Source organism: Cariama cristata, unplaced genomic scaffold (assembly GCF_000690535.1).
Source record: "Cariama cristata isolate BGI_N322 unplaced genomic scaffold, ASM69053v1 scaffold3383, whole genome shotgun sequence".
NCBI lineage: Eukaryota > Metazoa > Chordata > Aves > Cariamiformes > Cariamidae > Cariama > Cariama cristata.
In genome coordinates, this window is record NW_009608784.1 from 21,158 (window position 1) to 93,246 (window position 72,089).

Consider the following 72,089-nt stretch of genomic DNA (forward strand, 5'->3'; position numbering starts at 1 on the left):
AAATAGCAAAATCTTCAACTGAAATTGTGAATGTTCTGTGGAAAGGTAAGAGTGCAAGAACTGTGCTCCAAGGCCTTGGCTGTGGCGAGAGACGTAGGAGGTCATCTGCACAGCACTGTGTATTTTCATGATTGGTTGTGAACAAAAACTGAAATATGTGTAGTCATGATTACTCTGTGCTGAAGGGAAATATGCACCTTAATTATGTATGGAGACACTACAGTGATTTGCAATTCAAACTATATATTTTTAGCCATAGAATCTTATACTGAAATTTAAATTGACATGCAGTAAAGTAATCCTGGTTTGCTAATATCCCTTAATAATTTTGTGAAAACAGATTAGTTCTCACATCAAAACTTGTTTTGGAGGAGTTACCTAAAATTTAATCATGTGCATGATGTCAGTCAGCCCAGCCTCCCTCACCTCAGTGTTGTTTTTTTATTGTGTCAGTAAGTATATCATGTTTGATCTCTATGAAATGCTGAAGCTGATTAATTAGATGTTTCTAAGATGTTTTCATAGTAGCTTTTTTCTAAGATATATGCTTTATTAAGTAATGAAGCAAGGTAAAGGGCATTTTCTGAGCTGGAATTAATACTTCTGCTAAGGAACACAATAGAAATGTGACATCTAACACAAAACTAAAGAATAATGTTGGAGGAAGGACAGAAGGAACCATCCTCCCAAATATTCAGCAGACTTGGAGTAACATGCAAACACTGACTGGGCAAGCAGGGAAGTAAAGCTCCTATAAAAAGATGAGAAATTCCCAACAAAGCCAGACCAATGATCCCTTTAGTCACGTGTCATGCTCCAACAGCAGCAGCAGGTGATGCCCTTTAGGGATGTGAGCCTGGTCAAAGTCGTGTCCATTCCCCCTGTACTCCCTCAGCATCCACTATCATTGGATGTGGATGTTAGGAGGTACATTCCGACCCATTCCAGTTACTCTCTGCTCCTGAACCCTTTGTATATGAATTTGTCCAATTCTTTTTTGAGTTTGCTCATACTGTCTGCCTGTATGGTCTCCTTTGGAGGCAAATTCTAGACATTCAAAACTCTTTGTGTAAAAAAGAACTTTCTTTAAGTTTTAAAGCAGTTTCTTACTTATTTCATTGAATGATGTGCTAGTTCTGGTATTTCAGAATCTGGTCAATACCATACCCCAACTCAGCTTTTCTACTGCATGGATTTTGCAACCTTTAATCATATCCAGCTTCAGCTCTTTACTCTCGAAATAGAGAAGTTCTTTCCTGATAAAAAAGCTACTCCATTCCCTTAATCATTTTGGTCATCCTTCTTTGTACCGTCTTTAACTCTAGTATCTCCTCCTTGAGACGTAGAGATCAGAACTGAATGCAGTTCAAGATGTTCACACCAAGATTCTTACATAGCAGCCAAATGATGCCCTTGTTTCTATTTTCAGTGCCATTTTTCTTTCTTTTTTTTTTTTTTTTTCCCCTGAGTGCTGCTGCACTTTGAGCCAATAATTTCAGAGAAATGTCAATGGTGACTCCAAGATCTTCTTCCCATGGTGAAATGGCCAGGTCTGAGTTCAGCACTGTATAGGCATGGTTTAGGTTATTTTTCCCTCACTATGTTAAAAAATCTACACTGAAGGTCATCTGCTACCTTTCTGCAAACTCACTTCATTCTGTGAAATCCTTCCTTGCTACCAGTGGCATTTGATGACCCAAATAAACTTAGTGTCATCCACAAACCTGGGGATCTCACAGTGAGCTCTCTTCTCCTAGTCATTGGTGAAGATGCTAAATAAATAAAGCTGGTCCCAATACTGATTTCTGGGGAATCAGCACATTCAGAAGATCTGTCTGTATCAATACGCAGAATCTCTTTTCTACGTTTTTGCTGACAGTGACTTAATGATAAAAAATAAAGAACTAAGTTCCGATAGTTCAGATGGACTCAGTGATATCTAGTAAAGAAGGAATATAGGAAGAAAAGGAAGTTTGGATGTGAAGTAACTCTTAGAGCAGAATGTTTTAGAGGCTGCATACATAGTTCTGACACCTAAAGCGAAACCCTGAGTTAGAGTCAGAACAGTGACATTTTCAAGTAGATATTCGATGATTTTTTTTAATATTGTTTCCAGTCCTCTAATCAGGTGTGCAACCTCATACTTTGTTAAAACAATTGTGATTTATTCCTTTCCCTGTTCTTGGCTTCCGCTAAAGTCCATGGAGACACCTGGCAAGTTGCTCTTCATGAAAGCTATCTAGTTGGTATGCAGGTGTATCTGATGGCACCTTATATTCAAGATATGTTCAGGGGAGGTCAGGAGCCTGACACATTTCACATAGTGCTGTAAAGGTCAGTTTAAATGTGGGAAACACAAGGGGCCAAATTCATCTGGAGAAGCCTCCGCTGCCAGCACACACTCATCAGCAAAACCCGTGGAATTTGATTACCGGGTGCTGGCAGCACACAGGAGGAATGTACCAGTTTGCCTGCAGCAGCCACTCCATAAATCCTTTTGAGCATCACGAGTAGGGGCTCCCTGTCTGTGTGTGCTCTGAGACTACATGCAGGCAGAGGAAGAAGGAACCACAGTTGTGTGATTACATTGCTCGCTGCTTCAGCTGCGAGGTGCTAAGTAGCTGTGCTGGGGCAGGGAGTGCTGGAAAGCAGCTGGACTGGGATGCCATGCCTCCTAATGCCAGCTTCGCTCCTCCCGGTGTGGAGGGGAATCCCATACCATGCTTTACACAACGTCTGTATATGCTGCTTCCACCCCGGTGCTCTGCACAAGGGAGCGATGCCAAGAGGGCTGAATCCAAATTTCGAACTTCCCATAATAGGCAGATATTGCCAGCTGGGTTTTTAAGTGGAAGCAGCAATGGCTGTTGTGTTTTGTGCTGAACACAGTCCTGCTGCTGCACGTCAGCGGTTAGAGTACAGCCAGTGATTCAAGTGCTGCAGGGAGCTCAGTAGAGGACTGCCTCGCCACGCATCCCAGAAATTCTCAGGCCAGTGAAGGTAGCAGCACCTATAGGCACACACTGGCAAAACTAAGCATCTAGAGGAGTTTCAGGGGAAGGAACATAATTACCCACAGACTTTTTGATACCTGGGGTTTTGTGCATCTCTTTCTTAGACTTCATCACTTAAATTTTTCATGAAGCACACTTTAGGTGCTGATGTACCATTTTTGCTTTGGTCTTTGATAAGTATGTAAACATTTACTTTAAAATCAATATATCCTCGCATCTTCCATCAATAGTTCTTTGACATACCTCCAACTGCTAGGTGCTCTTTGGAGCACGGGAGTTTTTACTTCAGTAAGTAAATTTCCAGCTGTGTTTATTTCCAGAGGATGTTAATGAAAAGGTTATGTGCTTTTTTCTTACTTTTTTTTTTTTTAACCAAGAAAAATCATCAATTTGTGTAGTCCCTCTTCACATGACCTCCTTCGCATTCTCACCAAATTTCTGTGCTTGCACTCAACTTCCTGGGCATTGTGCTTTAGCTTCCTGAGTTTGATTTTTAAACCTTTTTGGTCTCTCTAGCGTGTTTCTAGGAGAGGACTGATTTTTTCCATTTCATGAATCTCACTATTTGGCTTCCATGGCTTCCAGGACTGATACTGATCCCATAAGACACCCTGTCAGCATAAGCACCACTCTTCTCAGAGCTCTGGCCCCAGGGAGCTCTGACATGTGGTTTACCTCTCCAGGACCACACAGTGAAGCATAGCCCACATAAACTCTTCAAATGCTCAAAATCAACCATGGCTTTCTCTGAAGAGCAGAAGAAATATTCAAACGGAGCTGAAATGTCTGTTTGCTAAGATGGACTGGACCACTATCTTTCCAGTATCCCCCATCTTTTAATTTAGATTTCTTTCCTTATCATGGCTTCTCCTCTAGAGAAACATGTCTCCTTCTGCTCCCAAGAAAGTCCTGTTCTCTGGGGGCTTGAAGACCTTTCTTCTGCTGGCAGTCTTCGACTTTTTCTCTTTATAACAGTTCTGTTTGTTCCTTTGCAGGACCTACCATCACACATTGTTCCTTCCCTGAGAAGCAAAGGAATTAAACTGGTTGTTTTCTGGCTTTAGACCCTTCTTGACATCTTCATCAGCTACCCAGACTTTGGTTGTTGAAGACAGGTTCTTCTTTGTTTTATTCTGTTCCTTTGTTTACTCCAGAGAGGAGGTTGGTATGTGTCAGCCCTAAGCTGAGTTGCTACGTATTGAGACAGATAATTTTATACAATTGCAAACTTATCTTTGAACTTACTTATCTTGCTTTACACAGAGTCCTCAAATCATCATTGGACATCATGTAGCTTTTTCATTCATTCCTCAGAATCGGCTGTCAGATTTCAAGAAGCTGAATGATCTTGGGCAAGGCTATACAAACCTAGGGAAAGACAAGAGTAGCTCACAACATCAGTATATATGGTTCTCCATCTACACTATTGTTTGCTTTCCATAGTTTGTTTCTGCGATATGATATCTGCTCTCATCACAAAAATTAATGGCAAAACTTCACTTCCTAATATGTGAGTAGCGATTTCCAGGAATTTCACATCAATAGCAGCAGGCAAACCCCCAATTTCTAGACAAGGTAAAACGCTGGCAAAAGTACCCATTCTATTTTTAGCATTTATGCTTCTATCTACTAAGATATTTTTATTATAAATACATAGTTCCCAATGAATCCCAGGGCTGTGGATCAAATTTTACCTCTCTTTTATTGTTGCAAAACCAATATAATTCCATTTATCCTAATGGATTTATGTCTAATTTGTAGAATATGGTTTGTAACAAGCCCAAAACCTGATTGCCCAGTGAAATTTCTCCGATACGCTGTCATGTACAAAGGGTAGAGAAATCTGGCTAAAACTACTGTGTAATTACTGCTTAGTCAACTGGATTTTCCTGCCCACTGGAAATAAAAGCATTGAGCAACTAAATTCAGGCATTTAACATGATCTTAAAAAACATATTTTCAGCCTCAACTGATTAGATCCACTTTGACTAACTCCCTCTGACTTTCATCCTAATGAAATGGAAGGGTGTTTTTTGCAAGGATGGGAAGGAGATGGCAAGGACAATTTGTATGGAAGTGCTTCAATAAGGAAGCAGCTGCAAATGTGAAAGGAACTACTAATAATTCAGAATTCTTCTCGGTGTTCAGATTAACACAGAGCAAATATTTGCTAATGCCAAAGCTTCTTGTTGAATTGAAAGATTTAACTAGCTACTTCTCTTACTTACCGCCAATAAGGTTTTGGGGAAGGGTTTGCACGTGCATATAGTCATATTGACCCGTAGTCTGTCTTGCTATTTAATTAATTTATCTTTCCCATGACATTGACGTTTATATTAAATTAAATCTGGGAAGCATGTACTTATCACATTATGTTCTTTATCTGGAATATAAGAACTCTTTGGGTGTGAGACCTTATGCGCAGTGAAAAGAAACGAGGTAGGAATGCCAAGTGTGTTGTTCTTTCTTTATACAGTCTTTTAGTTAGGAATAAGGATTAGGTCTGGTTTACAAGAGATGAGGAAATGCATTTTTGTAAGTTGTGGAAAAGAACATAAAGATTTTGCAGTTGGCAAACTTTCCCTTCCTTGTGTGGTCACTTGGAAGAGAAGGCAGCAATGGGCTGCTCAGGCTCATGCTGTACTCAAAAGCAGCAGTTTTCAAACAGAAGGACTAATTATCCTCCCCAGGAGCTGGAATGTAATGTGGAAAAGTGGATGTCTAGAAAGCAGCTCCTAAAAACAATTCATCACTTTACCTCCATCGATCAGTGACAGCTACCCAGACAGGAAGGGGAAAGACCACTCGGTCTGAACTCTTGTTGGAGAAATGTTTCGGTGAATCCATGTAATGGTTTGAACTAAGGAACAAATTTGCATGGGCACATAGATAACAAACCGCAAAAGGGGCTAAAAGTGAAAGGCAGCATGCAGCCAGGAGAGCAATTGGTCAACTACACAAAAAGGAGAAGCTGTGCATTATTATTGTTTCTTCTCTTCATTCTCAATAGCTGGATAATGACTTTTAAAGCATTTCAGAAACTATACACTGGCAGTTCTGCACAAGTCAGTATATTGTTCACCCTCCATCGCTGGTCATGCCTGACAGGAGTGTTTAAAAGGACACTCAGAATATGAAATAAATAATATGAAAATCATCTCAAAGACCATATTACCATATTTTGGAAGGGAGTTGCTTGTATCAAACAGCTGTAAACCACTATGTATTAATACCTCATTAAATAATTTTTGTCTGTATTATTTAATATTTTTATAATCTATGTAACCAATATGTCTTCACTAGTTGACAACATTTCAGATCCAGATACATTTATACTGAAAGCATTTTTAAAGATAATGTATCATTCCTCAGATGGAGTGGGAATTTTGAAGTAGTGAATGTTGTTTTTTACAAGCAGCCAAAAAGCACTTACTGAACCAGTAGACAGATAACAACTCGGTTTCCAAGCCAGGAGGCTTCCACTGTAACCACCGACGTAAACATACTTAAAAAGAAAAGTGTTTCAGACAAGGAGGTTCTGCGACAGGCAGCTATGGTGGCAGGTCACCAAACACAGTTTGAAATTTTGAGTGAAATTTTAGATGTTTTCTCTAAGTAACTCAGTCCTTAGGTCTGAAAGACAAAACAATTGCTGAAGAACCCAAGTTCCTCAAAGTCTTTTAAGAAGAAGAGACATATACCAAAAATTTTAAACAGAGAGGGGACATTTTTATTAATTTGTGAAGCAATTTGTTAAAAGCTCTTGCTTCATCAATCACAGAAACAAAACAAAGCTTAATATCTAGGATGTGGAAGTATTTTCTGATCCACGGCAGCATTTGCTAAGAAGCATTTTGTTGGAATTTGAAGATTTGTAACACAAAATTTGTCAAATGCCTGTCCCATATGTACTGACATTTCCCTAACTACAAATTTTCTGAGAGCATGGAAAGGGTCTAAGAGGACATTTTGCCTTGTCTGTAACCCATTTTCAAAGGCAGATCATTTGAGCCTTCTTCATATAATCAAAAGCAGCTTTGAAAGAGTTGTGAACAGATATTTACTGCTGAACTGTTCATCGTGAATGATATCTTAAGCAAGAGACTGAGACCTGAATACAGGTATAAAGATTATAAAACATTTCTTGTTTCTGACTGAAGAATTACTTAGCCCCAAAAAAGACAGGGATTAAAATGTTCCAGCTGAGAAGAAAAGGCCATTTAGAAGTGCTTCTTAATAGTTTAGTATTATCTGTTGATTTTATTCATTGGGATTATCCAGCATCTCCAGTAAAAATGAATACAGATTTAAATTGCTTGTTTCTGTACATAATCAAGTAACAATGACTTACAGAGGATTTTTTTTTTTAGATCCTACTGCATTGCCTCTCCATCTAAAGAATAAATAATTAATACATTACCAGACTGCATGCAAACTCTTATAGCAAACTGCATTGCATCAAACTGCACAACCCTGACATGATCGTCATTCCATCATTCAGAAAAGAGCAGAACAGACGTCTCCATTTGCTTTAACAAAGTTGCTGCAGTGCACTAGGATTTTAAAACCCAGAGACTCCAGATCCTAAAATGGAGACCTATGGCACGATAGAGGCTGGGCACATCCTCCACCCATACTGCATGGAACCACTGTGTTTGGTGGGAATATTCAATGGCTCCTTTCAACATTATAGCTCTTTCGACAGTGGCAACCATGTAAAAACCAGCATCTTCAAAACAGACAAGGATATTGTGCATCACCTTCCCCAGTCTTTTTTGACCAACATGAAGGAGCTGGGCTGAGAGGATGCTGACACCCTAGGTTTTCTGAATTCTTTAAGCTGTCATACCTGCCATTAAGGAAAGTCTAAGAAGATGCCTGGGCAAAAAAGGGAACTTCTTGAATAAAAGAAAACTCTTTAGCACCCTTGTGGTTTTGCCCTGTGACTCTAAAGGGTGTGCCAGTTCCAAACTGTTTGCACTCTGGTTTGTTGTCTGGCAGACCAGCATCAGGTAGAAGTAGATAATTTCCCTCCTAACAAAACAGAGGCTGATCAGGAATCCTGTTTGACATTTTTATTGCTGGGAATTGCATTAATTATGTGGTCTTAAATAGAATATTGCCATTTCTTTTCCGAAATTTTCTGTAGCCTCTACTGCTTATGCAAAGACTGATGCTTAACTTCAGCATCAGTATTTCACCTAACAGTTTTCTGTGGTTTATTTATAAATGTATCTGGTGACACAAAACAGCAGAAGTGGACAATAGGAAATAGAATTTAAGAAATAAGTAAAACTCATTGCCACAGTGAAAAAATAGTTTCTGAATTACCCGAGCAACAATGAGGTCTTTTTCCAGACAAGTTTACTAATGACATGGAAGTGGAAATTAATATGACTTTCAGTAAGCTCATCTGCTCAGTTAGTGAAGATCTAACCAAACATGGTAAACTACAGGCTGCACCCACACCAGGATTTGGGAAAGAGGAAAAGGTATTGCTAGGCCTTCCTCACTGATAAATACTGCATGGGTTATATGATAATGACATACAGATGTGCAAGCAGCTGGACCAGCTACCAGCAGTACAATTCTTGAGGTAGTTCTCTAAGCTAGGTGTTGGGGTTTTTGAAAGTTATGTCTTCAGTAGAAAGTCTGCTGAAACATCTTCAGCTTTAAACATTGTGCTGTCAGTTGTGAGGCTTGGGAGTGGATGTTGAAAAGATCCTGATATGCAAAACCACAATATGAGGTCAGAAGATACAAGGAAGAGCACCTGAATCAACTATAACACACATATGAAACAGCTGCCACTCCTAGCCAATGGTTATCTGAATGTATTCAGATCTTCTGTCTGATGACACCTTACCACCATTGTTACATGGGCGATTAACAGATCTTACACAAAAGAAAATTTCTTTGGAGTGGCAGGGTGTCTTAATGTCCTGGGACTCATCTCTCAATGCACGTTCACAGGGATGGATAGGGTTTAGTTTGCTGTTCACTCATCAGGACATCTTCATTCAAAAAAAAACCATATATACTGTTCCAGAATAGTCATTAAATGTTCAAGTAAGAGTGGATTTTATGTTATATTTTGCACAGGATACTTAAAACACCTCTTAATCATGGACAGCATTGGATGCTTTTTTCTTATCTCAACTAGAAGGATTTATCATTTGAGTATACTTAAAGCTTGTTATTCCAGTGCTTCTGTTAAAGAGGACTTTAAGTGGTGCATTTTGTAAAAGATAAATCATAAAGCCATAAACATGTCAAGATTATCTAAAAAACATGTTTCAGCAAGCCCAGACATGCTTCTGGTAAGGAATGTGATTGTCGTGTTTCTAAGTAAAACATTGCTCTTGAGACTGCAAGACAGCTGGTAGCTGGTTTTATTTTTTGTTAGTTTTGCTTTAACCACTTCAAGAAAACATTTATTGTAACATTTTTTAAAGCAAAATTTTATTCAAAGTCAAACTTTAAAATCACATTTTTAAAATATAAAAAACATTATATCCTGAGCAAAAAGTATTTTAGACAATTTTTACTTTCTAGGAGGCCAGAGAGGAAGAGACAGTGGTGGGTTTTGGTCAAATCCAGTGTGTGTGATACAGATTTTCAGGTGTTCCCAGAGATCCTGAAATGCAGTGACACTCAGCACACAGCAAAATACTGCATCACTAGTTCAGCCATTGTTTTCATTAAAGTATCAGCACCCCTGGAGCTCTAATAGCCTCGATGAAGCTGAGTGCATTGGAATAGTTACCAACCAATTTTTGGTCTGCAGCTTCATTTTGTTATTTCACAAAATATTTTTGTACTGGACCAGCTAATTTGGTCATTCAGTAATTTAATGTTAGTACATATTCAAATCATACTGTATCACAGAGTCACAGGATAGATTTGTTTGGAAGACACATCTGGGATCATTGAGTCCAACCTTTGCCCTAGCACCACCATGTCAGCTAGATCATGGCACTAAGTGCCACGTCTAGTCTTTTCTTAAACACCTCCAGGGATGGTGACTCCACCACCTCCCTGGGCAGCCCATCTCAATGCCTAACGACCCTTTCTGTGAAGAAATGCCTCCTCATTTCTAGCCTGAACTTCCCCTGGCACAGTTTGAAACTATGCCTTCTTGTCCTGTCACTGGTTGCCTGGGAGTAGAGGCCAACCCCAACTTCGCTACAACCTCCTGTCAGGTAGTTGTAGAGAGCAATCGGGTCTCCCCTCAGCCTCCTCTTCTCCAGCCTAAACAACCCCAGCTCCCTCAGCCACTCCCCATCAGACTTGTGCTCCAGGCCTTTCACCACCTTCGTTGCCCTTCTCTGGACTCGCTCCAGCACCTCAATGTCTTTCTTGAAGTGACGGGCCCAGAACTGGACACAGTACTCGAGGTGCAGCCTCATCAGTGCCGAGTACAGAGGGACGATCACTGCCCTGGTCCTGCTGGCCACACTGTTTCTGATACAGGCCACGATGCTGTTGGCCTTCTTGGCCACGTGGGCACACTGCTGGCTTATGTTCAGCCGGCTGTCAACCAACAGCCCCAGGTCTTTTTCTGCTTGACCACTTCCTAGACTTTTTCTATATGTCTAACAACAGCCTGGTGTGGTTTTAGTTGGGTTTTTTTCCTTATTTTGCACTTACGGGAGTTTGGCAGTTATGGTCTGCCTATTCGGTTGAAACAAGGTTAATTTTTCTCCATCTACATCATTCTGCATCATATGTGTTGAGAATTTTTTGAAAACACAAGAACATAAAAGCTCAATCTTTTCCTGTTCATTTAAAACTGTGTTTTGGAGAATGTCACTTATTTCTCTACTTGTTAAGAAAGCTGCTTTGACTTTGAAACCATTAATTTCTTCAGCTCCTGGCTAGGTGGAAAAAAAAAAAAGTTGGATTTTTTTTCCCTATGCAGTTCACAAACCTTGTTTTCAGAAGAAAACAAGGCTGTAATGGAAGTCTGATAAACTCCTTCATCAACTACTTCACTGACAGGCTTTTTATTTTAAAACAGATTCCTATCTGGCACAGGCTTTTGTACCTATTTTTCAGCATGTGCATTATATGCCATATCAAAGCACTATTTTGTTTTCATGTATGGCAAACTGGTTTGGACATGGCTTCCAGGAAGCCATTATAGAGAGACAAAAGACTGCACAGAGTTCTTTTACTGCAGAAAGGACTTGATAAATTACCTCAAAACTTTCAGATTTATTTTCACACAGTTGGCCATGGCACTAGTCACTTGCAGTCCTGAGAAATCCTGTTATTTAATTATGTGCTTCTTTTCTAAAGTAAAATGTGCTGTTCAGCTGGGGAATCAGCACTGTGACCGATGAGGTTAGAAGCATTTAAACCTATTACCGATACAGGTGACATGTTCAAAACTTCTAGAAAGCACCAGGACTTTACTTTGTCATTTTTTCAAGGGTTTAAAAATGAACCAAGTATATTGTATTTGGAGTTATTTGTGCATTTCTTCTTCCCCTGGCAGAATACGTTATGAACTAAATAGGTGATACTTCAGTTCCTGTGATAAATATATGCAGTAAAAACTTCCTCAGCTTCACTGTTTTCATGAGCAGAATGTGAAAAATAATTTTCACTAGACGTAGTTATTTAACTGATCAGCATTGGCAGTACCAAGTAAACCACAACGCATCTGTGGAAAAGGTATTTACAAAGCAGGGTGTTGCACACAAGCTGCCAACAGCCAGAGCGCTCTGCTTCCAGGCTTAACAGCTCCGGAAAGACGGGGAAAAGGCATCTTCCAAAATAATTTGAAATCTCTAGGGTCATTCTTGTGATAAAGTTCTCTTTGTCCTTTTGAAAATGTCTTTCATTCATTTAATGCCAATGTTTGAAATGATAGGCCTTTTTAAAGTGACTGTTTCTTAGCTCAAAGGCCGGGACATAGCCCTAGGTTAGATCTTCCAGACTTCAAGAAAGTGAGTTCATATGTTGCACTCCAAAGTCCATGTAATCTCTAAACTTCAGCGAGGCATTTCCCCCCAAAGTTTTAACTCTTAGGTTTTTCAGCCTTATGATTTCAACTCAGTGATTGTCACCTCTTCAAGTAATCGCTCAGAGAAGGGCTCACTTCTGGCAGCTCACCAATACTGAACTCGGGTCGGAATCTCCTTTGTTGGGCCAGGTAACTGCAGAGATCTGTGGGCAGAGGTGAGAGCCCCTCTGAAACGGTTTACATTTCCAACAGCAGTGCAGTGTTTGCTCACAAACAAAAGCTGTTATTTCAGTTAACAAACTTGCAGAGAGAAACCTCATAAAGCAGAGAGAAAGCAAATAGTTTCTCCGTGTCTCTCAAAGGCTGCTATTGAGTATTTAACTTCTAATCAAAAGTGTTTCAGAAACAGTTTCACAGTTTCCTTTTGAAAGGATTCGCTTCAGTTTTATCTTTGCATATATGAATGTCTCCATTTCCAGACATCAAAATTTCCAGACATTCAGAAAATGTTTAGGTGTGGCGCTTTCGAGACATGGTTTAGTGGGTTTAGCGGGCATGGTGGCATTGGGTATATGGTTGGACTTGATGATCTTTGAGGTCTCTTCCAACCGTAATGATTCTATGATTCTATGATCATTAAAGTATGATTTTATTTCCACACATCTATAAATACCTGGCTGGAAAGCCTGGCACCCCTTTTATCCTCTTTAATTCCCATTCAGCTGGACACCTGCTGTGCATGGGAGGCCCTGCTCTGAGCAGCTAGGCTGGACTGACCAGTCTCCAGAGAACCCTTCCAACCTCAGCCATCATCTGATTTTGCGATGTCCTTAGTACATCACTTGTCCATAAAATACCCAGCTTTGTAGCTTTTGACCACTCTTTAATAACTTGTTATACTCTCATTCAATTATACCCTCTTCTGCATGCTTGTCTTGTCCTTGTTTAATTGTTTGCATGGATAAAGCAGCTGATGCTGAGATTTTGAGTATGCCTGATGCATAGAGAGCAGGATTGGTCATCATCCAGATAGGTAAGAAGAGGATTGGTCCTTGCAGTAGGTATTGTGTTGTGGGTTTTTTAACATTTGCAATGGTGCGATACTTTTGACAGCAAGCCAAAGTTGCTATGGAGAATTTGCAATAGTGCAGTGTGAACCTCCCTGTCCTATTTTACATATAGGTCCTTTTTTCATAAATGTTTGGGCCTGTAAAATCATATGAGTAGGCTGGGTCACTGAACTTAGGCTTGTCTTACAGACATATGCCACTACACCTGTCACTAAAAGAGCATCTCTGGATTCACAGGAAGGGACATTTAGAACATCCATGAACCAGGGACTCAGCAAGTCCTTGCCTTTTGAAAAAGTCAGACATTTCAAAAATAAAGCCATACACCTTGTTGTTGTGTGGATGGAAGCCAGCACACTGTTTCAGCAATGACTTACTCTTTTCTCCAAGGCAAAATTCACTGTGCTCTCTATTGCTGTCACATTTCTTTGGTTTCTCTTTTTTCTGCTCTATGGTGTCTGAAGTTTGTCTTGATGTTTTTGCACCTGGTGGCAATAACACTTCTTTTGCAAGTGATGCATTCTTTGGAGTAGCCTGACATTATTCAGGTTGAGCAACCCAATCCAGTGAAAGTTGTCCCTGCCCATGGCAGGGGGATTGGATGAGATGATGCTTAAAGGTCCCTTTTAACCCAAACCATTCCATGATTCTATGATTGCTTCACAAACTCAGGTTTTATTCCTAAGTGTCCATCTATCGGCCCGCCCAGCATAAGTTTTTGCTTTCAAAATGTCAAAAAGGGTGAGAAATAGCCTTTGGTCTCTTCATACCTCCTAGCTTTTGAGACAGAGATTAATGGATAAGAAATTCAAAGTTGATAAAACAGGTGTTCAAGTTCATCATCATCATGTGCTCATCAGAAATGCTCACAGAATTGCCAGTTCTCCTTCACCAGTTGTCCAGTGATAAATATTCACCAAAGTCTCTGATAATGTTTGCCATCAGCATTGTCTACCTGTTTTTGTAATTTTAATCATAATATTAATATCTGCTTCTGCTTTTATACAAAATATTTCAAAAACCTTACTACATATCATACCAACAGCCTTTTCTATGTGGTGTGAGCTCATGGTCCTTACTTTACATTTGCAGTCCCTGGAGCACCTGCTTGGGAATGGTGAATTTTTTGTCTTTATTCTTAGATTTTGGGGCTATCTTTGTCAGATTCCAGAGAATCCAGAAACTAAAGCCGTGTTTGTGCTGTCTTTTATTCTATGTTCCTTTGATCTATCCTTCAGTTTGGTGTATCCAAGCATCAGGCTAACCTAATTTTCTGGGTGAGTTTTCTGTCCCTTGGAGGTAGCAATGCTGAGGCTCTTGGCATGTGGTGGTTTTGGTAGTGATGGCTCCCAACCTTCCTCTCTGCCATCAAGATAAGGCTTGAAATTGGTTAAGAAAATGTAATCACACACAAACATACATGCACATATACTATTTCTTCATGTTCCCAAAAAGGTAGTTTTCCTTATCTGTGTCCAGCTTCCTTCCAGTCTGTAATGCTGGAGATTTTTTTTTCTTTACTTTTTTCAGCTTAACACTCACAGCCGAGATCTTTCTGCTTTAGTTAAACCACAAGTGACGCTTGCATAAAATTACTCCAATTGTGTTGGCATTTAAAGCCAGGGAAGAGCTTTAATTTTGTAAAATCCCCATCACTAAAATGCTACTAACAGTTCCCCAGGCACATGCTACCAAGAGGATTCCAACAGGCACCACATTTTCTCACTTCTTTTTTTCCACTGGGGGAAACAAGAAAACCTGCCTTACTTTTCATAGTTTTACCCCTAAATGAGAAGAAACACTAAAGCTTTACTCCAGAGGAAACCTGTATATGCCAAGAATAAAATTCACAACAAGCAAATTTAAACTAACCTTTGAAAACTGTTAAAATACAGGTAGATTTGTACTATTTAAAAGGAAAATTTATAGATGAACCTATAGCTTAATTAGTACACAACATTATGTCCTTATTCCTTAATAGCTGAAGTTATTATGTTTACACAGACTGACTGACTGAAAACAAACCCTTGAAACAGTGTTAATTACATTCATGATTCAGATAAAATAGTATCCTGCCAAGATGAATTATGGCTTGAAGTTACTGCTTATTGTTAGTAAGGTAGACTATTCAATAGAAAAAAAGGTTTATATACATTTATATGTGGTCATCATATACACACATGCTTATCTGACACAGATATAATTGTATATATTTTTCAGTTTTGCATATTTATGAATCCATTTGTGTTCTCTTAAGTTCCTTCTGCTGTAAGGAACTGGGACAAACAAATTTTAATCCCTGTTTCAGTCACACTTCAAGATCTTTAGGTCTGGTTTTGATTCTTCAACACATCATAGATACTTCATATATACAGTGTATACAGCATATATCTGTCTTCTGAACATACTCTTCTGGGATCAGTAAGAGAAGGCCAATATTTTAAAGCATTTTTTCCTATAAATATGTCTTTACGGGGACTTCTTTTGGTGCTGAATGTTAACTGAACATATATCGCAAATCAGACACTTAACTGCATTTCTCAGTGACCTTAAAGCCAAAAGCGTAGGCCTTTGGCTTTCAATTTGAAAATATTTCTGTTGTGATTAAAATTTTCATTTTTTTTAAATTTTATGGTGTTTTTTAATAGGAAAGGAAGTGGTGCTACTGCTATTTTTTACTGTATTATATAAACTGCCTCCGCAGCCATGGCATTTTTTAACTATGGAAAGGATAAGTTCATTCTACCATATTTCCTTATTGTTCCTTTGATAAATTTGTTTATAGCTTGGCGTTTAGGATATTGCAGCTATTTTAGTTTTAAGGAATACCAGTTAGTGTTAAATCATCTGCTGACCCACTGAGGAGGTCTAACACTTTGCTGTAGTTGGAACTTGAGCCACATCTATTTGCTGCAGTTTTGCCAGCCTCTGCGAGGCGTGTTGGTGTCCACTCTGGGGAGAGGACTTCTGTGATGTGATGGATTAGTGGCAGGGTCAGGTGAGTCCCCTGGTTTTGGTGCAGTCAAGCTGGAAGAACAGGTGCACCCTCTCCTTGAGGCACAGGCTGGGCATCCCTCCAGCACATACCAATCTAATTATTTTTAATTTATTTACTTCGAATGAGAGAAACACTACTGCTTTAGCATCCTTCTTTTATTGAGGCATCAAATAGAACTTTATTTTTTTTATTGTAAAATATAGGGTTTTCATTTCTCCAAAAAGAAAGAGCAAAGAGCTGGTTCCAAATAGACTCAGACAGCGGCCTTAGGGCTGCAGCCTCTGCCGGAGACCTGAGATGGTGGGACAAGAGCACTGACAACTTCACTTGCTGAATTGTAGTTGATGCTACTTGTCCACAGAACTAACACTCATCATTATTACGGTACCCATACCAAGGTATGAGTTGCTAAGCACATTTTGGGACAGGGTTTCAGGTTTCCTTGGGGCCAAGCATGTGCAGGTTTGCACCCAAAGAGGGCTCTGAGCTGCGCCAACGCTGGGCTTGGTGTCACCATCAGGGTAGGACATTTCTGTGGGGGAGAGAGGTGGAAGCTGGTGTCTCCACCGCATTTGCAAACAGCTGCCCCGACGGAACCCTTACTGTCTTCCCAGGGGCTGGGAAGTAACAGTACAGATGTAATCGAGCACTGGAACACTCCTGCAGCCCCAGCAGAGTTACCGGTATTATTCTGCCTTTTAGAGCCTGCCAAACTATTGATGGCTGACTGTGATGGGTGTTCAGGCTGGAGCAGATGTGGTGTTCTACCAATATATAGGACTCAAGTACCTTTTCATATGACATACTAAAACTAATATTTAATTAAATATGAAATACAAATGTTTTAATGAAATGTAATTATATAGATAAATGTTTCTATGTTTTAAGACTAAATAAAAACTAACCAGACCTTTAAATGATTGTTCAACAAGTCACAAAAAAGTTTGAAAATAATAAGTTATTTTCAAAACTGAGCCCTGTTCTGTCCCTATAGTAACACAAAAGGTGTACAGACTTAGAAATCTACCTAGTGGTGATGGAAAGGCACTGGGCATAGCAACTCAGGCTTCAAAAACTACATAAAAATTATAAAGGGAAACCAGAAGGTAGGTGTAAAATATTTATATGTGGAATTTATGATAGCACAGGAGCTGTTATAAGGCTGTGTACGTTTCTTACACAAGACCTGGAATGAACCTTAAATAAAATATAACCTTAATTATATAAAGCAGAATGACAAGGTTTCCGTAAATTACCTTTTGTGAAAAATTTACAATAATGAAAATTACAGAGGCTCTCTCTCCCAGAGTGCCATGTATTATTCAAGGACTACACAGACATTATAACAGAGGTATCAACAGACCCATAAAGATGTCTACTAAAATTGAATTTTTATTATATTTTTCATCCAATGTTGTCCTTTTAGCATTTTTTTTTGCTTATGTCTTTTAGATTTCTTAGCATTGGAAGTTTTTCTTAAGCTAGGTTTCTGTTCAATGCAGAACATGCAGTTTATGTATGTGAAATGGGAGAAGAAGGGCAGTAACAGGTATCCAACTCTCCAGACAGGCTTTAGCAGTGACTCACTGTGAGTTGAACTTTGCTGTGTTCAATACAGACATTACCACAAATACACGAACACAAAACCAGCTTTCCGTATGCTCTCCAAAAACAAATCAGTAAAAGCCCAAGATTTTGCTATTTCTACCCTCAAAGTCCCATTCACACACGGCGTGACACTAACCTACATCTGTGTCACAAGACTGGGATTTCAGAAGGCTTTTCTCAGAGGGAAAGAAATATTATGCACGACCTCTTACACAAGTCTTTTATATCCCCGCGGTGGCACAGACTGTGCCTGTGACTTGTGCAGTCCTCAAAGCAGTATCTCCCTCCTGTCCTTCAGTATCATTGAAACGGTGGCAAGAGTGCTGTCTGCCAGGTTTGACGATTCTCCAAACAAGTTAGAGAGGGAAAAAAAATCTCAATATATATGAGAAAGTGTAGATTGTACTTGGGTAACTATATTTATTGTTTCATCAAAACATCTCATACCATTAGTTTCAACATCAATATTGCCCTTTAGGAATGGACTTAACCCTGCTAGGAGCTCTGCAGAAGGTTACATCTCTCAGCGTGACGTTGCAGGTGCAGACCGGCACAGAAGGAAGCAGCACCAACCGCACTCAAGGCAGGGTCCCAGGTCACCAAGCAGCCGGTCGCTCAGTGTAGCGGTCTATCTGCAGACATGACTCAACTCTAATAGCCCTGGAGACATTTCCAGCTTTTACAGCTCTGGAGCGCTCGGGATGCCCGGGTGGGAGGCACAGAACTCGCTCAGGCGGGCAGATCTGGAAACATAGAGCACAAAGGAATGCTGTTACAGCCATATATCCCTGCCTTCCTGGGCAAGCTGAGCCCTTCTCCACCACATAGTCATCTGCACAAGGAAATAGCATTGCCAATGAAATAAATGCTACCACACACCAGGATGTCCTTGATGAAATACTATTTTGTCAAATAATTGTTGCAGTGAAGGAGAGTTTCAGGACATAGCTCGTTCATTCTCCCCTCCTAGTCAGAGAGAAGGTCAAGATGTTGAAATGAATGGTTGTGATAACATGTATGGACATATGTCTCACCAGCCAGCCACGCAGTTCAGATGCCGAACTTCCACTGATGGGAAGTCACAGAGGTGTGTGCATGCATGTGTATGTGTGTGTGATGTTCTACATGCACTTAGCAAAATGAACCACACTAGACACATTTTTTTTCATATCAGAAATTGGACCCAAGTCCAAGTTTACTGCTGTCAGGTAGCTGTGCCAGCACCGTGCCTGCTTCCATGGATGTGTCCTCTCATACAGTGAAAGTCTTCACAGAAATGTGTCTTTTTCTTCTCTTCCTGGGAAGAAGGACTTAATGTCCTTGTTCTTTTCCAGAATAGGACTCTGTTACAAGCCTGCTGATGTAGGAGTGTCATAAGGGGAGTGATATGACATGATTTGAGAGTGCTTTAGCTGTTGCTACAAGAGTTCATACAGGTGGCAATTAACTCCAGCAGAGCTAGAGTTTTGCTAGGACTACTTATTCTGCTCAGAGAGCACCAGAATAGGCTATCATGGCAGACATGAATTTTGCGAAATTATTAGTGTCTGCACACTGTAGGAACAGTGTGCAGTACAGGACATTTTCTCAATAAAGTTTGAAGTACAGCTTATGTTACAGTTGTTTCTTCTGTTTCTCTTTTAGAAGCACAAAATAGCCTTATGTAGAGAGTTCAGTGCAGAATGTGTCTGAGGGAAGGAGGGTCAGCATCTTTGCAGGTAGCTAAGGCTTTCTATATTTCTTTTTCTTAATTATTATTTTCTTGATGATCTTTTCACTGCAGTTGAAAATCTTGGTCCTGTTTATCTTGGTTCACACTAGTCATGATCCTCAGTCATTTTCCAGTGACTCTCCCACTGGCGAAATTCAGCATATCCCCAGTGAGTCATGACCAAAGTAGAACTGATAGAGAAAAACAAGGAAAAGAGTTAATCAAATAAATAGAAAATGCATTAGGAATACAGCCACAACATCACAGACAAAGAGCTCTGATCGTAGGCTAAACTGGAAAGCTGCTTCATGATGACATTTATATTTCTAACATCACAATGATTCATTATTGTTGCTATAGTGTTGCCCCCTCTTTCTACCCACTTCCCCTTGTGGGAAAGGCAGGAGCTGTGAACAGCACACATTCAAAAAGGAAATGAAACCTCTCAGAAATGAGAGATATTTTCCAGAACAATAGCAAAACCCAATCTCATGATCCAAAATTAACTGCAAAATCTATATGTCTATCCTAGTCTTCCTACACACATATTATATTCAGTGCTCCAGGCTTCATTCAGGAGCGATTATGATTGATGAACTGTTTCTCATACTCTTTCACAGCATCAGGCGTACCAGGAAATGAAAACTGAAGGTTTAATGAATGTAACCTGTGAATGTCAGGACATCCAGAATTAAAACACATGCCAAACTATGTATCACCAGGCAGAGGGAGATGAGTGCGGGTAATGATCCAGGAGAAACTCTTAGAGCAATTGGGAGCGCTGGACTAGCTTAGAACAGAAAAGATTAAATGACCTAATATTGGCCTGGATTAGGTAGCTGGATTCCCTGAGACTGTGTGTTGTGTGTGTGACATGCCAGGACATGGGTGGCACGAGTCCCATGGGCTGTGCCTCCTTGGCTGTGTCTGGGGAACGGGATGTGATGGGGCTGGGGGACCTGGGCAGAGTGAAAACTGCTGGGTGGGATGGCTGCACAGCCTTGTCCCAGGGGTCTGGCTTTTGGATGCTGGTCCTTGTTTTAATTCAGCTTTTCTAGATTTTCAGAGGCTGATAAATCAAGGTATTGATGAAAGAAAATGGAGAAACTAGATTTTTTTTGTAGAGTTGATTAATCATAGAAAGTTGATGCCTGTTTCCTCTTATTAGATTTCAATATAAGCATGTTACTGTTAGATTGAGATAAATATTTGCTTAATGTGATTCAATATTTACCTTCTGTCAGAGGATTCTGCTTTAGGAGAACTTCCTGTTGGATCTCAGTCCTTCTTATCAAACTGACTATTGATAAGAATTACAGTTGCTTACTTTTCTTTGGTTATACCCTGTACTTGCTTCAGGAAATCATGAAGTATGATTATATTATACTATGGATATGTTTACACTTTTTAGTTGTCTTTTTGTATAAGTAACCTGTGTCCTCTTGGAATAGGCACACAATATAACCTGAACACACAGGTGGATTTTAGAGCACTTTGCAGTAACAATCTTCATAACAGAAGTTTTGCTGCCATGACAAAATCTGCAAAATTGTTTTGTGTAGGAGGTGTGCAGTGCTTTAGAAAACTTTTACTGACTCTACTTGGAGTTTAAATTCCTTCCAAATTTGGGAAATGTAGCTCTGCTACCAAGAATTCAGAATTAGTATCAATATTCAGCAAATAAATCTGAATTCATGCTTAAGCAATATGTGATAAAAACCAAACCACAATAGTTGAAGGAAAATTGAAGCTACAAGGAATGTAGTTGCTCAGTTCAGCTGAATATTAGGAAAGATAACACCAGTTTATAGCAGTCAATGGATCATGGGACACAGGTAAATCAGTATCATACTGATTTCAGAATAGAAATCTGAAATTTTTACTAAGAAGGCCTTCTTCATTGCTGGGCTGGTAAAGTTAGGATTTGTTACGTGTATCTATCAATGGTGATAATATAGTGCCATATCTGCAGACATACCTCACAAATCAATTGAAACAGTTTTCAGTACCTTAAAACCATTCAGTTTTCCCAACTCAGAATGAACTGATTCCTGCTTGATTTAATATAATCTCGATTTGTACTTGAAATAACTCTTTTTCAAGAAATGTCACCCAGCTTGTAAAATAAAGTTCACTAAATTTCATCAACATTCTCTCATGCCATAAAAAAAAACCACTAGCAATTTTTTCCTGCAGTTGTTTCCTGTTTTTATTTCTTCATCACAACAAGCAATCTTGTATTTTCAAATAAGCTCCAAGAGTCAGCCACTGCTTTTATTTCCTCTTTTATATGATTTCATAATTTCATTCTGTATTTGCTTCCCAGTCTGCAATTTAACTTCTTGCTCTTTCATTGTTATGCTGTATGGATCAGACTGCTGCTCTAATTGCTTGCTAAGTCATTTCCCTTCTATATATTTGACTGTTGGTTTCTCCTCTATTTCTCATATTTAAGTAATGTCTTTCAAACTGCCAGGACTGAAGTTTGACAGTATAAATTAGTTCAAAAATGATTTGACAAGATTGATGATCAAATTATTAAATGTGTTGTCCTCAAAAACCTCTAAAATGCTGATTTCTGTGAGCTGGGAGGATATCCCAGGGAAAGATCACTCTGTTCATATTTTCTTCCCTATTCACACTTTCTTATATTCTTTCACTGACAAAGACAGCAGTCTGACTCAGTACGGTGATTCTGTGTCCTTGCAGCTTAGTCCTGCTCACCCGAAGTCTCTAATCCCAGGGCAGCTGATACCCCTCAGCTGGCACGTAGAACATGGATGACCACCTCCTGCAGTAGGTTGAAAGCAAAAATGCAGCAATTGCTTCTAAACCCGTCATTTTTTGCTGTAAGAAAAGCCAAGCAACTAGGGAGGCTTAGTTACACAATTGTAGTATGTATTTAGATGGTTACTTTGACAATGACAATACCAAGAGCTACATTTTCTGATAAACATGACTTGCAGCTATGAAAGATATGTAGGTCCAGTTTGTGAATAAACCTGATCTTATAATTACAGTGGAGAAATACTTGCATGTAACACTCTTAACTATCTCAAGGAGACAAAATGAACTGGCAAGTCTATATGCACAGTCTTTTCTCTAGCGTCTGCAGGAATCATTGAAGTTATAAGGACTTTCGTTAACATTTTAAGGGACTGGAAATGAAAGGTCTGCTCTTTGTAAGGGTACTCTCTGTTATGAAGAGAGGACAGTTCTGGGGCAGTTCTGCCGGTACAGGTCAGAGGCATGGAAAAGGGGGCTGCTGGTCCAGTTCTGGGGTACCCCAACAGGAAACAGGGGAAGCACAATTCTCCTGGGATGGTACAGAGACTGGAGAAAGACAGCAGGCAGAGCAATAGGTGTCCTACCATTCTGCCAAGACTTCAAACTGACAAATTTCAGCTGCAAAATTAAATCTTTTGGATTAAAAATGCTATACCCTGTGGCCTGTTCATCTCTGGTTCAGTTTGTCAGGTAGGCAGCATCTCATGTGGCATGTCAGAGAAAGCCTCAGCTGCTATGCAGAGACCTGCCAGGTATTTATTCACATTACATGTTTGCAAAAAAAAATAAATTAATTATGCAATAGTTCAGTTTTTAAATGCTGTAGTGGCACCCCTGACTCCATTCTCCTTTTCTATAACGGAAGGAAAAAAAGGTATTTTACAAGGAAAGTAGGTAATCCTTGGTTTTTAGTCCCTTGCCCTGTAGAGTATCTGAAACAGAAGAGAGGAGCTAAATACTGCTTTTGCTAGTATCTTATCAATCTTCTGGAAAATACATGGTGAGGCACTAATACTGTCTCTGGGTGGTAAAGCATAGGTGCACTTTGCAGCTACCAGGTGTGGTTGCGTGTCCCACGTCCACGTGGAGAGGTCACCTGGCTCTTCACCAGCCTTCGCTCATGTCCCTCCCTGCAAAAGAGCCACCTGCAAGCCCTGACGAGGTCCAGGATGCAGAGGGGATGTATAGAGATACCTGTCCCCAGGACAGACATTGTTGTGCTAAGTGTTGCCTTTGCCTTCAGAAAGAACAGCTCATGGCTCCTCTGATGCCCAAGTGCTGTGTATGAACCCAGCACGCAAACAACAGGCTTATTTTGGTGTTCTTAGGTTAGAGGACAGGGTTTTAGTGTATGAGCTTTCACTGACCTCATTAAGGAATTGATTTATCCATAGATCCTCTGTGTTTGCACAAGGTCATCAGTAACATTACTACAACAAGATCAAATCCTGTTGATGTGCCTTTTTGTCCATGAATGAGCCACATTTTTCCTTACACAAATTTACGGAAAAGAAGAGGCAGATCCCACCAAGACAACCATTTACTTCCAGCTAGAGTTTGCAGGGCTGTTGTATGAAAAGGGGTTTTGAAAGAATTCGTGTTTTAGTAGAGATAAATGAGCAGTGCCTTTCTTATTTGATGGCCAGCAGGAAAAATTAAGACAAAAACTTAACCTGCAGTTGTTTTGGAACAGATTTTTTTAGGTCTTTCCTAAGGACAAAATCTAATGAATTTTTTGATAGGTTTGATTTGACCATTGGTGAAATATTGCATTCCATTTTAAGATGATGAAGCCTTTAAAACTCTGAAAGATATTTCAAAGAATTCTTTTCCATTCTTTTTACTTCAAACTGATTTTTTTTTAACAAAAAGGTGATTGATATTTTGAAATGAAAGGTTTTATCATAAAAATGCCAAAAGAAAATACTTCATTTCATTTCAGCCATTTCAGCCTTTTACAATTTTGCCCTCCTGCATTTCTTGGCTGAAACAATTCACCAAATTTACTTGGATTTATGAATATTTCAAACAATCTAGGATTCCATTTGGAGAAAAATGTACTTACTGTCAAACAAGTCCTGGTCTATAATACAGCATCCCAAATTAATCCTACGTGTAATACAGTGATGGTCAAAGTTAACCAGGCATAGTGTGGTCCAATACATGGAAGTACAAGGCATTTCAAGAACTGAAATTATTTCTGGGACTGAAAGCTTATAGCTCCTTTTTGACAAATGACCTTTAAAGGAAAGTACTTGTTAAATTAATATTTAATGAGGTTTTCAGGTTTTCCATTTTAATGCTTCTTTGGAAATGTTAGTATTGATTGCTACATATTGAGATTTGTAAATATAAAAAAGAACAAAAAATTAAATGTATTCCAGGAGGTAAAAAGAATGCCCCTGCTGAAGAGGAGGAGCTGACAAGGGACAGTCACACTCAGAGGCTCACTGCCTCTCTGGATCAATGTTCTGCATCTTTTGGTATTTATAGTTTACCGTGCATTTCCCATCATGCCTGTTTGGGTGCCTTTGTAAAGCCTTTGTTAGTGGGTTTTTACCTACACAGAACTGAGCTCAGAGACAAAATCCAGTCGACTAAACAAACAACCCTGAGGAGCTCAGGCTCTGGCCATGATGCCAGAGCAGGATCCCGAGAGGGGCCTGTGGGAAGCAGCCCAAAGGCGTAATGCTGTGCTGGAGGTGTGAACCTTAACTGTGTTTCTCTTGCCAGGGCATTTGCTTTGTGCTGTGAGAGATGCATGCCAGTCCCTGATGCTGTTCACCCTGTCCCAGAGGCTCCCCATCTTTCTGTCTCTGCCCAGCCTGCAGCCGCTTCTCTTCTTCAACAAACAAGGTGGGCCAGGGACGCGGCAGCCCCCCACCTCTCTCCCCACGGCTGCTTTGGGCAGATCCCACCAGCTGCAGAAAGGTTCCTCTTGTCTATCGGTCTTTATGTGTCTGTCCACAGGGTGGAGGTCATGACTTGCATATTAAGCAAGCCTGCACAGAAAGTAAGCACCAAAACTAGGATTATCAGGAGTTCAGGTCATGGAGCAGAAGGGGAAGGTAGAAAGTGAGTGGAAGTATTTGTGTGCCAAGGGGAACAACAGCAAAAAATTCTTGTCACGAAGAGCGTGTTCTCTATGCGGGTTGTCTCTTGTCGTGCTGTTGCCCACGCCACAGAGCTGCAGTCCAGCTCTCTCTAGCACAGAAATTTGATGAGAAGGCTTGAGCAGGTCCTCTGGACACTGCAGTTTGGCTGTGGATGCAGGCGAAGATGCAGCGACCCTTGAGAGCCCATGCTTGGGGCTGTTGTTCAAACGGGGTCATGCCGGAGGGGTGAAGGCGAGGACTGTGGCTTAACCGCGTGAGGCAGGACCACTGTTAGAGAGGGATCTGTGCTGGTAGCAGGTTGCCGGTGAAGGGAAGATGAGTGCAGTCCAGCACTGTTGGAAACACGGTCTCTTCGCACTGCAGTTGTCTGTCTTCCAAGCACAAGTGTATCACACTGAATATGATTTCCTTTATTTCCCAGAGCCTGATGTCTTTATTTCATAATTAGCTTCTCACAATCACGAAGAACTGCTTTTTATTCTTCAGTAATATCTTATTAAAGTAAGATTGTCTTATCAATAGTTTTAATCAAAACAAAATTATCATTTGCAGGCTTTAGGAAGGGAGGGATTTGAGAGAAGACCGAAGCATCTCTGGCCTGAGAAATCTGGAATGAGACCAGAGTAGACTTTCGTTAAGACTCACATACAAACTTGAGCTGTGGAGTGGGACACACAGAAATAGGAAAACTTCAGCAATGCTGATTTTAAAAAGGGCTCATAATGGGTGACAGACACCAGGGTCAGACACAGGGCAGCAATTACGCCTGCTGGGGACCCCCATGAGGGGCTACTGACGCTGTCAGGGGCTGCGTCCTCTGGTGCACGCTCCCAGCCTGGGCTTCCCCATCCGGGCTGCAGTGGGTGTTGGGTGCTGGCTGATGTGCCACCCACACTTATAGCAGGAGCTAAGTGAAGCTCAGAAAAATTTCACCTTGCATTACAAAGATCTGGTAGGGATGGACCCCTGCAAGGCAAGAGTCACCCCTGGGTCAGACCCATGGTGCAGAACATCATTAGAGAGAAGGAAGCGGGTGCAATAACCCCGAAGCCTGGAAGTGATCCAAGGCACAAAGAGGGATGGAGCGAGCCAGACCAAAATTCAGACCTCCGCTAAACTCTCTTTTCTTTCCAGTCTGTTTTATTCTGCTGTATGTTGCATTCTGATTCTGGAGGAAATGCTGACATGAGTTTCCTTCTCGTTACTTCTGGGACATGGTCAAGCACAAGTGGATGACAGCTGGGGAGACTGTCCTTGAATTTTCCAAGCGCTGACCTGTACCACAGGGATTTTCTGCCAGTTCGTCGGTCTTGCATGTGACAAAACTCCTGACACAATAACCACAGGTTAATTTTTTTCAATTGTTCTGTTTTGTCTTCCAGGGTTTGGCATGACCACCCCAGCCACCGTTGGAGGCAAAATTTTTCTGATATTTTACGGCCTTATAGGATGTGCAGGGACCATTTTGTTCTTTAACCTGTTCCTGGAGCGCTTGATCACTGTCATAGCCTATGTTATGAAGTCCTGCCACGAAAGACAGCTGAGGAGGAAAGGGGTTCTCCCTCACAACAGCCGGCGGGGCTCAGGCACCACCGAGGTGGACAGCCTGGCAGGCTGGAAGCCCTCCGTGTACTACGTCATGCTGATTTTATGTGTAGCATCACTCATCATTTCCTGCTGTGCCTCTGCAATGTACACACCGATTGAAGGGTGGAGTTACTTTGACTCACTTTACTTCTGCTTCGTGGCCTTCAGCACCATCGGTTTCGGTGATCTGGTCAGTAGCCAGAACATCAAGTATGAGACCCAAGGCCTTTACCGCTTTGGCAATTTTGTCTTCATACTCATGGGGGTGTGCTGCATCTATTCCTTATTTAATGTGATCTCTATTGTCATCAAACAATCCATAAACTGGATATTAAAGAAGCTGGACTGCAGGTGCTGCCACGGATGCCAAAGAAAATTATTTCGTTCACGGAGGAACGTGGTAATGCCAGGAAATGTGCGCAGCCGGAGAAACATCTCCATCGAGACCGATGTTGTCAATGAGAGTGACACAGACGGACGCCGGCTGTCAGGCGAGATGATCTCCATGAAAGACTTCCTGGCCTCCAATAAAGTCTCACTGGCCATCATGCAAAAACAGCTGTCAGAAACTGCTAATGGCTATCCGAGGCAAATGAGCTCTAATTCAAAGCAAAATGGTTTCTCTGCTGGGGTTGGAGCCCTAGCAATTATGAATAACAGACTGGCAGAGACAAGTGTGGATAGGTAAAATAAGAACAGTAATAACAGTGGAACAGTGTGAACCATTCCAACAAAGATAGAAACAACATGAATCAAGTGGAAATAGCTAGGGAAAGCATGTCATCAGAGGGTGGAATGGATGTGAATGGCATTACCTCCTGTTGGAAGACCTCTGACACTTTTTTGGGGCTGTGACTTTATGTCTTTGCTCTTTGAATTGCACCAGTCTCAGCCTTCCTTCTTCCCCTTCCTTCTGTTCCTCAAGCAGGTCACTGCAGGAGAAATTTAATTTAACCTTCAGATCAGTTTTCCATGTCCTGTTCTCCTCCATTTATGTGAAATATAGATTTCAGGATAAGAAATCTCTGGTATGGGAAGAAACCAAGTGTGTCTGCTCAACACATTCTTAATTCAAAGATTGTTCTGAGTTTTCTGTCTTACTCCTGTCATACCTGTTTTCTGAAAGTAGCTTATCTGAGACCAAAAGAGGAATCAGCCTTTCTCTGTGACACTGCAGATCTAATTTCATGGAATAAAACCCCCAAACTATTTTCTTTTATATATCACTCCTTAAAATGTATTCCTATTGTGAAACAGCTAGGCTTGAAAAGCCAACTTCTGCTGCCATTAATATTTGTGTAAATCTGGAGTAATTCTATGAAAGTTGGTAGGACTATTTTGAAGCTGTTGTGATGTGAATGAGAAGAGAATTTGGCCTTTAGAATTTAATTTAGTCTTCCCTTTAAAAGGATACTGTCAAAAGTGATAGAATAAAAATTTTCTTCTCTCCATTTGTAAAATGTGATTTTTTTCTAGGCTACTTTTTCTTCTAGAATGGAATCAGTGTGGCTTTTTGTTTCAAAAATATCAAATTAAATTGAAAACTGCCATACTGATGAGTTGTATGAATTATTCCACAATAACAGTCACAGACTTTTCCAAATTTCTGTTCATATTTTGCTCAATTGTGACTGAAGAAATTGAGCATCAGCATTATGTAATGGAACTAGTAACTGAGTTTACACAACAGGCTTTAGTAAGCAATTAGATTGCCCTGCCAACTTTCGATGTATTATTATAAGTGACTGTGATCACAAAATCACTTTGGCAGTGTCCTTTTTACCTTTCATGTAATGCTGTCATTCTTCACCTGTTTTTCTGGCTTTCGGTGATGATAATGACAGGGTCTTGATTAGGGAAATAGAAAGCATTTAACTCCTCATTTTTCTCAATGAAATGCTCCGAGTGTTCATTATGACTAGAAAGGAGACTTCAATGAGAAGAATAATAACAGTGAAAAGAATATGAAAACAGGAAAAGGGGTGATCTTTAATGACAGTGAAATTATTCTTTGTCTTAGGTAACTGGAGAAATAAGGGATTAAATTAACATGAAGCCTAGCAAGAATTTAAGGAAGACTGGGCTGAATTTCTGATTCTCTTTTAACCATGCAATGCCTTAAAGCTAAACAGTATATGAGAGTGTAAGTAAGCATAATTGGTCACAAGGGACCTGATCCAATTCCCCCCTGAAAAGAACAGTACATGCATCAGGGCTAAATGTTTTCTCACAGCTAGAAAACCTTGCAGAATACTACGGTTTTAGGGAATTTAAAACACCATTATTCAATTCTTAATTTCTCTCATATGGAACAATGCAGATAGCCTCTTCAGTTTAATTTCTATTAGGAATTAATCTCATATCCTTTTTATTCATTCTGGACAAAAGTTCTTTTATTTAGGTTCCTAATACTGTAGAATAACATTTTAATACTCATTTTAAGCAATATTTAAATTTGAAAACAGAAACATACCTCTTGGAATCCTTTCTTATAATAAAGTAAATCCAGGTATTAAACAAATGTACGTAACTAGTGAGAAGAATTGCAAGCTCTTTTGACATATTACAGCTAAAATGTCCTGACTAACAGTTAAATCCTGCTGTCCTTAGTCACAATGAGAGCTTCAAGCTGAAGCCATTAGTCCAAATTCTGATATCAACTTAGCTGTGCAGCAGTGGAATACCCCTTAAATCCCTTCATATTTGCATCCATGTAAAATCTGAATCAGCTTCCAAACCCTAACTTTGGTAAGAAAAGTAGTCTGACTTGGTTTTGGGGGGGGTTATGTATTAACAAAAATTGCCACTAAGCTATTTTAGATGATATTATAGTACTTAAGATCTGTTACCTTTTTTTTTTTTTTCTCCCAAGACCTTCTTTGTCTCAACCTCACTGAATAAAAATACTTGGATATAAAAAGAGAAAAGTACTGCTCTGAAGCCTTCTTTCCAAATTCATTCAGCAATGCCTCTGTTCACTGCCTGTAACCCTAAGACCTCATTGTTACAGAAGTATTCCTCATGCTGCCAACTAGCAGAAATAGTTTAGGACCTGGCCCATTGCTTAAGCAGAGCTCTCATCCTGGGCAGAACTGCTGCAATCTTGAAAAGTGCGGCTTACTTCTCCATTTATGTCTGTTATTAACTCTAAGTTACAAACATCAGATTTTGCTGAACTCTGAAGACAGGAGAAGTTACTCAACACTCCTCCCTTTTCCAGATGATTGAGGCAATCCACGTTATCTTAGACAAATAAACAAAACATGCAAGTTTCTTTAGTTCATTTATTATATAGTTCTGTGTCATTGTTAATGAAGGATCTGGCTTCCACGTAGGATTTTCACTCAAATCCTTCCATATCTAATTAGCTTTCAAAATTTGGTTCTGGAAATCTAAACACAGAGCAATACTCATAGCAGGTAGGTGAGAAAGCAAATCGAAGGAGAGAAAAACATATATGCACTGATGGAAATAGATAAAACATTACAATCCATATAGTCAATTCAACAGAGATTATTTAGCTTTTAGAGTATGACACATCCTAGTAGCAGATCATTAAGATGGTCTTCAGATAGTTTCAACTCCTTCCAAGACATGAGACAGTTCTGTAGCTCCTTTCCATTCTTTGTGATACGAAGTCTCAGTTACTCATCACCACAGAGGAATCTGTATCAGCTATTTTCAATAGATCTGAAAACATCTGTGGTTATGAAAACAAGGGACTAATATATAGTCTTGATCAAATAGATTAGGAGAGGCTGTATAAGATCTTTGGTGTACTCTAGCTCTGTCTTCATTGATCAGTCCTGACCTTCTGCTCTCTCAAGCACTGGCTTCCTCATGACTGGAGCCTGCCAGTTGCAAGGCTCTCTGCAGTGGTTTTGTGGTATGATTTCATGTCCACTGAAGATAAAGAAGGAATAAGTGCACTAATTTTGTCTAATCATCTCTATTCAGATGTGAATTGCTGTTCCGGAGATGAAGGACCAGTACATTCTGTGACTGTGCCATCTTGTATCGTGATGTCATCCTGTCCCCAAAAGATCTCTGACTTTGTCATTGAGTTCCCACCCCAGCAGCCACACCAAACATCGAATGAGGTAGCTTTACGTAGAAGACCAGTAGAATTCTCAGAGCATATTTGGAGATAAATAAGAAGACTTTTAAGATCAGAAAGGGAAATTTCTGACTCCAGTCCAATAGTACTACTACAGTTGTTTTTTCTAAAGGCATTGGACAGAGAAATCCTAAAAAGCTTAGTTCATAATGTAGCATCAGGTTATTAAAGTCATAAAACATGTGGAGATATAAACATACAAGTGCCAAGAAAAGTCGAATTTAGCATAGGAGTTGCAAATGTCCATCCTGTGTGAAAAATAAGTTACAATAAAAATACAGACAACATCGTCTTTCTTGCATTACTTTTTAAAGGAGTGATGAGGAATTAAGGGAAATAGTGTCAAATAGCCAGGGACATATTTTCAAAGCTGTGTAATCTAAATTTTAATGCCGTGTTGCTTAGCACTAAAATCTGAGTCAACAAGACAGAAACCTGCTTTTGAAAGTACTGAGTTTGCTGTTGCCTGCTATGAATTGCATGCTGGCTAATGAGATACGAGTGTGGTTTTTCTAATGCAAAAAGTTTTGGGGAAAATCTTGGATGTGCTGAATCTGCACTGAACAGGTCAGGAGCACCACTAAAATCAGTGGATTAAACTGCAAAGTGCAGCCTGGTCGGCTGAAACTGAAAGTCTTTAATGGAGTAATCTGGAAGCTGGGCTTATATTTATGCCATACTTTAATAATAGCATTCTTGTACAATATAATTATTGCACAATATAATTTTTGCACATTGAAAGGAAATATTTAGCGCTAACCAAAATACAATCAAATAAGTAAAGGTAGGTCTTAGGGTTTTCTGGCTAGTCTTAGGTTTTGTAAAATTTGTGTTATAAGATGCTTTGCTGGGTATGTAGGTGTCAAAGGAGTTACATTAATTTATCGCCATGAAGGACATGGTCTTCTGTTTACAAGGACATGAATAGGCTTTTCAAAGGCATCTAATTCATTAATTGACTTCCCACCACTCATTGACTCAGTAGAAGTCAGGTACCTAATTCCCTCAGGCAATTTCAGAATCCCAGCCATGTATTAGGTTTTGAATCTAAGCTGACCTGACGGTGTCCCTGAAAAGTTCAAACACTTGGAGCAAGGTTTCAGTGCTGCAGCACAGTAATAGCTGAATTCATTTATTTAAAAGCCTTTTATGGTGAAAGCTTTGCATCAACCAAACAGCACAAGCAGTGTTTGCAATTTGTTTGATTTAATCTTGGCCTCTGCCAGTTTTAATTATATTTGACACATTTATAAATTGAATAACAAAGAGAAGGTTGGGCTGGGCATGAAAAACAAACCAGCCCCATTTCTCAGACTGAATTAATCAAGAAAAAGAGGCCAGGTTGGGGAAAGAGCTTTCTCATTAACATTATAGTTGAATAAAGTTCCTCTGGATGTGGAGGGTATTAAGTTGTTTGGATGACTCCTCTCCAACGGCTGTGGAAGTGGGGCTGTTTGGTCCGCCCTGCCGATGTCCCCACTCTGGGAACAGCAGCTCAGTGAGCCTTAGCTGACAGAAGGGTCAGCATTTCAATCAATACGGTTTGCATCTTTTGTTGTTTTGATTTAGGTTACTAATATTTGGCTAATACTGTAATTTCTTGGACTCTTCAAGTAGTAAAGTTATTTTGTCCAATTTCATGTACAAGCTGTGGAGAATCACCAAGTGTTGTCTTTTCCCTGGGCAGAAAATACTGCCAAATATACCAGTACAATCTGTCTATTTGAGAACTTTCATAGTAGTGTTTTGCTTAATCCAGGAAATAAGAATACAATCCCTTCTCTCTTCCCTATTTTCCAAACATCTTTTGGCAATAATGCCTACATAATACCCTGTGCTTACTGCTTAGAAGGTCACATTTCACTAGGAAAATTAAAGCCATTGCTCATTAAGGTGGACCAACACAGTTCTTCTATTCTTTATCAGATTTAAGAGAAACAGTGTGAATACCAAGAATGACATTTCAGGTCCAAGTAGTCAGAAGCTTTTTGCTATGGCCCATGTTTATAGAGCTGTTTCACATAAAACCAGAGAAAAACCCCATCATTGCAGACTTTTAAAAGCATTAGCAAATGTAAGAACCAACCTTGTGGAATTGATACACTAATTTATATTTTTGTTTTTCCACAGTTTCGCTCTAATATTTACTTGCAGTTTTCATTATTTGAAATTATTTGTGATAATAGGATATAGATTTGCAAAGATTTTAAGAGGCATGATAGTCATATTTGTTTAAAATGGAATATCCTTTTCCTCAGGGTGCCTAGCTTTTTATAATGGAAAAGTTTGATTAAAAGTAGAATCAACAGGCTCTGCTTCCAAGCAAGTATTCCAGTTTCTGGATTCCAAATGGATTTCTTAGTAGGTGTCCATGGAGAAGCTCCCAGAGACAGGCAAGATGGCCTAGTTTTCAAACATTATCTTTTGAAATGTCATTCAAAGCTATTCCCCCTTTCAAAGCAATAGAACACTGTCAGTGTTTTCTGTTTGTGGTCTTATCTGAGAAAACTTAACCCTGCTTTTTGATATCTTTAGAAGAAAAAGATGCACATGAAGAAAAATGAAAATAACCTTCAATATCTTTATATGTACCGCTTGGAGCTGCTAAAATCCTCTTTTTGCTAACTCAAAGTTTGCATCAGAGTTTAGTTTCTCCAGCTCACCAAAGATGTTTGGTCTTATTAGTGAATAATCACAGTTCAAATCAAAGAACTTTAAAGTTGTATTTGTTCATCTGTTCTAAATGCTGGAAACAAGCTGATTGTCTGAATAGTGCATGCTTTGCTGAGTCTGTTAGAGTTAAAAAGGCTGGAATCACCATTGCCCTCATCTCTGCAACAGTCAGGGAGACACTCTGAACAGTAGAGTCCATATTGCTGCAGTAGCACCAATTGCTGGCTGTTAACCTCTGGGTGTCATATTGTCTGTACCTAGTGTACAGGGCCAGAGGTAAACAGAAATAATGCTGTCCAGAACCACCAGTTCAGAAATTCACAGAATAATTTACTCTGGAAGAGGCTTCTGGATGCCATCTAGTCTCCAAATCCTTTTCCAAAGCAGGTCCAGCTAGGTCCTGCCCATCTCAGTGCAAATATCTATCATTTGCTGGGTGATGCTGGTTCGGCATGTAGCATTCTGTTCACAGTGTGCTGAAAGTGCCCTTCTCTCATGAAATATTGACCACCATCCCATACCAAGAGGAAGTCACAGCCCCTTCTCTGCAGCTATTGCATTTGGGCAAATACTTAGTTCTAAGTTAAACACATTTCTTTGTAAATAGCATCACGCAGCTGCTTTTCTCAGTCTAATACATAGCAGATGGGTATTTTGATCTCTGGGTATCATTATTGTTGGCAGTCTTATTAGAGATGGCAAGGACTGAAAAGGTCAGTCAGTCTGTCAGCCCTAGGCTCCTAGGCAGGGGTGTTACTGCTTTGGCAAGCAACCCATGGCATCTTGGCTTCGCTCTGCATATTGGATTTGGTGCATTCTCAGCTCAGGAACTGATTCTGCTCCACTGAAATCAATGGAGACCGCTACTGTGCTCTTTATGTGGCATTTTTCATAAGAATTAATTTCACTTTACAAAATAATCCAAAGAAATGTTCACTAGCCTTTTGCTTTGCTTTTACCACCAGCTGTGCAAATGCTAATTCTACTGTGTTCTGCACCAGGTTATTACCCAGGGACTATTATTTGGTCTACAAAATAATAATCTACTTATAAGGAAGACTTATTTAAAATTGAAAGTATTCAGATTATTATCTCTAAGAATTGTTTGGTAGTCACTCATTTCCTCAGCTGGAAAACTCTTGACAAATACCACATTTTCCCCAAAACTTCCTGTAGTTCTTCAAGGGCAGGTTTTGCTCTGTGCTGACTGCCTGGGTCAGCTTGTTCTTTCCCTCAACTTTCTTCCCTCAGTCCATACCTGCAAGATCCTCTTCCCTCCTTTTTTCTTTCCATTCATCTTTCTCTCAGTTCATGAAATCCTTCTCCTAGCCAAATAGACCATGGGGTTTGACTCTATTGAACATTGCACTTGAAAGTGGACTCACTGTCAAAAAAAGATTCTTGTAAAACAAACAACTCTTCAGTATGAATTCAGAGCCATACCTCATCCATTAAATGTAATGATAAAGATGTGGTGTTATTATTTTTCGTTCCTACTTCCACTAAAAGTAGCGAGACAGTTTTTAGGAAGTTGAAATACAAGTATGACATGCAAGTACTTGGATGGAGAGCAGCAGAAGTGACTTAGATGCCTTGCCAGCTGGAAGGGATGTTCTGCTTCTTTTTGTACATCCAATTGGCCTGCAATTTGCATGGACTCTTAGGTTATCAAATGGTGCCTTCAGTAGAGGCTGCTGACTTGATTCGGCCTCATAGAGTCAGTATTTGTTGCTTTTGGCTTACTACACATTGCTCGGTGAGCACAGTAATAACCAGTGATGCTGCAGACCTCCCCACATATTAGGGAAACAATATTCTTGACTTTAACTTTCTTCCTCTTATAAGGACTAACCTTCCTGACTGCTATAAAACACAACCATGGCATAGATGTTAAAGATTTTTATCTCATCAGTTTCTCAGCCATGATTTCACTAGCATTTGAGTGGAATTTCTCGCATCAGTACCAGATGTCCTTAAAGCATTTTTGCCTGGTGCCTTATGGAAACAAAGTTCATGGGATCAGAATGTGCGTATGTGTCTGTGTGCCTCTGCCATGTTTAAACATTGGTCAGTTTAAAAAAAATTGCCAAAGGGGGAGAGGTCTCACACAGAATCAACTTCCTACACCTTTTGATAAATGTTAGCATCTCACCTGAGAAAAAGTCTGAGAGGCAGGCTCACAACCTGTTAGATATAAGAAAAGCCACACAAAGCAGGTCAGGAGGAAAAGAAAGTGAGGGACACAAAGAGCTTGATGTTCTGAATGTTCTGTCAGCCAAGAAGGTGTCAGAGCTTACACCTCCTCAGACTTGCTGCAGAGATCCAAAGGGAAAACAGCGAGTGTTGCATTGCTAAAAAAAGGATCCCTTTAATCTGCCAGGATATTAACTTTTTTATTTATAGCTCAATCTCTGCCCTGAGCTGTGTTACGTTCTTTGGATGCCCAAGGCTTAAAGGCCCTGTGCTTAAACTACCAAAACTACAGAAATGTGTCACCATATTTGCAAAAGATTTGGTCCTTGTTTTATACCATGTAGTAGGTCTGTGCAATAGCAAGAATTAATATCCACAGACCACAGTCTATGACGATAAGAAAATGGAGAACTTTGTCATGCTTTTAATGAATTTCCAGTGTTAGAGATTCCATAGTTGTCCCAGGCAACCTATTGCAGAACATCATTAAGTTTACTTTTGAACATTTTTCCAAATGCTTAATTTCACTCTGCCTTGCTACAGCCAAGGCACATTGCATTCTAGCCATGCTGAATATGGAGAACAGAATATTCCCTCCCTTTTTGAAAATATTCCCTCCCTCCTCTCAGTCTTTGCTACCTGAGACTAGAGAAATCCCCTTCCATATGTGACGTTTTCTATAGTTGCTCTACTGTGCTCCAGACCATCTGCTTGATCCACTTTTTTTTTTTTCCTTTGAAGTATGGTGCTCAAAGTCAGATACAGCGACAAAGAAAATATTTTGTTAATAGAGCATGGAGCAGCACGATTATTTTCCACATCTTACATACAACATCCTGTTCATTTAGGTTCCTAGGCTGGTGCTTGCTATTTTAAAACACTGTTGATTATCTTCAGTTTGTCATGTGCTATTAATGCCAGATTCTTTTTTGTAAAACTGTTACCTAAACTGTAGTACCTCCAGTCTACACAGGTGATTATTCCTATGTACCATCTTACATGTATCATTGCAGAATTGCTTCTATTTTTTCAGATCCCTTTCCAATACCCATTTCAGTTTGAATCCTAGTCCTTCAGCATCTCTGCTACCCCTAACTGCCTGGGATCATATTCAGACTTAAAAATTGTGTTCTGTATTCCACCATCCAAGTTATTAATAAAAATATTGACCCAGGGCAAGTTTTGCAGAACCCAGTGCATACCTTCTTCCAGTTTGAAACTAAATTATAACTCTGTACATATGGTTGTCTGAATACTGTTTCCCAATCATTTTTGCACTTATGTTGTGTTAGTTTCATCAAGTGTAAAGGACAGTGAGGTGCAATTGCAATATTTTTGTTCCAGGTTGTGAGATATAAGCCAGAAAAGATTTAGCTTTCAGATCCCTGAGTGAATTTGCACAACTAATTAGTAGGGGGAAAAGTAGTTAAAATTTAAAATCAAACAAAAGTAAATCTTGTTCTACCAAACCTCCAACACAAAACTCCGCTCTGTCCTTTTACAGTTACATCTTGTAAAATTATTGTGTTCTCAGAGCTACAGAAGTAGATGAAACTACTTGAAAGGTTACCTGGAAGAATTCAATCTGAAAAACACAGAAGTAACTTGGTAATATATGGTAGGACTTGGGTTGGGTTTTTTCCTCCACACCATGTATTTCTGTTCTACTGATTAAAATCCATTTTAAAAAGTCAAACATCAGCATGGTACGTTTTTCTGTAAATATAAGTTCAATTTTAATTTAAGTTTGTACATAAAATCCTATTTTAGGTGAGATTATGCTAGATATATTTAACCTGCTAGCTAAAAGTACTGAAACATGGAACAACTTTTTTTGTGTGTATGTGACAAAAAGGCTTTTCAAGAACAATATTCCCTTGATGTGTCAGGCTGTTGACTATCTTTTTGAAACATTGATCTCCGTGAGAACAGCAGGAAAAAAAGCAGGAATGGAGTCGTGTGACCAGCAGATCATAGAAACTTCCTTGCTGCAGTCCTGGAACAAACCTTGTGGATTTATAATGAACATGCTGGATGTGAAGGAGTTCATTATTCATTGTCTAAGGCATCTTGGCTTATGGTCCACTAGCAAATTCTTGTCTGACAGCAAAAAAAAAGGTGTAAAATGTACTTTGTGTTCCCATCAGATATCCATTGTGAGGAAATCTTCCCTGAAGGGAAGCTGGCCTGAACTAAGGTTTGCTGGAGGGGTCATGCTGCTCCCTCTCTGAACCCTGGAGAGTTACACATTAAATATACAAAATCCACTTTGTAGGAAGTAAGTCAATACAGTAAAGCCATCACTTTCTTGATTTTGATAAACTTTGAATGGGCTCATGAGAGGAATTGTATCATGACTGTTTGGCAACAGTAATAACTGCAATAAGCAGTTTCCAGCACAGAACAGCACAGAGCTCAGTGGGGCCTCTGGAAGCAGATATAACTTAATAGTAATAGCAAACAACAGAGACAATTTAGAACAGGACCACAGAGAGGAAAGTGATGAGAACTCACTAAACATACTCCTCATCTTCTTACTACCATTAAGAAGTGACATTGGATGCTAATGAGGACTGGAGTTGGTTGGGACTTTTAAAAGGGAAGCACTGGTCTCCTTTCAGATGCCTGATAAAGTGGGAAAATTTTAGGACTGCTTTTTCAAGAAGTTGACCCTAAGTGTGTAAGCAAAAAAGCCTGCTGCATGCAGCATCCTGGCAATCCTATTGCCATGGTGAGCTGCAGCAGGGCAATATGTGATAATCAAAGCATGTTTAAGTTGTTATTACAGGAACAGGGTATTCTTCTGAAAAGAAGAGAAGGGCTTAAGTATCTTAAACATACTAGGTTCCTCTCAAACAAAATTTCCAAAAGATCTAGATTATTTAGGTGCCTCAACCTGAAATTAGAGTTATTTTCAGTCAGGTTCCATAGGCCACTTAGCGGCTGTGTTTCCAACACCAACCCACTTTGATGGTCCCCTTATACTACAGCTCCACAGAAAGTGGGCAATGTTGCTGTATCACTCCAATTGCCTCCTTTGACATGAACACAGTCAGCATATGCTTGCCATTCCACACAACCAAGCTGGGGCCTCTCCACACCTGGAGGGTTCGAAGGCTCACATGACCCCATCCCATGAGGGCTGCTGGTTTTGTGGTAGCAAAGGATTTTCCTACTCTTGCAGTTTGTTTTCATGGTTATCCAGCTCCAATTTTCCTAGGGAGTGGGCTCACCAGTCAGGTAGCCACATATGCTGGGGACCTCCCAGCCACCACATCCCAGGGCACCCACCCATGTTCATGCCCTGTGTTCATGCACCATGGCAGCAGAAAATGCTGTGGCTTGGGCTGTCTTCCAGCCTCCGATGGCGGTTTCACTCCCCAGCCAGTAGTTCGGGTGCCCAGACCACCTACATGTTCCTGGGGCAGATGCTCATAGGGATGGGCAGTTTTGGAAGTGCTTTAGGTTGAAATTGTAAGATTCTGCTCAGACGTTCCTTTACTTTAAAAGCCTCTCTACGAACATAGCTAGCAAAGATCACCATAATCAAGTTTTCCTGTGAGCAGCAGAACTAATAATACCTGTTTGCATAAAAATTTTTGTCTGATGTCCCCTATACTTGTTCCCTGCAATGAGTGTAACATCCATATATTCCCTATATGACCAGCAAAGCAATCCAGCCCCCTTCTTTCTATTCCCAATGACACCCTAACCCAATACCCCATTGGATATCCAATATCCAATGTTCAGCTCCTTCCTGTAGCCATAGCAAGCCCACTATGTTATCCTGTTTTCCACATTTTTAATACCCCTGTCTCCTGCATTGCCCCCTGCCCCCTGGCCAGCACATCCCAAGCTGGCGGTAGGTGGGCAGGTTGCTAACAGGCCGGGTAACAGCCCTGCCCTGCCCTTCCCTCAGGCACACTTCTCTCCTAGGCACTTATCTTCACAAAATTTGTCAGAATTTAATATCTTTCATATTTCTACCCCTGCATCAAATGTGGTTGAAAATAACTAAGAGGTTCAAATGCTTTCAAAGAGTCCAAACAGTTGTGTTGCCATCTCATTACCAACAAAAAGTGTGAGCAGGAGGCTGTAGCCATGACACGCCTCTAATACTACATAGGTATTGTGGTGAGGGGAAAGGAATCTGCATCTGACTCAGTCCAACTGCCAGCACAAATACTCTAATAACTAATTAAAATCAGGGTATTCCAGGAAAGAATACCAGAACATTTCAGGGTCAGTGGAAAACCTGAATAAAGAATAATTTTTCACATTCATAGAGCGAGAGAGAACTCTGAGGCACTCCAGAAACACAGTGTTACTGGCAGATAACTACAAACCACTATTCTGTTTTAAAGGGAAAACATTAAATTGCATGAGATGGGTTCTGAATGGTATTTATAGAGGCAAGTAAAAAAGGTTATTGTCTGTATCTCCAAAGGCAGCTGAATGATGACATCTGCTTAAAGTGTAAAGCAAGTGAAAAAGAAGTAGCATGTTAAACTGTATTAAGAAGATGTGTTATTGTGCTATATAGATCAGATACATGTCCTCATCCTGGTTATTATTGTAATAGCTTGACAAAAAGATGATTACAAAAGTAAAAAAAAAATAAAGCTCAAGGAAAAGCAATTTAAAAAATTCAAATCAGAATTCCCTAAACGCTTACTTCCAAGGCATACACATAGGAAAACAAAAAGGACTATTTGCAGATCTGAGTCATGAAGTAAGCGTGAGTCTTGCTTATACTGTGACTGGAAAGAAGAGGAAAAACAAGGGCACAGGGCATGACTGAGAAAAGCCAGTCCCTCAGCACGAGCTCTGCAGTCCCAGGGTACCCAGCAGAATGACCACTTGCAGAAGAAAAGGAGCAGAACAGGTAACTATTGGGACCCATTTGGTTATCTCCATTGAAAACATTAAAAAGGATTGAATTAGAATAAAATGCCAAAAAAAAAAAAGGCAAATAAAAGGAAAAAAGTACACTTTTAAGATTGTGTTTAGTTAAAGCAGAACAATAATAATGTAAAAAAGCAGTAGAATTTTAAAAATGGATGTCTACATAAATAATAATTGTGCTATCTGCTATAAAATAGTGCTTCTGAATTGATTTTTTTCCAGGCAGATAACATTAAGAAAAAATTGCCCTCTCCTGTAAAACATAAATTTTTATAAAAAGTGCATGTGAAAGTTTTCTCTTTAGCAGTTGGCATTAAGGACTCATAACCAGACCAATAAGCCTCTGTGGTTCTCCTAAACACTGTTTCCCATGGTACTAAACTGCTCAGGAAGTACATGAGCAAAGCAAATTTACTTCAGAAATCTATCTGCTAAAAGCAGTATAGGTCCTGTAACAGAATATTTATTGAAAAAGCAAAATGTATGTTTATATACTGCAACTATATCATACATTTAAAGATTTTCTTCTCTACTGACGAATGCTCAGGAAAGCAAAAGGTTTGTTACAAATGGATGCAAACTACCAAGTTCCTTTCCAGCTTTGGTAAATGCTGTGAACTGTTTAAGGGTGAAGCAGTTACATGACAGAGTTACACTAAAGAAGGATTCAGCCTTTGGCACTGTGGGACCTAAATATTAGACCAGCTCTTTCCCATTAAAATAATGTACCTCTCTCTCTCGAGCCTTCTGGAGTGCCCACATTTCTGATTTTTGCAGCAGTTAGATATTAGAATAACAGCAGGAGTACAGTGTAAAGTACATTTATATTAAAAGATCTATAAGGAAATGAATACTAGTGTGTCTAATATATGTAGCTGTATGAATCTTTAAGTTGCATTTTAAGTGTTGTAGTCCGTCATCTTATTCTACTTTAACAGCTATTTTCTTTTTGCAGAAGTTGGGAATTGGTACATAAACTTAGCATCAGGGATTAGGCTAATGTTCCATAAAGACAGACAATTGCAATAATATATCATTCAAGATTCACATTTTATGAGATTCAAGTCTTTTGAATCTTTCTTGAATTACCTATTCATTTGATGACACTTTCTCACTAAGAGATATTCACTTATCGACCAACTATTAGAAAGACTGGTGCAGCATGCTGAAAGCAATAAGTAAGTATAAAATCTCACCCTATAAAAGCACTATCGTCACCAAGTTCAGCTCCCGCAAACAAGAAGCTATGAGAGTATTAATAGCATGCAATCCATTTATTTTTGTGCCCAGAAATGGTTTGTAAGTTATTTAAAAATTAAGATAATGATATTTTTCTATTCAATAAAAGATAGAAATGTTATCATATGTGTGTGGATTCATTTTTTTCAGGTAACAGTGACCAGAATGACTACTTGTTTAACACTACAAACCAGCAGACATTAGGAAACACAGGTTTTTTTCCAAACACCTTTTCAGAGTGTGTAAGGGCAGGATGAGTGGCACTGGTACAAGGCACAGAAACGTATGGCTGGTGGTTTGGGGTGAAAGCGGGATCTGGCACTTTGCAACACAACACAAAAGTGTTTGCACATGTCAAAAGGCTGCTATGCGAGCAGAGATTTCAATCCGTTGAAGTGAGAGCGCTTTTTGTTACTCCTGCTGCATTACAGGGACGCAGCCTGGCCCCCATAGCAGCCCCCAAGGAGGGGACTGCTCTCAGCCCCACATGCAGGCCCTGCTCCCTGCCGCCCCCAGCTGCCAGGCGTTTTGGGGAGGCACCAAGCAGTCCCCTGACACTCGGGATGAAAGCCAGTGGCGAGCTGGTTCTTTCGGGGGAGCAGTGTGCCTTGGCCTGTCCCCGACAGGGCTGCACTCAGTGGGGAGGGCTAAGGAGAAAGCCAAGCTTGTGAGGCACCATGACAGAGCCCTGCCCAAGATCTGCTGAGGGTGAGGTGGGTCTGGATGAGACCCTGCTGAGGGCAACTGGGGTCAGTCACAGCCCCAGGGTGGCTGGGCAGGGCTATGGGGATGGGGACCGTCTGAGGTCAGGCCAGGATGTGGGCCCTCATGGCAGGGCAGGACAGGGCTGTGGGGAGCTGGAGATCAGCCTGCTGCTGGTCACTGGGCCGTGGGCAGAGTGGGAGAGGCCAGGCAGGGCCAGTGAGGCCCTCAGTGGGGTTTGCCCTGGTGAGGACAGGAGCTCCACCTCAGACAGCCAGGGCTGCCTGTTGGCATTTGTCTCTCAGCTTGTGGAGCTAAGAAACAGCCATTTTAGGCAGGAACTTCTCAAGGGGCAGGAACTTCTCAAGCGATGAGGTTTGTGTTTTACTTCAGCTCAGTTTTGGTTCCCCGGAGAAGCCCTACCAGTGATCCCCTCAGACCCCACCAGTCGTTTGCTTGGCATGGCATGGCACAACATGGCTGCTCCCTTGTAGTGCTGCAAAGCCCCGCCATGTCCCGTGACAGGAGAGACAGCGCGCACTGCCGAAACAAAAGCCTATCAATTAAATGCTCTCTAATTTAATTTGCCTGTCATGAACTTGAGCTGTTTTGTGCAAGAGTGTCTCTAACCCAGTCTATTAGTATGTTAGCACAGCTTGTCAAAACGCTCTCATGGTCTCAGCAAACAGCTAAATGAGAGACTTGTCCCTTCTAATGTGACGTATCAAATCCACGCATACAGCTCCCATGCCTGCTGTTTGTCGAAAGGCAGATGTTTCTGTTCATTGAAACTTGGTTCTTATAATTAAGATGATTTTTATGTCTTCAGTTCTATTTTTTCGGAAGCTATTCTTGTGGCTGGGTTTGTGCTCCTGACAAATCCAGTAGCAGTGGTGAGTAAGGGGAGAACTCAGTTCCCACATGGGAAGTGAATGATTATGTTGTTCTCAGAGCATAACCTGGGATTTATGTTTTACAGATTCCTGAAGGCCTCTCCTTCTGCTTTGCTTGGTATAACATGCTGCAGGAAAATGCATTGGCTTTGTGTAAGCGGAGGACAAATATGCAGACTGAAATCCCTGTTGGAAACAAATTATCAGACCTGACTTCTTCTAAAGAGCAGACTCCTATATCCCAGGTTAGTGTCTCGGTCACGGGCTCATGAACTGCTTTCTTTGGGTTATTTCTGTCTTAGAAAAATGTTACTACGGACCTGAAAAGTTGTCCAACTAGTAAGTGACAAAAGAGTCAAATTATTTCAAAGGAGAATTAGGCAAACTGGTGGGGAAAAGGTCTGTTAAGGGTGCTTCCAGTTACTTATTTATTTGAAAACTAACCTCTATGATACTGCTGTGATCATTGCTGAGGCTGAGAAAACAGCTATCCCTAGTATGTCCCATAGTTCAGGTCGCCCTTTCCTCCACACCAGGGTTTGCTGGAGGCTTGTTGGAGAGCAGCTCAGATCACCCCATTTTCTTGTGCCACCAGTTCCTTTTGAAGGAAACATGGAGGTAAGTGTAGGTCTCAAGTCCAGTTTCTGGATGTGCCACTGATGCATGGCCAGGTAAAGCTGGGCAACCGGATCTGCAGCATAGGTCGTCGAAGAGCTCAGTCCTGTAGCCTTCGTTCAGCATGTTTCACACCTTTATCTTCCTAGCACAATTATACAGAGGAAAGGCAATAACTAATGTCACAGCAGAGACATTACTCCATTGCCTTTTTTTTTTCTTTTTTGACCAAGAGAGGGTTTGTTCTAAGGCATAAAATTTTATGTGATCTATTTTAGTGAATAGCTGGGGTGTTGAAGGACTCTGCTGCACTAGCTGGAAAAAAAAAAAAAAGCACCATTTTCATCTTGACTGTAGCACACTGTCTGTGACATGATGGACTGATGATGGAGCAGGCCTGATAAGTACTTGCCAAGCTGAGACAGGACAAATGCATGTAAATGTTGGTGTGAATCTGATTGTTCTTTATTCATTGGCTGTCAATACCTTTGAATGTAACCTTATTTTCATTTCCTCTCCCTTTTCCTCATTTCCAGTGCAATCAATACCAACCAACAAGTACTCTGTTAGGAATGTGTTGTGCTTTACATTGAGCAGCAGGCTTGTTTGATGTTAATACCTTTGAGTACAGGAGGCTAGCTTGTCATTACCTAACATTATCCTTCCTTTATATCAATGCCAATGAGACTAGAGGAGCTTCTGGGAAGCTACAGGTATTGAAGATTCCTGCTTTGCCCCTTTACTCTTTTTGGTATATTCAAATCCCAAGTGTATGACTTAGAGTCAGAATTGAAAGCCTATCCAAAAGATTAGATCTTCAGACGAGGCCAGTGCACTAGCATGATAACGGAAGTCAGTAGAAGGGGCTATGCAATGGTTTTTGTACGCTTCATTTGTTTGCATTCTAACTTGGCTTCCTTTAGTCAGTAGCCTCTTTTGTTGTGTTTTTTTTTTTTTTATCAGTCTTGAGTTCTAAGAATATCAGTCTTCAGACAAAATAACCACAAGTTCTGCCATTTTTTTCCAGTTAAGAGTCTTACTTCTGACATTTATTGGGTGACTGGTTTCTCTTGGTGTTTATTAGCATAGTCCTAATGAAGTAGTGAGGCAGGTTTTGGATGTTTTTTTTTTAGTGTTTTCTACTTTTTCTGCTTTTTCTGGTTACTCTGATCATGTCTGATCATGTCTGAAAGCTTTGTTCTTACTGTAAGAGGTAGTCAAGTAGATTAAACTAACTTTTGACCAATACTGAGAGCAGCTGAGGAGAGAATTGTCCTTCATGTCAAGTTTCACAGACCTTCCTGCTAAACTTGTCCTCTTTTTTACTTTTAAGACTTCCACAATTTACCGATTACTTCCTGTTACTTCTTGATTGACTCAGAGGTTTTCATAGCATGCCAGTGCCACTGTGATAATTTAAAACCACTTGTTGCTGATGAAGATAAATGTAAGCGGTCTCATTTACCTCTCGACCATTATTTTTGATCTGAATGTCAGAAGCTGTGCTCAGAGGAAGTCTACATAAGCGGATTGATAGAAATCTGTGGACACTCATGGAAATTTGCTACTTAGTACGCTGGCAGTTTCCTCTGCATTTATGTCACTCCCTCTTCCCCCTGCATATAGCAGATGTAGCACCCTTATGAATTAATTATCTGATGTACAGGAACAGAATGAGTTTCCATATCTTCCTGTACTGCAGTCTTCTGCTTCTAAATTAAAATGTTTGACTGAAAAGGAGATGATTGAAGGTTCCATTTCTCCCTGATTATTACACCAGGGTTCTTGTAGCCTGTTTAAATGGAATTTGTGATGGGACAGATGACCTCAAAAAGAACAAGGAAACATGTTTCTCCTTTCCATTCTTTATTTGCAGAAAATACAGAATACTTCATTCTGTCTTCTCTGGGAACAGCTACAGGAAAAAATGATATTGAGTCATGTGATTTTACCTCAAGTCTTTTGCCTTAGACCAAAGTTTAGTATTTTTCTTCAGAGCTGCCAGTTTTACAGGTGAGGATGTCTGTGCAGTTTTGGAGCACACATCTTTGCAAGTCTTTAAGTACACAGTTCAAAACCATGGATATTTTTTCTTGCCCTCCCAGAGGAAGTAACTGTAAAATTCACAACACTGAGGCGATCTGGACTATGTTCAGATAACACGTTTCAGGAATGACTGCCTGAAAACAGAAGAGTAAAGGCAGTCTGGGTTTTATTGTGAGCCAAGAACCAGAGCATGAAGTGCCTAGGGATTCTGCCTATGCAATTGCTGTATGTACAGGCAATCTGCTAATGTGTTTAAGGGATGTGTTTTCTCTGCCATTGTTGTCCAGATACCTAATTTAAAAACTAGCAGTGGATTTATTTGCACATTACTGTCATACCTCCAGCAAAAACATCAGCTTGTTCTTAGATGTTAAAGTTACTTGAATTTATGCAAGTGGATTTTCTAATGATTCCTGCAGAAACGAATCCAGTTTGGTTTGTTTGAATTAACTCCTCCAAGGCTTCTCCTTTATTTTGCAAATGTTTCCCTTATCTATGTGCTTTTCCTGGGATGGTGGCTAAATGTTAAGAGAATGATAATACTGAATAGATTAAACGGCAGCACTATGTAAAGTAACGCTTTTTTCATATTGTATCTGTAGCAATCTAGGAAATGTGGCTGAACTGAAATCCCCAGTATAAGCTCATAGCCCAAACTGTGTAAGAGGAATAATTGAGATACATCCAAGAGGCACATTCAGCTGAACTTCCTTTGAAAATTGCATGATTTACCTCTTGCGTGCATGTATGTGCCTTATATTAGCTCTAAACAAATCTTAGTATGTTCACCTTGCATAATCCTTTTTCATGTATTCACTGTTTTTACTGCTGTCTAGCTCTCCTCCCACTTTTCAGAATTGTTTGCCTCCTAATGACTTGGTATCAGACAAGTTTTATGGTAAAAAGTACTTAAAATTACTTACTTTACCAGTTAATCTCCTGGAGTCCATGTCCACATAGCACTTTGTGGTTATAACCATGCAGGATGTCATGGTCATCTGAAATTTCTCATTGACTGTGAACAAAAATCTGATCATCCTACTTCAAAAGCACTTACCTTTTGTGCAAGCAATAGGAATTAACTTTATTCCAGCTTTAGCAATGTAGCACAATAACAGGTAACTTTGCTCCAGCTTCAGCAATATAGCACAAAATCAAGCAATTCTACTTGCAGCAAAAATGTAAGAGCAAGCCAAATACACTTTCCAGTATTAAAAGAATACCTGTATCTGGCCATTAAGTATATAATCAGACACTTACTGTACTTGCACAATTATCCCCAAATCAGCACTACTTTAAGCACACTTTTTTTATAAAAAAAATAACTTTGATCTATAAGAGCTCTAATATTCTGAGAATATGTCATAAAGCTGCAAGGTAATTTGTCAGTATTCTCTTTCTTGACAGGATGGTTTAGACACCTTACTAGCACTTGCTTTAAACAATTATCCCCAAAGCAGCACTACTTTAAGCACACTTTTTTTTTTTTTAAATAACTTTGATCTATAAGAGCTCTAATATTCTGAGAATATGTCATAAAGCTGCAAGGTAATTTGTCGGTATTCTCTTTCTTGACAGGATGGTTTAGACACCTTACTAGCACTTGCTTTAAAAACACACCCCAGTGCGAGTGATTCCTTTGCGTATTTAAGACATTTCTCTTTTGTTGTCAGTAGCGATTATCTTGATGACTCTCTTCTGAAAACATTGGCTCCCAGTCCACTTTACCTCAGTTCTCTCAGGGAGGAGAATTACGTTTGACCATGTGCAGTTATGGATTACATCCATACTTGGATAAAGTGTATTAAGTGTTTTGCATTTACATCATACTTACTGATGTTTCTCTGGAGTGACCTGTGCTTGTTTTTGGTACAGAATCATTCAAGTCAACAAACTGACCCATCTGAGAGAAATTAGATCAAACTTCAGTTCTAGCAGACATACTGAACATCAGCTATGGGTAGGGACACTAGACAAAGTTCTGGGTTTTCGGTTGTGGAGAGGGAAGAGGAAAATCCTTCAAAGACATTAAAAGTACAGGTCATGTCTGCAACAATCAGAACTTGAAACAGCCATGTGTCTCTGTGCTAATCATTACACCAGTGCAAATGTTGTGGTAAAAACAAGGACTGGTTAGACATCTGTAGGCCTTGCCAGGCCATCTCTTCTGAATGTGAAACAAATGACATTCCAAACTACATTTATTAATGAAGCATTTTGAAGCCAATGAGCTATAGAAATTATTTTTTTCCCCAGCAGCCTGGACTGTCTTTGCTTATCAAAGTAAGACCCTGCAATTTCTGTTCACCAAGTATAGCAGCTACATCTCTTCCTCACAAGACTCAGAAAGCTCATCAATCTCAAGTGGCTCAACTGAATATTTTCTTGGAAAAAATTATCTGAGTTTAGAGAAAAAGACACAACAGTACTTTCAGCCTTCAGAGAGCAGTTTGGCTCTGACAATTACAAAATAGGGCCCATAAGAGGATGGAGGTAATACCATCTCTTACTAAATCATTCGTGTTCCCTGCCTATCAGATAAACACTTGAGAAGAAAACTGTTGCTTCCGTCTTCCTCTTGCTTATGGATGTCCCATTAACTAACTGGACTCTTCAAGTATGCATTCATGTAGAGGCAACTGAAGTATAGTGGTGAGTGCTACACTGCCTATGGTTAACACAGGCTACTTGGAACTGTGAGTTCGAAAATATCTTTTACTGAACAACAATATTTCTTCTATGATGTCACTTGGAGACACTTTTTTCTGCTAACAGCGGTGAAACAGCAGCATGACTGCTTCAGTGCCATTTTGCTCCAATGGCTAGATGTGCACTCTCCTCCTCTCCTTCAAGTGCTCTACACTTGTGCCAACATTTCATAACCGATGTGGAAACACTTCTGCAACATTTGGGCTGGGCATAGTGAGACATTTTTGAGCTCAGGATTATGCAGAACTGAACAAACCTTCCCTGTCCTTGCCAGCTGCAGACTGGATCGGCAACAGCCCTTTAGTCCAGCTCTGTTCTCACCATGTAACTTCCAATCCTTTCTCTATCCCTCCCTGTATGGACGAGGAAGTTGCTATGCCAGACTTAAATGTCATGTTCCCATCTGTAAGGTGTATTACACTGCCTTCATTTGTCATATGCAACCTTCAGCCCCATCAGCTTCATTGCCTATTTCGGCACTTCTGCGGCTGTGTTTGTGCTCTCCCCACACAGTTCCATCTGGGTGGGAGTGCTCTTCCTGAGTCTGCCTCTGCTCAGAGCCAACTCCTGGTATCATGGTGATCTATTGCTTGGTACTTCACTTTTTTCCTTAATTGTCTTCTCAGGTAATGCAAGATTAACAGAACAGTACATTGCCAAGAAAAAAATACCCATTTTAATTGTCTCAGTCATAAAATTTAGATGTTGGCCAAATGGTCACAGCTGAGCAATAAAAAAACCTCTCTCTCATGGCTAGCCTTGATAGTGATCTTATAGTTCCTATGGTTGCAGTATATGCTTAGTTTGAAAAAGATCCAGCTTCAAGTTGCACCTGTACCTAAGTCTTTAAGCTGGTTTCTTCCTTCTCCCAAGGAGTATCTTGCTGACAGTCCAGTTTTCATAAATGGACACTTATTTCCACAGGAACAGGGTCTGAAAACCTGGTGTTTCACCTGTTAGGTTATCTAAGAGGTCAAGTTATTGCACTGTGGCTGTTTAAATATTCTATACAAACATTAATATGCAATACAGCTGCAATAAAAGAAAGAGAGAGAAAGACCTACCCTAGAGTAGCCTGTCATCGTTCTTAGACTACGCTCCCACAGATGGAATATCTCAGGCCTCTGATTCTTCAGAACTACTGCTTCTTTCTGAACTGTTCCTCAGCTAGTTTTTGAAAGGTGCAAAAAGCTGATTTACATTTTGTCTCTGCTTTGTCTTTTCTTTCATTCAACTGCTGAACATGATGGGATCATGCTTAAAGGGTTGCGGTTCACTGATTCTGAGGTCTGCTACTAATTCTGTCATTGCAGTCACTGTAGTGACCTCCTTACCCCTCAGTCCAGTGAGTCTGAATAACAATTTCAGTAAAAACATTGTGGCATGCCCCAGATGCAAGAGTTAATATCAAAGTTTTCTGGCAGGCTTGCGCAGTTAGTGCTTGTGCCTGTCATAGCTTTGCTTCTGTTGTTACTCAATTAAGCTGTATAAAGGCATCCTAGGCATGATGAAACCATCCAACTCCAACATATGTGTGTCTGGCTCCAAAATCTGTTGTCATATCTGTTTCTCTTTTAAAATAATGCCTTTCAGAATCAGTATTATAGAGAATGTCAAGACTTGCACGGGGAAAATGTTATCACAACGTAATAATTTTCTTTTTTGCTGTACCTAAATTCCAAATTCTAATGCCTTTAAGGGTGGAAATACTTCGGATTTGGTGATATTTTTTTTTTTCCCTGCAGTGCAGTTAAACTATTTCTATTACAAATGTAATGCATTTGAAGTTAAGAGATAGTAGGGAGCATCCTGAGGCAAAAACTTCAAAACCATAAATCCTCCAACTCCTTCTCTCATTCCACACACCCATCCCCCCAAAAAATCTCAAAATAAACAACTAGGACTTTCGTTTATCTTTATGGGGAGCGAAGAATATAATACTGGATCAAGATGAATGGTGTATTCAGATCTGTGTCTGGCAGCAACCAGTGCAAGATGCCTCAGAGAAGACTGCCTGAATTCCATTAATGGATAAGTTATGAAATAATCTGCTTATCTGGGAAACTTCTCTTTAATGTCTTTCACTTAGAATGTAGCTTATGTCCAGAAACAGTACAGTTTATATTTCTTAGAAAATTGTCATATCTAATATTGAATGGTCCTGTTCAGATGGATGTTACTGTCTTACTTTGTTCTGTGTAAAAGAAATCATGCATTGGGGTTTCATGGGTTGAGTGTAACATTTTAAACATGTACACAAAGTGCATAAGAGAAAAGCAGTGGAGAATAAGGCCAGTGCTACTAAAACTTTTCTGTGGAAAACGTTCCTGATCAAAGCTCTCCAAGACCTTAAGCACTGAACCACCTTCACCATCTTCACTCTCATCATACACTATTTTAGCTGGCCTAGAAAAGTCTCACTGATTTGCCTGTTTCCCGATCCTTCCAAATTTACAAGGAAAACAAATTTTTAATTTCTAATTAATTGTTTTCTATTACACCTATGTAAACACCTATATTCCTTTCAGCTGCACACTATGCAAAGTTGGTGGCAAAGTACTCTTTCTTCTTATAAGACAAGATGACATATGATCCTACTTCAATAAGGTGACAGCAGCAGTAGTAAAAAGAACAAAGATAATTAGTTTTCTTCTGATAAAGCATCCTTCATATGAAAAACTACCAAAGTTTTATGAACTCTGACTAAATTATTAATCATTTAGTTTTAAGGTGTCTGACTGTACTGTGGATTTCAGTTATTGCTTTCTGATTTCTCATAGTATAATAGATGCACATCCTTCATCCAAAGGATAGTTTTATTGCTTTGAAACAGTCATTTCTGCATGTTCCCATTCTGCCCCAGCTCAGCTCATTTAGAGGTGCTAGCAGGCCTAAAATTAATAGCATGGTGGCATGAAACCATTAGCTTCAAGTGTAAGCGGAAGGACCAATATACTGATTTATGTGATCTTGAAAGTGACTAGGAACTGAACCAAAACCAAAACTGGAACTTGGTTTTGATGTTGATACACTTCCCCCTGGTTTGGTTTCTTGGTGCTAGTTGCCACCACAGCATTTGAGAGGGGAAAGAAGCATCATTCTCTATGGCTGTGAACAGGGTCTTCAGCACACTGATGGGCTGCCCAGGGTCACGTGCAGTCTGAGGCTATCAGAACTTGAAGTTGCAAAACATTCAGCTTAAAAACTGTTCTTTGCATTACAAAGCTGTATGGCGAACCCATACATTGAGTAGCAGTAGGACATTGCTCCACACATAGGGAAAGGGTGCAGGTGGCGCATTCAGAGGGATGTGAAGGTGTTTATTGCTCTTGGAGGAACCCATACATAAGCTGCTACAGAACAAAGGCCAAGGTCTTTTTGTCCTCCCTAGTGTTACCCTGGAGTAGTAAAAAACCAAAATAGGTACCTTCTGAGCACTGTCAAGAAGTACAGAAATGTGTACACACATACACACTGTACGGGTAATTACAACCCCATGCAACACTACAGGCTTGGGGATGAGTGGTTGGAAAGCTGCCCAGCAGAAAAAGACCTGGGGGTCGACAGCCGGCTGAACATGAGCCAGCAGTGTGCCCAGGCAGCCAAGAAGGCCAACAGCATCCTGGCCTGTATCAGAAATAGTGTGGTCAGCAGGACAAGGGAAGTGATCGTCCCTTTGTACTCTGCGCTGGTGAGGCCGCACCTCGAATACTGTGTTCAGTTCTGGGCCCCTCACTACAAGGAGGACATTGAGGAGCTGAAGTGTGTCCAGAGAAGAGCAATAAAGATGGTGAAGGGCCTGGAGAGCAAGTCTGATGGGGAGCGGCTGAGGGAGCTGGGGTTGTTCAGCCTGGAGAAAAGAAGGCTGAGGGGAGACTTGATCGCCCTCTACAACTACCTGAAAGGAGGTTGCAGTAAGGTGGGGGTTGGTCTCTTCTCCCCGGTAACCAGCGATAGGACAAGAGGAAACAGTCTCAAGTTGTGCCAGGGGAGGTTCAGGTTGGATATTAGGAAGAACTTCTTCACTGTAAGAGTCGTCAAGCATTGGAACAGGCTCCCCCGGGAGGGGGGGGGCGCACCATCCCTGGAGGGGTTCAAAAAATGTTTAGATGTGGCGCTTCGAGACATAGTTTAGTGGATTTAGGGGGCATGGTGGCATTGGGTAGAAGGTTGGACTTGATGATCTTAGAGGTGTCTTCCAACCATAATGATTCTATGATTCTATGATTTAGGGGCTGAAAGGTTGACACTGTAGTGTGAGACACTCCAAGGCAGCACAACATTGCTTTAGAAATTGTGTCTGGCACAGACACTCACAATGTTGGTGTGCTCCAGTCAGTCTGTTATTGGTACTTGGTTTCAAGCAAGTTTTCTCAGGTTTGGCTCTTGTTCTAAAAAGTTCTTGGTAAAAATACTTGTAGTTCAATACCTCATTATTTGTTCTGTGCTATAAAGTTTCCTTATATTACTGCTCTATCTACACACACAATTCCAGGTTTTGTCATGGATGATGAAATTGGCAGATTACTAATGTTAAGTCAAACAAGGAGAATTTAAGCTCATGTGACAGTCCCTGGGAAAGATATAAGGTTACATATTTCCCCTGAGCCCCAGCAGCTATACAGTCATTGCTTACCACTTCAGCTTTCCAGTTTTAACACGCAGGAAGGGGGAGTTTTTGGCACTTGTTCATTAAAATTTAATCCCATGTTTGCAGTATGTCATAGTTTACTGTAGGCAAAATGATGAGTGAGAAGTGTTAATGAGCATCATTAATGTTACAGGCTGTTACTCTGGGCTTCTATTCCTTAATTTTACACCAAGGTTTCCCAAACTGCCTTTGCGATGTACCACCACAAACAGGAGCTCTGTGGTGTAGGACAAGCTATGTACTACTGTGTTCTGCACACTATTAGTGTTACATGCACAGCTCCTTGTGCAGTATAAACTTGGCACTCCAAAACTGTAGTAGGATACTGTTAGATAATCTCATCTAATTTAAAGATATTTGGTTAGGTTCCAAACCCCTAAGTTTAAGGAATTTAGTTACATAAAATATTAGCTATGTCTTTGAAGCTGGAGGGAGGAAAATTAGGTTGAAAATTTATTCCATTTAATCGGTAAGCTGCTGTGAGGCTTTACAATCATTGATCTGACCTAATCATTCATCTAATTACCATAATCACTTCTGACATCTGACATTTTCTTGTATTCAAAGAAAAGTATAAAATAATGGTCTTAGAATTATTTCTGCAATGCAGGTCTGTTCTGTTTGAACCGCAGCTACCTTTACTCTCAACAATACAGAAAGCCTCATGATGCTGTTTCCAGAGAACCTGGGGTGAGGGAGCCACAACCTCAGTGCTTTTGCCTTCAGCACCTGGCTGCTTTGGCCATGAGCTATTCAGAAACTTCCCTTGACATTTGTAGTGCTTGTCCCAGAAGAGGGACTATTAACTCTGACCTCTTCACTGGTGAAAATGTGGAATTCTACCAAGCTCCTTTTCCTGCATTTTGGCGGTGAACCATGTCTCTGACAGTTTTCCGTCAGTTCAGATTCACCTTTAAGCAGCCTCATTCAGGCCACATTTCCCTAGATTGCTTATGAAAATATTGTGGAAAGATGGCATCAGAGCTTTGCAAAGATGTATGGTCTCTAACTCTCCTCCCTTAGCTAGAAGGTCCCCTCTTGTAGAAAGGAATTACACTGATTTGCCATAATTTGTTGTTGACATACCTATGTAGGTATGCTTCATCTGCTTGGAGCTGGGGAGTGGGCCTGGTCTTTGTCTTCATAAGCACTTACAGACAGTTTGGATGTTTATTTGCAGAGATAGGACTATGACCAGGGCTATTGAACTCTTCTAAAACACATATAAAATAAAATATTGTAGCCTAATGAACCTGAATAAGGAGAGAAAATCATGATCAGATAACCTAGAATTTCTAACAGTTCTGTGCTTGGCTTAGCAGCTTCAGTTAGGTATTTTTACATGGAACTTTCATTAGATGTTCTGCTTTAAAAAATACTCCAAGGCACAAAAATTGAGAAAATTTTCTTAGAATTTACAATGCGATGCCCCTTCTGTGATTTTTTGTAATTTGTCTTAAGAAAATTAGAAGAATATTACGACAAAGGTATGTTCTCTTCTCCAAGTTCTTCATGGGATGCCTAATAAAAAGAATTGCAAGTTACACTAAGGGTAAATGTTATTTTCTCTGAACAAAGTATTAGCCCAGACTTTCCTATTTACAAGTAAAGCAGACAGCCTAGGTGAGATGAAGATTACATTAGTAAAAGCCTTAACAAATAAAGCCAAAATAGGACTGACCACCTGTACATATGAAAGTAGTTGTGTTTTATAAACTGAGCTTACAGTGAAGAATGTGAAAGTTGAATCTTCTGTTGGCACTTCATATCCAGATCTTTACCAGTGAGGTAGCTTAGTACAGAGCTTAGAAAGACTGTCTTAAAGTGAGTACTGTTAAGATTAGCTGGAAAATTAGTTAAATCTCTGTGCTCTGTGCGGTTATGAGAAACTTTGGATTTTAGGCTCAGTACTCTTTAATGGTTTTATAAATGATCTGGATGTAGGAATCGAATGTACATTAAGTAAGTTTGCTGTTGATACTAAACTAGGAGGAACTGTGGACTTCATTGAGGGTAGAGAGGCCTTACAAAGAGATCTGGATAGAATAGAGAGCTGTGCAATCACCAACCATATGAAATTTAGCTGGATTCTGCACCTGGGACAGGGTAATCCTGCTTATACATAAAAATTGGGGGATGAGAGGCTGGAGAGCAGCCCTGCGGGGACGGACCTGGGAGTTCTGGTCAATGGCAAGTTGAATATGAGTCAACAGTGTGCCCTGGCAGTCAAAATGGCCAATCGTGATCTGGGGTGCATCCAGCACAGCATAGCCAGCTGGTCAAAGGAGGTGATTGTCCCACCCTGCGCTGCACTGGTGCAGCCCCACCTCGAGTACTGTGTGCAGTTTTGGGTGCCTCAATATAAGAAGGACATCAAACTATTAGAGAGTGTCCAGAGGAGGGAGACCAAGATGGTGAAAGACCTTGAGGGCAAGAGTTATGAGTGGCTGAGGTCACTTGGTTTGTTCAACTTGGAGAAGAGAAGGCTGAGAGGTGGCCTCATCGCAGTCTACAGCTTCCTCAAGGAGGGCAGTGGAGGGGGAGGTGCTGATCTCCTCTCTCTGGTGACCAGCAATAGGACACGAGGAAATGGAATGAAGCTGTGCCAGGGGAAGTTCAGATTGGACATTAGGAAAAGGTTCTTCACTGAGAGGGTGGTTGGTCACTGGCACAGGCCCCAGGGAAGTGGTCACGGCACCAAGCCTGTCAGAGTTCAAGGAGCTTCTGGACGTTGCTCTTAGTTATATGGTTTAGTTTTAGGTAGTCCTCCGAGGAGCAGGGGGTTGGACTCGATGATCATTATGGGTCCCTTCCAACTTGAGATATTCTATGATTCTGTGATTTTCGTTGTATGTAAAGGGACCTGAGTCCTGCTCCAGAGCAAGGCCTCTCCTCTCCTGATTCCCGGCAGGCAGCTGTCCCTCCTGCCCCCCTTTACTGTATTTTCCTTATGATTTGTACTTTTGGTTTGGAAAAAGAAAAGAGTTTTGGAAGAAAACAGTGAAGAAGAACCATGATGCGGAGAACAATGTTTCATTGCGTGCTGCCCATCTCTGTCCTGTAGGTTGAGGAGTTCTGAATTCTTCAGATGAACATCCCAGCCTTTAGGGGGTATTGAAAGCTGTCCCCAGTCTCACTTCACGAGCTAGTGTTTGGCTTGTGAAGATGCCCAAGAGATGGAAAGGCCTCCTCCAGTTCTGACAGGTAAGGCAAACCTGTTCCTCTGCTCCATCTCTTCAGGAGGGATCCTTGCTCATTCTGCTGCATCCAGCCCCTGCTGCACAAACACCCTGTCCCAGCAGCAGACAATCCAGGGAGGAGGTAGGGCAAGAAGTTATCTTGGCCAGGGCCACACAACAGGCAAATTGCAGCAAGAAGCACCTGGCTCTTCTGGCTCATGGACTACTGCCCTGTCTGCTCTGCCACTGCCAGAAACCTTCCAGCTGTCTTGGCCACAGTGTGACTCAGAAAGGCACAGACGGAAAAGACTTTCAGAGAGCCCTGGGGCAACCTTTGTCCAGCTGCAGATGATGCTTACAATGATTTCCTTTTGAGCCTACTAAGTGAACTATTCACCCTGCTAGGTGTGAATAAACAGAACGGGTGATTTTTACACTAAGAAGTATTTTGATTTGAGCTGAGAAGCTGTTGATTTAAGGAAGACAAGCAGGCAGATCCAGAGGCAGAAAATCACTTTAGTTGTTTGTTGGATAGTTATCCAATAAAATTATTTTTCCTTGTGGTAACTTTAATATCCTTGAGCTAGGACTTAAAAAAAAAATTATACTGCTACCCTAGGGGTAACTGGTGAAAGAATCAAATTTAAGAAAGAGCACACCCTTCCCCTGCAGCCCAATTATACCAGCTCTTGGGAGGGGGCCAGAAAATGGATTTTCACTTTTTGCTAGCAATAGTCAGGCTTCTATAGTGGTTGCGTGCCTGGATGTAGCTGTGATTGAATTGGATTTTGAATAAAACGCTATCAAAGGTTGTAGACCAGAAAAAATTGGGTTTTCCCTCCCTAACTGAAGGTGTTAAGAAATTAATGTATCCAAAATCAGGGTTACTTTCTGCTCTATTTCATCATCCTGCACAAATTTAATATTAATTATGCTTCAAATAGTAATGTAAACAGTTTTAAAGCATCTTCTTTCTATGTATTTTAAATACAACGATGAAATAAAAAAACAAAGGTGCAGGAAAGAAGTCAGAGTTTGTGACAAGCAAGTCTTTTGGCACTAAGCAGGCAACTGGGGGCCAAATCCTGTAAAACATTTATGCAGTTATTTGTACAATTCAGCAGCTGTGTACATCAGTAGTCACTTGTGCTATAAAATTTATGTGACTCTTTGGACCCATATCTTGCTATTCAATCATCCTATTGATTTTTTTGTGTTCTGTGACATTGACTCTTGAGGATGAAATAGTGTGTGTTGCTCCGTGAGCAGAGTACAGCCTCATGCTTGGATTCTCCAAGATATTTGGGCAGGCACAGATGCAAACCGCAGCTTGCAAATTCCCCTCAGCACACACAGCCCTAACACATATTTGTCAGCCTTGGCTTAAAAGTTAGATTTGGTGGGGTCAGGAAGCTGCGCAGGACCAGCCCCTTGTTCAGATCACAGTCCCATGAGGGGCTGACACTTCGGTGTAGCCATCGCAGCAGCTGGTGGGGAGAGCAGGAATCACCAGAAACACCAGGCAATGCTTCAGGAGTGTTTGGCAGTTTTGGGGCTGATGTTCCTGTCTGCTTTATAGCTTGCGTTAAGTACACTCTCATAGGATGTAAAAAACCTTCACGGAGACTGCCCTAAGCATTGCCCAAAAAGGATGGCACTACCTTTACCCAAACATGTAGTGTTTTGACATTGTAATGCACTTAGCTTGTTGGACGAGGGTGCTGCTAGTGGTATGGGTCACAGAACACTCAATCTACCACCAGTTTGTAGGCTTGAAAAGGCTGGATGCCAATCAAACCCTGGTTGTTGTCCACATGCCCACAGGCTGTGTGTTACTGGATCTGTTTTATAAGTCCTCAAGAGCTGGGTAGTAACAGGATGTTCATTTTGAGAATCTAAGTTTTTTATATAGTTGTGTAAAACTAACATTAACTATGCTTTGTGAATCTACTCTGAAGTCCCTAATTTGATTTTGCAGTTCTTTTTAATGGTTCTGAGGCTTTCTAAGGATAACTTTAAAAAATACCCTAATTTTGGAAAATCTCAGTTACTCATTGTATCTGACAATGTTTGTAACTACTAAAACAGCTTCACTGCTCACACACAATGTGTCATAAATCTTGTCTGCTGTTCATGCATTTTACAGTCTAATGAAACGATTCTGCCTCTCAGCAACACTGTTTGGAGAGTAGACTGCCATCAGGATAATTAGAAATCAATCTCAGGATCTTCCACAACCTACTCACTGATTTAGGGTCTCTGAGGCTGTAAGGAGAACACCATGCATGCTCCTCCTTGCAGCTCCCAGCCATACTGCTTTATTACAAGATGCCTCACACTCAGTCTTGATTCATAATCTTGCTACCATGGATGAAGAAAATGACACACAGAGACACCTCTGCTTCTGCTCCATCCTCACTAACATCAGGGGCTATCAGTGGCACTAGAGAGAGTACATGGCCTTCATGATATTACCAAGAAACACAGGCAGGCCCTTTCACATCAGGGATCAGCTAGTTTAGACATTATCTCTTCATATTGCATAAAATGGCTAAGACTGGCTGAGACATTTGTGCTGTCAATACAGAGGACTAAACCTCCCAATATCAGCAGCTGGAAGTTGTCAACTGAGAGATGAATCATCCCCTGTAAAATCTGGCCCAGTCTCTCAGGATTTGGGGCTTGTCAGTCTGCCGATTTCTAAACTGGTGATGAGGTGCTCAGATGCCTTGGCAATGGGCAACCTGCCATACAAGCAACTGAAGCAGCTAAATAGATGGTCAGTCAAAGATTCTCAATAAAAATGAAACATAATGGCTTAAATCAAATTTAACATCCAAATACTTCCTGCAAACTGGAGCAATTGAAGCATGACATAGAAACAGGAATTATTTTGTCGGATGTGGGATATATCAGGTTCTGAAACAAGACAGACTGGATCGTAGGAAGCTAATTAGGCAATGCAGGTGAAAGCCATGTGTGCTTGGCAAGAAACAAGTCTTCCCCTTCAGAGTAAAGCCTCCAAACCCCCCTGTTTTGTTCTATGGCAATTTCAAAAAGGGCAAGTCTTGCTCTCAGACAAATACACAAAAATGCCCTACACTGGTGGCAGCAGTGATCCCATTCCCTTCAGTGAGGTGCTTTGAGCAGTACCTCTAACAGCTGCAGGTCCCTTAGTTTGCCATATGTGCCCCTCCGCTTGCCCGCTGAGGCCCTCCCCTGCAGCAGGCCTTCTGCTGCTCTGGCAGCACTCTGCAAGGCACAGCTTCCTCGGTGGGACAACTCTTTGCCTCTTACTCTCTTTCCTCACTGTCCTGAGAGGTGAAAGAGTGATGGTGGCCTCTTCTGCTGTGGTCTTTGTGTTGAGACATGAGCAGGGTGACCTGCACTGAAAGGCACAGTGCAGGGAGGGAAAAATGCATCACTCTTACAGGTTTTTTTGGGCACAGCCAGTCCCTCAGAGCAGCCTGTGTGTGCCACAGGCTCTGTGTCATGAACAAACCTCAGTCCCTTTTGGCTCTTAGCTGAGGAAAACCTCTCCTAAAACATACCATGTGAACAAAAGCAAGGCTGATGGTCCAAAAAGTACATGAACTGCTGTGTTGTGTGAGATTGGGAACGGAGGCAGTCTGGGACTTGGGGATAGATTTTGTACAGTGGAGAAAAGTGCAGGGAGGGAGGCAGCAGGAGCAGGAGCTGAATTACACGAGTCGGCTGGTGTAGCACTTGTGAAGGGTGTGAGAGCAGCAACCCCACATGTAGGTTCAGGTGAGAGGCCACAGTGCAGCAGCTGTGTTCTGTTTGGGGAGAAAAGTTACTTGATGCAAAAAGCAAGCATACTTGGGCTTGTGAGAAATGGGACAAGGCTTTCTGGGAGCATGTATGGTACGAGAAGGGAGACTTCGAGAGAGCTCATTATATGCAGGTAGCTTTGATCAGAATGATGGGGTTGGGGGGATGAGACTCTAGCCACTGTTTAAATACAGAATAATTACAGAATGTACTCAGTGATATAATGGCCATTGCATTGATCCAAACCACTGGGCCTCTCTGGGCAATTATTAAATAAATAATAGAAGCCTTAGAATCTTCTTCTCAGGGTCTATATTTGAGCATATTCATGACTGAGTCAAGATTATACTGTGACTGACAGAGTTAATTTTCAATTGTAAAAACAAGTAGTGCCCAATAAGATGTCTCTAATCAAGTGAATATCCTTGGAATTGACATCTTGTTTAGCCAAAACATATTTATCCCATTAACTCTCTCTGTGCCTCCATCTTCCACATGTACCACAGGGGGAAGCAGAGAGGTGCGTGGCCAGTGGCAGTGGGTGGTTGTCTCGCCATAAGCACCCACTCCAGCTCATGCAGAGAGTGGTTGGTTGGCTGGCTGGTTGCCTGTGCAGGACAGTAAAACAACTGTGCTTGCTTTCCAGTCACTGTTGCTCTTTGCAATGGTTTGCTGTAACTGAGGGGCTCTTGACCCTCCAGCATCAGAGCAACATTCAGAAGCAAAAATTCCTGCTAGCTGTTCAAGAGTGAGCCACATGCAGTAAACGAATTCAAATAAAACCAGAAATGATAACACCAAATACCCGAATATATCACAGCATTTCAATATCTTAAGGTCACAGCTAGTATTTCTCTTCAGCAATTCAAAGCTGTCATGGTTTGTTTGAAAAACAAGAATAATATCATAATTTAATTCCCAATTAGTCACCAGAGAATATGATCATGATTAATTATAGCTTTGCTGACTGACAATGGCCTTTACACCTCCCTTGAAGTACACTGACTCTTTTTGAGTCTATAGCTTGCTATGAGCTGTGAATAGACTTCTAAGGAGGCTGGTTGTGCTTGAGGTATAAAAGCAGATGAGTGTTTATCTTCCCATCGTACAATGAATACATCAGTGTATATGTTTTGGCTATGTGGCTTTTTCATGGTTCTCTTTTGTGAGCTGCTTGAATTCTGTCCTCAGTGAAGGTGCAACAGTGTGTTATGTTTTTTGTGGTTGTTTGAGTTCAGATTACCACAGGAGATAAATTTTCCTGGTTTAACAGGTTAGCTGTTGAATATCCTTCTTTACTGAGCAGCTGGAAGACACTGAAGGAAGTGTTCATGTGATCAGACCCACTGTCATGGTCTGTGATTGTTAACAGCAGATCCATATACCACACAATAATACTTCAGCCCTGGAGTCACCAACACATACATGCAACTGCATTTTTATTAAATTAGCCAGAGCACAGAATAAGGAGTTTACACCAGCTTCATGACTTTGTGGAGATGAAAACACAAGGTTGGCAAGCCTGCCAGTGCAAATAGTTTGAAGGAACTTCAGCTACTTGAGCGAATTCTTGCCAGACCAGTAATTTGCTTCATACTTGATTCTGCATTATGAGACAATAGATCCAGCTCTAGAGACCCTCAAACCATAGTCAGTTGAAGTGCAAGCTGTCTCAGGACACAGCTTGACAAGTCCACTCAGACCAGAACAACAGCTTGCTGTCAGAGGAAGGGAGGGCTCCTGTCCACACTCTGAGCATTAGGGAAAAAGAAAGGTCTATTCACTAGAGCGGCAGAAATCTCAGCTGGCCCTCACGAGAAGGTCCTGTGGGAGCCAGAGGCTTGGTGAAGGAGGGAGGAGCAGGGAAGGTGCAAAACCACACCCTTAGATGTATCTTCTGAACCCAGCTCACTTTCAGTTCAGATGAGCCTCAAGTCCTATGGGTGCTTTAGATAATAGTTTCTAGATGTGCAGACCCAAATCAGGGCTCAGACTACCTACTCTCATTTCACCTGGACCTTTGAAAAATTGGACCTTGGCACTCAAGCTGCACTGCATTTTGCATTTAGTGGCCTTCAGTTGGGAATTTCCAGCACAACTGCCCACACAAACACACCAATGCACCCAAGACTTGGGAAATAGGTAGGCTGGGTTCCAAACTGAGATGTGAAACCTGTGAAGATGTGAAGCACAACTCTACTGCTTTTCTATTTGTGGTTAGTACTTCATGCATTATGGTGCATCAGATATGGAATTATGAAGCCTGGACTTTGCCTCGATGATGTTGGTTCAGAGCAGGGGTCTGGAAAGATAATTTAAGTGCTCTGTAATTCAGTTTTCCCACCTGTAGAATGGTTTGCAGTAGCTTACTTTTGTAGGATGCATTGAGACTTACAGAAGAAAAGCACCGGTAATAAACAGCATTTATGCACTGCAGTTGTGCATTAAGTGCTTTTGATTTATCTTTATGGACCTGAAAGTAATTACAAATTGTCTTCCCAAATGAGTATAATTGTTGAAACAGTATAGTAACTTCTACTCTATTCCAGTGTGTTTTTATCCTTTTGCCTGATGATTTGAACACTTTGAGACTCTTACATTCAAAAGCTGAAGAGACTAGGAAATGCAGTCTCTTCTGGGAGAAACCCTGGTAATACAGACCTCATGATTCAACAGCAGAGTGCATTTCACTCAGGAATCAATGTGCTTAGTTATTGAAAAATCGGAGGCACAAACTCTTCTCATAGTAGCTGTTACTTCAACGTTAGTTTTGAAAGGCCCTGGACAAAACCAAAAGCCCTCCAGAAGGGGCAGTTCTGAACTGCAGGAACAGCACACTGACCTGTTGACTGTAACCAAACAGAAGTTGGAGCACTTTGCTCCCAATGAATTATTCCCAAATACATCTCACTGATTTGGCAGCAGCACTGTGCCAGCGCTCCTCTCTTTGTGAAGTGGATGCTCTGATTCATCAAACGAGGGGACTTAAGTCAAACCAATGAAGACAAGACCTGCAAAAGGCTCACAGTGGCGTCCAAATGACAAGACTCTTTTTTTTTAAATTTGCAGCTGTCATATGATTCCATTGAGAGTCTTACAAAATGAGAATCTCAGCAAGCTGTGGGAGCACGTGGTGTCCTTGCAGGATCTGCCTCAGTATACAGTATGCCAAATGAGCATTTTCTGCATCAGACTGTAATCTTCAAGGCACAAGTGCACCGCATGGGAGCAACAAGCTCCCAGACAAAGCACACTGTGATCATTGGTGCTGACAGAATTTCACAAGAAAGGTCAGGCTGAGATCCACAGGGATGAAATCACTGACTGGCCCATGTCTTAATACAGATTAAATGTTTAAATAGGTCTTCATGCCAGTGAGTGGTCTGCTTTTATACCCATAGTAAGTCATACTGCTAATAAATAACTGAAGGAAAAAACCCTACTGTTTCCTTTCTTGATAGAACATTTACCTGTGGTCTGAAGAACTGAAGGCATCTTATCAAATACAAGTTGATTTCATAATGCTATACTAATACAGTACCTCCTGGCAAGGTTGAATGAGGAGTTCCCTGGGGAAAAAGTAGTTAGAATTTTGTATTATTGACAGAAAAAAAAAACAACAAACAAAGCAAAAAAAATTTTTCTCATCCTCTTGGAAGAAAATTTTTATATCTGCCCTCTTTGATCCAAAGGAGAGAGCTGCAGAGTTGGGTAGGAGATCTGGTGGTCCATTCCCAGGTTTGCTCCCATGACATCAGCATCACAGTTATTGCTTCACAACTCAGCCAGTGCCGAGCAGGCAGATTACCAGGGAGTATGGTGGGGCACGAACATTAAGCCGTATGGCTTTCCACCCCAGCTGCCCAGCCTGCAGGGACTGTTCAACTGCTGCTGTTGAGGAACCAGCTCGCCAATGCTTCCACATTGTAAACTGACATAGTAACTTGCTTTGCAGTAACTTGTCCATACTGTAGAAAAGGAATTTGGGGATTAAAATTTGATTATGGCATTTTAGTCTCCTCACTGCAAGGTACTGAATAAGTTCCAAGGATTATAATTGTTAATAAAACACTGAGTTAATTTGGATGGCATCCTTTGGTCTTTTACAGATTGCCACAGTCAGAATGGGTTTTGAATGGCATTTGGGTCTTTTGGGACAGATGAGTTTTCACAGGCTTTGCCAGTTCTCAGCAGATCTCCTGCACCCTGAGATCCACATTGGCAGTTGCCATGGTACACCTCGCTTGGATAAAATAGTGCTATGGAAGGTACAGGCGAAGCAGGTTTTAATGGCTCTCCCTTCTTCCTTTGAACAGAAACTAGCAAAGAAACAAATATTTTTCAGAAAAAAATGTGTTAAGATTGTCAGCCTTAGAGTAGGAGTGAGCCACTACAGCACTACAGGGCTCCAGTAGCTCCCACTGAAGTGTACAGGAGAGCAAGCACACAGCCCTGTGGGGTTGCAGTGGGAGGCAGCAGTACCAGCTAGCATGCACCTTCAGGTCAGCAGGATTTAAGCATGCGTTCTTGCTATACTGATCTGGGGCCAAGACCCTCAGAAACATGAATCAGATGAAAATGCTGATGCTGACTCTACCAGCATTCCCTACCTCCTGCAGACAGCATCTGTGTAACACTTGTAAGATAAGCAGCTTTGCTGGAGGTACATCGCAGCTCTCCTGTGTGGTGTGTGCTATAAGGGACAGGTATGCTTTTCCCATACAGCTGAGCTCTTTCAGGTCCTTCCCTGAGACAGCAATGCATCATTCATTTGCTGAAACACATGTTGAGTCCTGGTGACCTCCTAGCCCATAAGCGTGGGCTTAAATGTTCTGTTGAACTGGGACCAAAATGATGTCATTTAAATACAAAATGCTTTCTTTTCCTGACAGATATTGAAATGATTGAGCCTCAAGTGATAGATGCAACACAGTGATGCAGAGCCAATCTATAATAATCAGATCTTACGGGAATTCTGTACTGTAAAACTAATTGAGTGGTTTGGCACCCTGATAAATGGAGAAATTGAAAATGTGATCTGTAATTCAGAAAATAATGGGATTAATTAAATAGTCATGTAAAACCAAAGATTCCTAGAGTAATAAGGAACTGAACAGAGACCCATAATTATAGCAGAAGAGAGGGGAAAAAGCTGACTGGCAGTCACATTATCATCTATTGTTTCAAAATTTACTTGAATGGTATAGTGAAAAATGCACGGAGGAATGATTGCAGTGAGCCATGGTACTGAGCCAGATGGTAGCTACATTATTTCCTCTGAAAATGGTCTGAATCGTGGGGTTTGATTTCAGCTGCCCGACTCCAGAGGATGACCAGAGGCTAATGTCTATTTTGGTTTTAGTTTAGGATATTTCCTGCCCTGTACCAAGCACATTCTAGTGCCCATGTACATGGCACAAAAAGCAAAGCCACAATTGCTAATTGGGCTACAAATGGGACTTTGATCTAGGGGAGTAGCAGCATATCCATAATCTGCAGACCACAAACACTAGGATTTTGGGTAACTTTTATGAGAGGCTGTTTTTAGCTGTTCTTACCCTGCCATCTCCTCTATGAGTACAAATTTGTTTATGCTTTTGGGGGCAGGCAGAAAAAGAACATGTCTGTTTGACATCCAAGGCAAACCAGTGTTAACAGCATGTGTTAAAAATGCTACAGATACGGCCACATTTAGAGGAAGGGTAGCTGGGAGGTCCCGTTGCTCCCAGATCCACTCTGTCCTGAGCCCAATCAGGTATGCTCCAAAAACACCTGCAGACAAAACAGCTGGAGCAGCATCTAAATGCCCCACAGTGTCAGCCAGGAGCTCAGCCAAAACACAGCTGCTTATGGACCTGCTTTGTGGACGTAGTAATGATGGAAATTACTCCTGGCACCTCCAGGGCTGGGCAGCAACTGTGTTTAGAGTTTAGCATCTCAGACTTTCTGTATTGTCATGCTATGGCCATTTGTGTGAATTTGAGCACATGAATCCTTTCTGGATCTAAGTGTTACTCAGGCTAGCAAGTCTTGCCCCATGGAGAAGGGCTGAGAGAAGAATTGGGACCAGAAGGTCAGTATTAGCTACATACCCTTCAGCGAGGAAAAGAATCAAACCTTACTCTGCTGTGAGATCTTGTGTGGGGCCAGAGAGTGAGACCCTGACCCTGTGTTAAGGGGGAGGAAGAATGTTTCTCTCTGCTTCCAGTTTTCCACTGTGCATTAGTCCAATGTAGACTGTGTATGGCAACAGAAAAGGAAAATTCATACTTGCCTCTCCGACTAGACAGTCCAAACAACAATTTATTAATCTATTCATTTTAAAAACTCTGAAATTTTAGGAGAGAAGCTGTTTTGCTGGGGAGGTTAATTTTACCAAGCCCTTATCATGGTGATAAGGATTCTATACTGGCATGACATTGGAAGCAAAGAGAAATCACAAAGGAGAGAATAGGGAGGCAGAGACACATGTTCCTGTTGGGCCATGCTACCGGGGAAGCCAGTCACTCCGCCTTTGCTCAGCTCTACCAGGGGATTTATGTAAATATCAATGCCATGTTCACTTTTGCAGTGCATGAAACAACCACAGTTCTTTGGTTAGGCTCACAGGATCTACAGCCTTGTTCTCCTTCCCATGAGGCTGCTACAACGTAAAATGTGTGTGTCTCTCTCTCCTCCCACTGCTGTAAGACTATTTTATTTCAGCCGAAAGTCACACATTTGGCTCCATTAAACATAGTGGTATCAGATTGACATGAATGCTCTTTTTAGTTGTCTATGTGAGTGCTTTTGCCTTTGAGCAGGGAAATCCTCTCTCTAAAAGCCTCCATTCTCCGCATTGTGCCAATGGATGGCACCATTACCTACCAATTGCAATGCAGATACACTTTGGGGGAGTGGTTGTGCCCTGTTGATACCTTTTTGGCATTCTTGTCCATACCCCAGCTCCAGAGCTCTGCACCAGTATGTAAAATTTCCTCCAATGTTTAAGAAGGAGACCTACAAACATGGTAAAATTATACAAAACAGAACTGCCTTTCTAGCATCAGCCACTTATTTTTCAAGCTATTTATTCCTGTAAAAACAAAGCAATAAAAATCGACACTATAGCATGTTGTGAGAATTAACAGATGTTGCAGAGCAGCTGGGGACCTGGGATGCAGGATGTTCACAGCATGGCTGTCCTAGTTTTGTGAGGCAGTTCAGTCCTTCCTAGATGTTTCCAATCCAGATGCTCTCCCCAGCTGGCATCACGAGCTGTAGTGACACATACGCCTGCTAGGATGTACTTCTGCTAACTTCTCAGAGTGATTTCTAGGGGTATAAAAAAGACATAAGGTGGTTCACTGCAGTTAACCCCAAAGTGCTCTCATATCTCCCATGGACAGGAAGATGCCCCGACATCTTGTCCTACAAAATCTTGGGAGCTGCTCTCCTGTGGCATGCTCCTTCCTTCGTGCCTCACTCCACACTGAAGGCTTAGGGGTTGCTGCTCCGGGAATGAGTTAAACCTTCAGCTTGCGTCTCTAGCTCCGAGTTTGCACCTTGGTGCTAGGACTGTAGCAGCAGCTGCTGCAAAGTCAAGGGTCAACAAAATATAAAGGCCCTTGTATTACCACAGTTTAACTTTCCATCCTAAAGAGAAGACAACCAGCTGCTGCAGGGAGAGATGTGGCTGCCCTGACCCCAGCTGTGGGAAAAACTCTGTTCCCTGGGAAGCACAGGCTGATCTCTGTAGGGCTAACGTATAAAGCAGAAAGGCAACTGAAAGGTTGGGAGTGTTGGCACTGCCCTTGTTGTGCTTCATCATTGTCTTTTAGTTTCCTCTGGGTGGGCATCGGTATAGACACTTTGGCTCCTGACAGGCTCTCTGCCCTCCACACACGTGCCTTCTAACAGAGCCCCTGCCAAAAAAAAACAGCGTTAGCTGCCTGGGCAACAGGTGCCCTGGCGGTTTGCTTGTAGTGCTGGGGAACGTGGGGGCTGATGCTCATCTGCCCGTCATTTTGTCTTTCCACAGACCAGTTCCCTCCTGACAGACTTCAGATTCACTCCGTGCTGCGGCTTAGACACGCTTCATGCACTCTAGATGAATCAATAGGAATAATATATTGTTAAGTGCAACAAAGGGCCTCAGAGCATCTTTGACATTGGCTTTAATTTTAATTTTCCCTTTTTTGAAAAAGAACCACTGTAGTTTCCATTTGATCTCTTGGGCAAATTTAGAGCAGAGTGTAACATGTGACCACTTGTACGGGGAGCTTAGGCTTGGTAAAATATGATGAATTTGCAGGGTGCTAATTAGCAACACAGCTCTATTCTCTCATTTGTGGACATGGTTTCTGGCTGTGGCTTTGTGTGAGAAACCAAATCAAATGCAAGGAAACAATCTGGAATTTACAATCAGAAGTGCTTGGGTAAGAAGCTGTTTGACAGCTTCTAACAAGAGGCTCAAAGATGGCAACAGGCATGGTAACAAAACCATCCATGCAATTTACAGGGAGAAAACAGTCACTGAAATTCCTTGTCCCCAAGTGACAAAAGGAAGACTCTGTAGTTTAAAACCCAAACTGAAGGGTAGATGAGCTGCCATCAGTTTCGAGATCAGCTTGGCATGTTCACCCAATAAAGCCCCACTGCTGCAGGGACCTCAGGCTGTGGTGACTCCGTATCTCCTGTGCCTTTTTGCCTGTTACAGTCTTGTGGATTCTTGGTAGTGTGTACAAAAGAGGTTATAGTTACCACAGGATATGGGAAAATATTTCCAGGCTAGAGCTATGGCATGGAGGGGATGCTCTGGAGAATGCAGTGGATTAAATGCCTATTGTGTGGCTGCCTGGGATTGTAGGGACTGGGTTTCATGACCCAAACAGCCTCCTCCAGCTTTTTGAACTTGCTGGAAAATGTTATGTGCTTGATAGCTCTTTGATTCTGATGCACAAGGTAAAGTTTTGCTTGACTCTAGAATTAAAATTCCTGAGGACAGAAGCAGCCGAACCCTGCCTGTGCCTGACCCAGGACAGACGGGTGCTGTGGCTGCCAGCCCAGGAGACAGGAACCTGGCTCTGCTCTGAGCAGACTCTGGCAAGTTAAGGGAGCACATGCTTCACTGGCCAGGGCCAGCGGGGGAAAGGATTATATTACTTCAGCCCAGCCTCCTTCCCCTCAGAAGCCTTCATGGTATGGGCAGTTGTTGTTTTCCCTCATTTCTCTTGTGTTAGTATAAGGATTTTGTAGGAAATCAAGCCATTGAGCACATTCTGTGAACACACTTCTTTGTCGCCTGTCCCACAAGTTGCATTCTGCACCTTAGAAACAGCATGTGAACCAGAGACCTTTTGAAGCAGGTTTTGGTCATTCCTGGTCATCCCTTCACTAAAGAGGTGCTACCCAAACATGGATCCCTCGTAGCCTTCCTAAAACAAAATTGTTAATGGAACAAAAAGGCTTCTTCATTGCCTAGTGCTATGCTTTCCGTGGCTAGGAATGAGCTTTTATTACTCAGGGAGCACAGAAGAATAGATGCAAGTGTCTTTGTGGGAGCAGTATATGCTCATTTCAACATTCTCCTGTATACAAACCAGCCTCTATATTACAATGCACTAGAAGCTAAGAAAAACCCACTCATGGAAGATGCCTTAATGAAACTATGCCAGACCAGGCCAGGTCAAAGGTCTAGTCGTGCTTCAAGGGACTTCATGCAACAGTATCTCCATACAGCCTTTCAGCCTCCGGTGATTTTTCTACTTGAGGATTTCCCACACAGATTGTAAGGGAACAGAAACCACAAAGAGACACCCTGTGTCCCTATAATTTGGGAAAGGAGCAAAGAAAAGGAGTCCAACGGTGTAATTTAGAGGAAGAGTAAGCAGGGGAAAGGAGAGTGTCAAATGGTATCTGCTGGACTGCAGATTGACAGCAGTCCTGGAAATTCTCCCATAGTTCCCAAACATTGTGTTATCTTGCAGTCAGGAGAAACACTGCTATTGATGCTAAATGAATCCAGTTTCAAAGCTAACTCGGTATTTTCCTTCTCTGAAGAGGCTGCTAATGAAGGTACTCACTGTGCTGGTGCCTGCGGGGTTGGCTGCAGTGAGAGCAGGGCTGCCTGCCAGAGAGGAGTATCTAGCACCTTGTAAGATGGGGCCACCAGTGTTTGCATGCACCTGTACTCCCAGCTGCAGAGAAGTGTAGGCTGTCTAGGCAAGTAAATTAATGAGCTTTGCTTAACAAAATGCCCCAAGTGAACTCCTGAAACAATTTACATGTCAGGTATGTAGCAGTAAGGATGTAAAAATTCAGACTAGCTCTTTACAAGGGAGAAAATAGCAAGAGATTTGTAATGAAGAGGAAATACGACTTGGTAATTAGATAGGAAATGAATAACTGAGCTAAAGGCAGAGTTCAGACAATGAATTGAAATATGCTTTCAGGAGGATTTTTCTATTAAGGCTAATTGCAACAATAGCTGTTCAATAACATAATCCTCAAGCGGCATGAAATGCTTCTGGTCCCATGCACCTAAGCTTAACTAAAAGAATTTACAGGCCTGTAATAGTCTTCTGCTTTTTTTAGTGAGAAAACTTCCAATATTTGTATTAGCCCTGCTTCTGGACTTTCATTGGAGCTTTTAGCCCTAGCCATTGCTCACTGCAGGCAGACTCCTACAGTCAGCTCTGATGTAAACTTACTTTCAGCAAGTTGAATTAGCCTAATGACCAAAACCAGTTCTGGTCCTGAGTGTTGCGTTCATGCAGTGGTGGTTTATTTTCAATTAGCTGTGTAGACAAAGGACTGGAGAGCTTCTCCACAGTGCCAGAGATAACACAGTGGGGGCCAAAAAGGTAACAAATAGCTCACATGTTCCAGACAGGTATTGTGTTTAAATACAAAAAAGACGTTAATCTGACACTTTCCATGATCTCACGGTGAGTTGCTACAATAATCAGTTGCAACAAGCCACGTGCAAGGAAAGTCTCATCTCTTCTTTTTCTCAACAGTGCACTCTGAAAAGTAAATCAATGAGCTAGTGCCTTGGTGTGGCAAGTGCATATATGTCTATTATTGAACAGCATGTGCAGGGAATCTCCTGACATACCATAGGTGATACTGTGTATGTTTCCATTCCTCCTTATTGCTTGTCTGTTCTGGAGGCCTGGGAGCACATGGGTGGCAGGCAGAGGTTTTACCTGTGGGCCAGTCACTACAAGTTTCCAGGTGTCTGCTGGGTCTGGATGCTTTCAGTAGTTGGTTGTTCCTCAGCAGCTGTTCTGGGGAGCTGTCTGTGCCCAGTTCCTCTGGGGCTGATGCTCCTACCTCAGGCTATTTTGCAGCTGGGATGCCTGGCCACCACACAAGCTGAGAGGAAAGGATGAAGAGAGATAGGGTCATGAAAACTGAACTCTTCTGCCTGTTTGGAAATGTATCCCTCCCCCCAGGTCACAAAAGTAGGGATGAAATCCAGGCTGTCTTTGGCACATATAGAAATCCTCGGTCACCAGGTTGTCAGTGAG

The 72,089-nt window shown here is 41.1% G+C and overlaps 1 protein-coding gene across 1 annotated transcript; it reads left to right on the forward strand.

Annotated features, from left to right (window-relative positions):
* Positions 1–26,657: 26,657 nt before the first annotated feature.
* Positions 26,658–27,550, forward strand: KCNK13 (potassium channel, subfamily K, member 13; the record flags this gene model as incomplete). The annotated part of the gene is made up of 1 exon (XM_009697264.1): positions 26,658–27,550. A coding segment is annotated over one exon (893 nt), but the record flags the coding sequence as incomplete, so codon positions are not given.
* Positions 27,551–72,089: the final 44,539 nt, after the last annotated feature.